General features: G+C 37.7%; 4 pseudogenes; all 4 read left to right on the top strand.

The window, feature by feature from the left end:
• The first annotated feature begins 3,442 nt into the window (after positions 1 to 3,442).
• Positions 3,443 to 6,931, top strand: LOC118982866 (olfactory receptor 51B6-like; annotated as a pseudogene).
• A 21,134-nt stretch (positions 6,932 to 28,065) lies between these two features.
• LOC118982865 (olfactory receptor 51L1-like) lies at positions 28,066 to 29,009 on the top strand (annotated as a pseudogene).
• A 15,224-nt stretch (positions 29,010 to 44,233) lies between these two features.
• On the top strand, positions 44,234 to 45,167 carry LOC118982895 (olfactory receptor 51I2-like; annotated as a pseudogene).
• Positions 45,168 to 59,637: 14,470 nt separating this feature from the next.
• LOC118982894 (olfactory receptor 51J1-like) lies at positions 59,638 to 60,591 on the top strand (annotated as a pseudogene).
• Positions 60,592 to 72,089: the final 11,498 nt, after the last annotated feature.

The following is a 72,089-nucleotide window of genomic DNA, read 5'->3' as shown; positions in this document are numbered from 1 at the left end:
TTCTACTAATCACAAGCAGCTGCCCCTTTGTACTTTCCTGAATCTGATCAGCAGTCTGAAATATGTTTCTTTTGAAAGGTGATTTTAGTTTTTGGAAAAGCCAAAGCCACAGGGCACCAAACCTGGGCTGTAGCAAGGCTGATTCATGTAGATAATATGATGTTTCACCAAAAATCTCTGTACAAGGTGTGATGCAAGAGTGAGCATGTTGTTGTGATGAAGCTGCTGATCACAAGTTGCCAAGAGTTGCAACATTCAGAATCATGAGAATATTTTCTGTGAAGGAATGATCATGCTTAATGCAAAATTTGGTGAAGATTTATTGCTCTACTCAGTCATTTTAAATGTGATGGCCACACAGTACACATGCTCACTATTGGTGTCTACCGCCCCTGCAGACTAGTACAATGAAGTCATCATTGTTCGTGCATACACATTCCAGTCTTCTCTCCTTGGCTGACATATTATATCCATGTGTCACAAATTGTTCCATTATGGTAAGAATAACTGGACTCTTCCAGACAGACCTTGTATAATTTTATTCAGTTAAATGTTTAATAAACATTTATTAAATATATTACATTGATAGTATGTGTAAATATATATAAATAATATAACAGATATAATTATAGAATAATAAACAGAGATATAATTTCTAACTAGATTGCCATTGTCTTGATGAGTCCGTCCCAGACACTCTGAACAAAGATATGTATTTTCATATAGTAATATGGCATTCAAGTCCATTCGGGAATACAACATAGATACAGCTAAATGAGTGTTCCTGAAATGTGCAAAATAGCATAGTTGAGAAAAAGTTGGTCATAGGTGTGAGTGGGGAGAAAGGGAGAGGATGGAGACATGCTTATAACTAAGAGAAAAATATGACATTCCCTGGCTCCAAATATTTGTTGAAGCTGATTTTGTTCACAGTCTGTGCATGGTAGAAAGAGTTCATGATTCTAGCCCTGGCTGGCGTAGCTCTGTGGATTGAGCGTGGGCCTGCGAACCAGACGATCGCGGTTCGATTCCCAGTCAGGGCACATGCCTGGGTTGCAGGCCCGTTCCTTGCAGGCTAACTACCAGCAGGGGACGCACAAAAGGCAACCATACATTGATGTTTCTTTCCCTCTCTCCTTCCCCTCTATAAATAAATAAATAAATAAATAAAATCTTAAAAAAAAAATAAAAAAAAAAAAAAAGAAAGAGTTCATGGTTCTATAGCCAGCTGGAGAACGAGGACCCAAGTGACAGATTTTGGAGTGAATTAAGAGGTATTCTTATAAAGAGAAGGTAGAATGTGGAGTGCTCGGGTTACACAAGGGGCCACTCTGTGACTAGTCACTTCCTTTCATATAAGAGACCCTGTCTCTGGACTCTGTCATATTGCCATTGAAAGTGGTCTCTGACTCCTGCACCCACTCTTGGCCACAGAAAGGTAAAAATTTCCCAGAAGTCCTGGGATTTATGAAAACAAACATGAAACTAGATTTTTAGAGCAGCTTCCAGGCTAGTAAATGATGTTTGCCAGATCAGTTCGAGAAACAGTTTATTCATTTACTCATTTATTTGTTTGTCTGTATTCAACTTGGCTTTGTGTCTGTGATTATGTATGACCTTTGTGTTTCTCCTCTCATAGTATCGGGACTCTGTGCTCCAGGAGGATAATGATATATTTAACAAAATACATAATTTTTGATTAAAATTAATGAAACTTAAAATACCCCATGTCTTTTTGTGTGCCTTTTGGTTCTTCTGTTTCTGATTCTGTTGTTATGCCCTGAATGCCTCATCTAATACACTAAAATGTATAAGATCACAGCACTTTAACTCAAAGTTCATTGTTTCCTTGTGACCTTGGAAATGAATTTAGGTGGGTCAAAGCTACATCAAAGAAAATCTTTCTTGACTTTCTCTCTAGGGCCAATGATCCTGAAATCTTCCATAGAAGACTAATGTGCAATATATTAGGATAACAATGTTTGTTATAAAGGCTTCAAATTGGCACATTGAATCGACACCCTCAAAAGTTTTTCTCTTCCCTTTTTGTTCTTCCTTATCTTGCAGAGGTGGGATAAAGAGGACAAAGAAAGAGCTTACTAGAAATACAGGACTAGGAAGGTCAGTTTCTCTTTGGTGGAGTGAGACCTATGAAACATAGCAGAGCGATGAGATCATTAAGGTCCCAGGTGAATATCTCAGGAGTAGGATAATCGGAAGTTGGATAATAAAAGTTTCATCTGACAGAGAAAACTTTTCTGTCAGATGAATTTAATTCACTGCTATGCTTTATATTCACATATGCTTCAATGTAGAGGCAAGGTCCTGGGAGTTTCAAAGAAAGCTGGAGCAAAAAGGCCATGCTCCCTACCTTTGTGTTTCCCAACTGTGTGTGGTGTTTAAAATGAATTACCTTCTTGGTGACAAGGCTAATGCTCAAGTCTGGACACATGATGAGAGACCTTGGTTAAGCACTGTTTCTAAATTCTAAATCCCCAAGGCTAGGAGAACAAAGAAGGAGGGAGGAGGCAGAAAAGAGCCTTGGGGAAAACTTTCTGCAACAAATGCTCCTTGAAACTGAGCTTCTGGGTATGATCTAAAGAGGTAGTATTAGAACCAACACTTTCCCCAGGCTCATCATTTCAGGAACACATCTATGGCACTGATGAAGAAAAGACTGATGAACGGGTCAGTAAGTTGCTCTGGTATGGCTTTTCCTGGAAGGCTCAGTATAGGTGACAAGGGTGGCAAGTAGGGTTGGGTATAGAGTTGGTTTCTTGCAACTTACAGAGAAAGGCAATAATATGTAAGTCAAGAGATGATTGGGCATGGAGATATATCTCAGTTGTTCCCTCCAATACATGGCGTATGAATAGTCTCTTCCTTCAGATATTTGGAGCAGGGAAAAGCCAATATCTTCTGTTCCCTCCCTAATAGGCAGATACATTTTATAAGAAAACTACAGGAGATTCTTGAGAATAGAGGCAGATATCTGTGGTTTTGTTCAGGACTCCAGGGTGGGTCCCTTCCTTGATCTCTTCAGCTATTAGAACCAACTTCCCTTTTGCCGCTTGGTGTCCCCATCAAGTACTAACTCCTCAATAGCATAAATGAGGTTGAGAAGGAGGGCACTATAATAATACCAAGGGTATAGATTAACATCAAAAAAAACTTTCCAAACAGATCAGTCGTATTAAAGGAGAGGCAGACTTTGAGGCCTTTGATATTAGAAAACCTGCTTTAAATTGTTGCATATTTCTAGCAGTAAGCTCAGTATCCATCAGAAAATAAATGTACAAATCCTGTAAGCTAAAGGCAGAAGAGAGCTTTCCTGTTCACTTCTTTCATGTTAAGGTGTAGGCATTGCAGATTTTAAGAACCTCAAATTCCACACAAACAGGGAGTGATAGCAGATCTGTGTTGGGGTGGAGTGGGTAGGGGAATGTGGTCACTGATGCTTCGGATAGCGCATCCCGAATCAGTATTCACTGGTAAGGTCAGAAATTCAGTGTGTGTGTATAGGTCAGATGATCAGTGCATGGCTTTTAAAAAGTATAAACATTATATACTCAGCATTATAATGACAATCTGGTAATTAAATCAGGTCCATAGAATGTCATATATCAGACGGAAAGCATCATTAGCTATAAATTACATAATCAAAAAACAGAAATCAAGTTAGATGAAGAATTCAGAAGATAAAATAAAAGTGTACAAGGCAGACAGGGTTTGGAGGGATAAAGACTGGAAACAACAGGAAAAAGGAGGTCAAAAAAGGGCAAATGTAAAGTAGGTTAAGTACCTATCAGTGAATAGTTCCTCCATGAGCAGACACCTAAGGGAAGAGAGATGCAGAGTACCTTCTTGAGGCCTCCAAATTTCTGTAACAGAGTGATGTGTTTGGGAAAATAGTTTTCTTCAATATGAGATCACAAAGGCTCCCTAGGGATCAATCTGCCTTATACATCGATAGATATATTTTTCAAGGTCATGAGGCAAGTCTTAGAAATGGGTCTCTGCAATGTTAAAAAAAAGCTTAACCAAGACAATTTAGGTGATGCAAACTTTATTTAACACTTCATAAAACTGAAGTACACAGTCTCTACTTGGGGAACCACAAAATGGAGATGAAGGAAGGAAGCTTTTATAGGATAAAGAATAAAAAACAAGAAAGAGAAAAATGGAAAATATCTGATTGGCGAGGCCACACTGTCAATCTTATTTGGGGTGAGAACACCCAGAGTTGGCTTGGTTTTGGGCCTTGGATGACCAGATATACTGTGTTTCTGATGAAGCAGAGTTTTTGCAGGGACACAAAAGTTGTCTAAATTTTGGTTTGCTGATAAGTCATTCTAGTATCAGTTATTGATTTGGGCATATTGATATGCCCATTTGTGGGCATTGTATTAAAAAATAGGGAGCATATCCAACATATGCAGGCCATGTTTTGTGTATAGTGGGAAACCACTATGCTTCTCTAGTTCTGCCTTCCCTCTCTGCCCCTCCTGCCACAGCATGACATAAACAATAACGCTGACTAGACTGTGAAAATAGAGAACTCGGACCCACCCTTGTCAAAAAAGTTTCTTTTTTTGTTGGGTTTTTTTTTTTACATTTTGATCCTCCTTTTTTGAACTGTACCAGGAAATGTATGCCCACCCTCACCCCAAAAAGAATCCCAATGCCTCAGGAGTCAATTGGCCTGTTGGGTACTTATGAAAGTGGTCTGCCCTTTTTCTCATCACTCCACCAAACACACCAGTAACCTTTCACTAAATCCTCACTATTCATTTCAATCATCTTCCTCACAAGACTTCCTAAAATGCCATTATTTTCTACCTGTTCTCTGAACATTTTGATCAAATTGGAATGATTCAATATATACGAGTGTGAATGATACCAGTCTGCCTCTGCCAGACACTTAGTACAGCCCTTTACAACAAATGTAACAACAACAACAAAAAAAACCTTGCTATGCATAGTATCTCACCACCTACAATTCACTCCCAAGTGATATTACACTTAGTCCTCAGAGGGCAAGGCAAAGCTAACTATTTTCATTTACTTTTAGACGTAGGCTGAGAAAGTCAAAGGGATATGCCCAAAATTACAGGGTTAAAAATTGGAGGAGCTGCAACTTTAGCTGAGAAGTTGTCTAAAGTCTAGAGGTCCTAGAGGCTTCATAGAATATTTTCTTATTGTCCATGGTGATGCACTGGTATTTCTCTATGCCCTATTGTCTCCATGTCCTAGTGTCTCTATATCCTATCCAACACAGATAGACTTATTTAGAAAACATAGGTGTTTAAATATTTTTGCATCTTCCCTGTGGTAAGAGGGCTACCATACTAGAACTTTTGCACAATTTTTTAAACCAGAAAAACTTCTACAATATAACCATTCACTGCTGTCTTCTGGATTTCTCTCATCACATTGAGTATCAATTATTTCTTTAAACTCATTCTTGCCTTAGGAATTTCTCCTCTGCTCTTCCCTCACAACAAAATTTCCCCTCCTTTATACCCAACTGGTCCCCATATATCTGTCAGATATTGCACACTCTGGGAAGTTTTCTTGGCCATGCCAATGTCTGGTCAGATTTAATAAAGTCAGTCACCTATATGCTCCTATAGAATCCTATAAATCCTCTACCATATTTGTAAAATATCAGTATAATTCCTCTTTTATTCTCTGAATCTATTTTATGTTATGTTCCAGCAGAACAAGAACCACCTCTACCTTTTACATTTACTTCTAGACCCTTCTTGCTCAGTAAATAGCCTGCACATAGATAAGCACTGGTGTTTAAGTTGTTCATATTTTTCTCAACTCTAAGGCTTTCCTAAGAATAAATGCCTTATTTCTTTGGTGTCCCTACCATTCAGAGAAGATCTACACTAAGCAAAAAAGCAGAATCCACTGAAGCAGAATTTCTGAAGACCAGCACAACCTTTCCTTACGAGAAGCTTTATTCTATTGTCAAGTCTATCATGAACTCAACACCAGTGCCAGACCATTTCTTCTGACTGGATTCGTGGGATTGGAGAAGGCTCACCATTGTATCTCCATTCCATCATCTGCAGTCCACACCTTCATACTTCTAGGCAATGGCATTCTCATATTTCTCATTAGGGCTGGCCATAACCTCCATGAGCCCATGTATTATGTCTTAGCCATGCTGGCAACCACAGATCTGGGGATGACCTTGGTTACAGTGCCTACAGTGCTGTGTGTACTGTGGATGAATCACAGGGAAATCAGCCATGGTGCCTGCTTTCTCCAAGCCTACTTCATTCATAGTCTCTCTGTCACCGAGTCTGGAGTTTTATCAGCCATGTCCTATGATCGGTTCATTGCCATCTGCAACCCACTGAGATATACTTCCGTTCTTACCAACAGCCAGGTGATAAAGATTGGAATGGGAGTTTTTATGAGGGGGTTTGTTCTCATCTTGCCCACAATATTTTCCTTCTATTGGTTCTCCTATTGTAGAGCCCGTGTCCTCTCTCACACATTCTGCCTCCATCAGGATATTATCAAACTAGCCTGTGCGACATCACCTTCAGTCACCTCTAACCTATTGTAGTGATATTTTCTATGGTTATACTAGACTTACTGATAATCTTTTGCTCTTATATTTTGATTTTTAAGACTGTCATGGGGATGGCTTTTAGAGAAAATAGGTCCAAGACTCTTAACACTTGTGTTTCCCATATATGCTATATCTTGGTCTTTTTTGTCAGTCATTGGCTTGACATTTATCCATCAATTTGGGAGAAATGTTCCCCATTTAGTACACATCACAATGAGCTATATATATATATATTTCCTTTTCCCTCCTTTTATGAACCCTGTCATCTATAGCATTATAACAAAACAGATTCGCAGTAGTATACTACAATTATTCTCTCTGCCCCCATCAACAGCATGACATTTACTTTCCCTGTTGGAGAAAGAGCTATGAGATTATAAACATGATAATTTGGCTGGGATAGTTTCCAAAAAGCACTAAAATAAATGGTCAAATGTCAGAAAGACATGTGTTTGAAATCCAACTGTTTCTTGTTTCATTCCTTTTGTTGCATGATGTGAAATAATCCATGTACAAAACATGTGAAACAGCAAACACAGTGCAAGGTGTTTAGCATGTGCTCAGCTGATATTCATTGTGAATTCAAATACACTTATTCTACTGAAAGCACCAGTGGCATGACTCTGAGTTCTTTTGATTGGCCAAACAAACTTCACAGTTTCAGTTTCTGGCTACTGGTTTTCTTCTGTTTTATCATGTCTTGTTTTGTTTTTATATTGACCAAACATCCCGGCAACCAATGACTGTTAGCTGTTTTATCCCTTGTGTAGAGCTAGTGAATATTGTCATCAGTGTAACAGAGAGCCTGTCTGAGCTAATTCCAAATGATTAATAGTGAGCATGGGGCACATATAAGGCAACTATACATCTAAAATATTAATGTTCAGTTCTTGCAGAGTATGCAAATTAAAACAATGAATTAATTAATTTCTAGTCAAGAGGAATCATTTTTGTTATAAATTAAATGGGAGAGTGGTACTCATAAATTATGTGCAATAAATACAATTTGGCAGTTACAAAGTAGTCCAAGGACATAAAGTACAATGTAGGGAATATAATCAACAATACTGTAATAACTGTGTGTGGTCCTGGGTGGTTACTGAAAATATTGGGGGGAATACTACGGAAAGTGTGGTTTGTCTAATCACTATGATTTACACCTCTATTTCCCTTTTTGAGTTTTTATTGTAAATGTGTGCTAGATTTTATCAACTGGTTTTTTGCATCCTTTGATATGATCATGCAATTTTTATCCTTCATTTTGTTTATGTGGTGTATCACTTTTATTGATTTGTATATATTGCACTAAACTTGCATCCCTGCAATAAATCCCTCTTAGTCATGATGTATGATCTGTTTTGCTAATAAAATAAACTATGAGCAGATGAAGTTCCTGTGTCAGGTTCTCTTATTCAAACACACATAAAGGAGAGAAAGAGGAAGAGAGAAAAAGAGACAAACAGATTTTCTTTGAAGCATTCCTCAAGCTATTTGCCTGCCACTAAGTGACAGGAGACTCCTCAAAGTCCCCTGAATATAGCAAAGTCCCTTGTACACAGGATCTGCCCATTCCTTCCTGAGCATGTATTCTCAGTAAATGGAAGCCAAATTCACAGGACAACTTTTACATCTTTATTAATTTTCACTGTTGAATTTTTACCGTAATGTGGTTTTATGACATGTTAGTTTTTAGTGGATGATTTTCAATCATTGTGCTCTCCATGTTTTCCGAACAGCTGCTGGATTCATAAGAAGAGATAGAGAGAGAATAGGAGACTACAAGGACATTACTCAGGCAGTTGCTGCTGGTGCTCTCCTGCCCACAGTAGCCCACTCACTGTGGGGCAAATAAAAGACCCTCAATAAAACCAAGTTTATCAATAATAACCTTGAATTTATGTCATTGTTTATCACAGCTGCCAAAGAACTTTTCTTTTTTCTTTAGTGAGGTGTTCTATTGATATATAGACCACTAAGACCATGTTCTGGGCCAGGCATTAAAATAAGTCTTTATTCTCTGGCTGCTGTGGCTCAGCAGATTGAGTGCCGGACTGCAAACAAAGTGTTGCTGGTTCAACTTGCAGTCAGGGCACATGCCTGGGTTGCAGACCAGGTCCCCATTATGGACACACTAAAGGCAACCACACGTTGATGTTTCTCTCCCTCTCTTTCTTCCTTCCTTCCCCTCTGTCTAAAAAATTAAATATATGTAAATATATATATATATCTTTAAAAATATGTCTTTATTAAATCATAACTCCATGGACAACCCAGTGTACCTGAAGGACTGGTGGTCACTCAACAAAGTTTCAGTGCCTTGAGAACACTGTTATGAGAGTCCCATTGATGTTTGCCAGTGGAAATCATGGGGTTAGAATACAGCGTGATGCTACAGACAAAGGCATAGTTCCAGACTGGCAATATGTAATCAGAGTTATGTGATAAAATGTATTGCGATGAGATGCACATTTATAGAGATAGACTAATAAAGAGCCCCATGTATTCTGACTGGTCAGGAAACAACTAATTTCTTTCAGTGCACGAGAGAAGATAGAATTTTACACTATTAAGAAGACCTTCCATAGAGCATATTCATACATTAAAACATTAATGAGATGCACATGTCTCAGGGCCCTGGGTAAAACTCTGCTACTGGCTTCTTGCTGTTCTAGGTGCACTGAGGCACTAATGAGACTTAACATTGCAATAAAGCAAACCTGACTGCATTTAACACACTCTGATACAATTTCATTATACGGTAGTTTTTAAAAATTTAGTTATGACTTTAAAGAGCAGTTGTTATGGCTCAGGCACCATCTCCACTGAAATCAACAATCTCAGAAATGTCATAGATGCTCAATACATGCTGGCTTCATGGCAGGATAAACTGCGTCCCTGATGATTCCTATAGGGTCTTTACCTGCCTCTCTGGGGCCCTGAGGTATCCAATTGTGGCCACAGAGACATGACTGTAAGCTGTAGAGAAAAGGCTCCACATCATCACCAGCACTGAGAACCACGGAGCTGAAATACTGCTAAGTGCTATTAAAGGAAATAGAATCAATCAAGCACCTGTAGAGAAACCAAGGACGTCAGTATGTTTGTGGTTCACAGGATAACAGGAGAATGCCTAAGGGCTATGCACTGCTTGTCAAACTTCTGCTGAAGATTAGGTGACTTAGAGGTCAGCCCAAGTGGTCAAATACGTGAGTGGAGAGGACAGAACAAACCTTAGGGGGAAAGTGAAATGTCAGTGAAATAGAGGGAAGGAAGATGAGGGAAGGAAGGATAGGAGACAGAGGAAGGAGAGCCAGGGAGACAGGAGTGAGGATCAGGAAAGGAACCCAAGAGGAGTTCTCTCTGTGGGCAGCATGGTAGAGGAAGAAGAGGAATCAAAATGTTCCCCTGAGATCCAATGTCTCTGGGATAAAATTTTCAGTTCAGGAAAAGAATTCTTTCTCAGTGAGTAACCCACAGTAGTCCCTGTGCATGCAGGGTTGGGAGGGCCACAGTGGGCTGCTATCTGAGCCATGAGACAACAGGCCCATACTTTCCACCCTTCCGAGGACACGACGTCTTATCTCTTGGGCACAGCCTTACGGTCTCAACCCATTTCCCTCCCAAGCTTTGCAAATACTGCCACCCTGCTCTTTAGTGAATGACCCAGAGAAAAGCCCTCCTGGAAATGAGCAGAAGGCAATCTCTCAAGGGTCAATGTGGTTCCGGGGAAGAGGAGCTCTGCCACACACAGGCATGTGACCTGGCAATGTCACTTAACCCGGAGCTTATGTTATTCATTGTTGACTGGAATAGGACTATTCTTGGCAGAGGCTTTTGAAGTTAAAATAAACAATGATGTTTCTGATGTGCTGGTGAATTAGGAGAGAGAGACTAACTCAGTATATGCTTTTGAATGTATGATTTTATTTACGTGTTCTGCCAAAATTTCTTCTTATGGTCCAGTGCCTCATGGCCAAATTGCAGTCAAGACTAATCATTTCCAGGGGCTTTCCCAATGGTTAGTAAGGAGTCAGAAATTCTTTAAAGTTTTACTTCTACCAAGACAGAGCTACCCGTCTTCCACTTACACCTCTCAAGTAACCCACACTTCTCTTGGCTTTTTGCTGCTATGGAGCCCCGAGGTTACTAAGATCTGTGGTATTCCAACCAATTACTTAACTGGCACAGCATAGGGAATCCAGCTATGACCTCTCCAGTTTTGTAAAGACCTGTTGTGATGTGCTTCTCACTACACAGCCTAGTGTAGTCATTATATAGCTTCCACTTAGCTGTGCTGTTTGACAAATCATGTAGTTTTTCTGTGTTTTGTTCTGTTCAATTTTAAATGGGGATACTAATAGGATCTACATTATTGAATCATTTAATAATTAAATTTATTAAAACATGCAATACACTCAATAGGTCCTGGCCTATGGTATATACTATTGAGTTTTTAGTTGTTGTTGTTGTTGTTGCTTTTAGACATGGTAAAAATGGGATCATTTGGCATTTAAGATGGGAAGGTTCTGGCCTATCAAAGAAAGTGAGAACTCCATAAAAATAGGCACAATGCTTGGTAGTACACAAGATGTTATAAAAAGACCTGCATTCTCTTCTTGGACTCGGCAAGAAAGCAAAAAATGGTGAAGGTTTTACTATTCAAAGAATATTTGGGGATTCTCAGAGCTAGTGACTTAAGGTGCTATGCTTAGCAACTGGTGAACCTATGCATAGAAATAGCAGTGACTTACTTCTATAGGCCAGAGTGTTTGGGGGAGTAAAATGGTCAGTTTATCCATTACCATGGGGATTTAGAGGCAGTTCCTTTTTGGGTGTTTGAAGCCTCTACTCAGAAACTATGTGGACTACATTTTTTTTGTAATCCTTCTGAAATTGGACTTTGATTTACCAACATTTATTATTGAGTCTCTTTGAAGAAGAATTTGTGCTACAGTCTTTGAGCTATGAAAATATATGTGGCCATATTTGTAGGATCAACATTAGGTATATAGAGAGGGTGAAATCTTTTAAAGTAGGTATTCATGCTGTACTTGAACAAGAATTAAATCAAAAAATTATTTAAAATAAATAAATAAATAAAGTAGGTATTCATTGATTCCCATATTAGCAAGAGTCCAACATGATAGAAGATGATGTGTATGTACATGCGTGCAGGAAAGTAGGCACACAATGATGGTCTAATAAATATTGATTAAAATTATTCTTAATAGTGGAAATCAATTGTCAGTAGTATTTTAATACCCACTATGTGCCAAATGCAGCACTATTAGATTTTATATTCATTATTTCTCAATAAAACCCTATAACTAAGATTATTTTCTCATTTTTACTAATAAAAATAATATCTGGTAATTTGAGAAAATTTTCAAAATCAGGTAACTAGTAAATAATTAAGTGTAAATTTTTCCATAAAATATTTTAAGTATTTCTATGATATAAATATAAAATATTAAGTATATTTTATATTTTAAATATAAATGGAAAAAATGCTCACCCCTATCTCTCTTACAGATAATCCTTTCTTATAATTTAGTCTACATCCCATGGCACCTTTTTCTACACTTCCACATACATACATATGAAAATATTTAAGTATAATTTCTTACTATTGGTGACAGGGGATGTATGTGGCACTGTTATTTCGTGCTACACTAAGAACACTGCTGGCTTGTGCTCATTTTTGCATTGGAGCAAATATAGACTAAGAATCAAGTAAGGCAATCATTTTTTAAGCAATGATTTCATTGGCTTTACTGTTGACAATAGAGAGAAAAGGGAGGACATCTCCTCAGCATTTCCACTGGTAAAGGAGATGGGGATGATGCCTCGGTTTCTCGCCTCCAACTCCTCTGGTATGGCTTCAACACGTTCTCTCTACAAAGAAAGCTTCCTGTGGGTGGCCTCTGCTTTGTTCCAGAAATCACTCCTGCTGTCTCATGACTGGTACAGTATATACAGGCCGCTCCTGGAGAAAGACAAAGAAAATGAGGATAAAAAATGCTAGGAACAAACAAATAGTGAATTAAAAAGTAACAATGATTATTAATATAGTTATTAGTTATTATTCCTATCATTGATAGTTTCAGTCCTTTACAGTGGATACTAAAGTTCTGAGTTTGGATTATTAATGATAGAACATATTAGATAAGTGAAGGAGATATCTATCTTATACTGACTGGCCCAGACTGTAACCACTAGAGTAAAGTAAGACAGAAATTTGTAAATATTATTTACATAGAGTAAACTGAAGTGACCATACTTTCATATCAGAGTCATTTATTTATTTTTTTTTAATTTTTTTATTTAATTATTTTTCAAGTACAGTTTTCTGTCTATTACTCCCAAGAAACTTAAATTCAACCCCAGACAGGGATATATCTTTGCACATTGAGATTTTACAACAGAAAGTACCCTGATACTTTATTTATTTAGTCAGTTTTTTAATGATAAATTTCACTTCATGAGAAGTCCTTATATTTTATTAATATCTAGGGACCAAAGATATATCAGTGCACATATTTTCTGCCTATATGATGCTTATATTTTANTTACATAGACTAAACTGAAGTGACCATACTTTCATATCAGAGTCATTTATAAAGAAACTTAAATTCAACCCCAGACAGGGATATATCTTTGCACATTGAGATTTTACAACAGAAAGTACCCTGATACTTTATTTATTTAGTCAGTTTTTTAATGATAAATTTCACTTCATGAGAAGTCCTTATATTTTATTAATATCTAGGGACCAAAGATATATCAGTGCACATATTTTCTGCCTATATGATGCTTATATTTTAATAAGGAAGCTGAATAACAATAACAATAGAATGATAAACAACTATAGCTTTGTAGAAGTTCTGTGAGAGAAACACAAAAGTTGATGCAATTGACAGAGACTAACTGAGAAAAACTTGCTCAAGCTGGTGTGACAAAGGAGAACTTCCAGAGGAGGTAATGGTTAAAGTGGGACCCGAGAGGTGGGAAAGTGGGAACCACTCTGCGGCGCTACCGTCGGTTTCAGAGCTCCAGTTCAACAGACACAGAGAGGAAAGAGCTAAAGATGTTGTTCAGAAAAGAGACTACTCAGGGGGACTGCCTTTTCCAGAGGACACATAGTCTGAGTGATCAGAATAGTGACGGAGCCCTTGCTGCTCTTGGCCTTAGTTGGGGACTGCCATGCAGAGAGAAGTCAGGACCTTGTTCTGGCCTACCTCCTCACATTCCTAGGCATGCAGGGGCATCAGAACATGACTATGGGGTCTACCCCACATTCTGATGTTTATATCCTAGTCTTACAGACTTTCCCAGCAAACAGGGTCTTTCATATTTAGCTTTTTAACAAAAATCAAGTAGAAATATTTAAAAGAAAATCAGAAGATATCATTTCCACTCTATGACCCATAATATTTCAGTGAAGAAACTGACAAAACTGTAAAAGTGAGTTGCAGTCTAGAGATATAAAATTTCATATAAGCAATTTCCAGTGACTAGAGTTAGAGGTACTTCCAAAGATGGAAATTTTAAAAAATCCAAACAGTGCTGACATTATAAATAATAAATAATATTGCATCTGATTATATCTGAAGGGTAATATCAATCAATGTTAAGGATAGAAATACCAGGACAGGTAATAAACCGTTTAGAAATTCAACATTTTATCTGTTTTAGACAAAAGCCTTAAAGTTCATAAACTGGTCAGCTTATTTAAAAGATACAGGGTAAGGTGTATATTAAATATTCTAATTTTCTATCATCTTTATAATTCATACAGGATTTAGGACATATTGGCTCTACCCTTTAGGTCACTGTGATATTGGGATTTTTAATAAGAAATACATAGTTGGTCTGTGCCCCCACTTCTGACACATAGCTAAAACCTTTTGAATTTCCTAATTGATGGGAGCACAAAAGTGTCTTTTGCTATGTCACTGAGGGGAACTTTGTACCCCTGTACAAGAATGGGGAGCTGGTTGCCAGAAGGACCATATGATTAGACGGCTGGAGTTTTCCGTTCCTGCCCCTGAACTCTCAGGAGGGGAGTGGAGCTGGAGGTTGAATCAGTTGCCAATGGCCAATGACTTAACCAATCATACCTACACAATGAAGCCTTCAAATAAACACAAAGGGTGGGGGGGCTCAGAAAGCTTCTGTGTTGGTGAATGCATGGGTAGAAGTACCGGAGTATTGTTGAGTGGCAAGTGCACTCAAAAAACCATTGAATCTCTATGCCCTCTCCCCATGCCCTCTCCTATGCATATTTTCCATCTGACTATCCTTATATCCTTGTATAATAAACTGTTGATGTAGTAAGTAAAAAAGTTCTCTGAGTTCTGTTAGTTGCTCTGGCAAATTGATCAAACCTAAGAAAAGAATCATGGGAATCTCTCTGATTTTAGCCAGCCAGTCAAGGTCTAGGTAACAACCTGGATTTTGATTGGCATCCTGAGATGAATGGGGTTGCTGGAATTTCCCATCTGTAGCCAGTTGTTCAGAGCATCGATGACAACCGGGGCTTCCGATTGACATCTGAACTGGGAAGAGTTGGGACTGAGTCCTTAACCTGTTGTAATCGACCCTATATTTATCAGTCTCTCCCAGGAGAACACAATGACTCCCTAAGGCCACATCTTAATCATTGTGTGTTCTCAGTACCTAACATACAAGAGGCACTGAACAGGACTAGGATGAGGCAGGCCTGGCCCTGATGCTCAATATTTGTTTGCGGGGAGAGTTACCTCTCACCAAGGTTTTATAAGAAATTCTTTCTCAGCAAGAAATTTCACACTGATTCTAAGATCCTGTTCAACTGATGTTACCTACTTAATCCTGACTCACTTAGTCATATGCCTTCAATAAGTTGGAATAAGAGGTAAGAGGGGAGAAGCCTTTTGATGAAGAGAGAGAGAAAGTTAGCAAAGATATCAGAAGAAAGTGGTTTTGCCTGGGCCCAAAATGCAGATTATTACAGAGGACCTGGGAGGGTCACAGGAGTTAGGTAAGCTAGGACTTGACAGCAAGGCCTCAGATATAAAATAAGTATTCAGTCTCGGGAAAATGGGTCCAGACTGCTGTGTTCAAGGAGTATAGGTGTGAGTGGTCAATGTATCAGACTTGATTCATACCTTGATAGTCTTAAAGTTATGTGGCTTATACTCTGGTTTAAAAAGATCCTTACCTAGAGATATATTTTTATTTATTTTAGAGAGAGAAGAAGCAGGGAGAGAGAGACAATGATGAGAAAGAAACATTGATTGGTTGCTTCCCTGATGCACCCATTCCAGGGAATGAACCCACAACTATTTATTTGGTGTACAGGATGACATCCCGTCCTGGCTGGGTTCCTCCTGCCAATCGAGCAACCCTGTCAGGACTGTAGATTGTGTTCTCTTTTAATGTTTCTCAATGGCTTCCTCTCCATGCCTATATCCCCAAATTTTATTCATCTCCCACTGGAATTATGATTGAGTTTCACAAATATTTTCCAATTATCTAACACTCTAACATAAATGTCTGTTTTTATTACCCTTCCTAAAGCATTTTAAATGCTTTCTGATCTCTTAGTGTCATTTCCCCAACATGTTGCAAGATATACCCACCGAAGGCAGAATCCAGTCCTTCATCTTCCTATAATACATAGTACAAGGAATATACAGTGAGCTGCAGTGTACTCATGCAGTGTACTCACTACAGACTCATGGCCAATGACTGAGCAAAAAGATACCAGACCAGGGGGGATTACCTCTTCTGTGGTAAGGTTTGTGGAAGAGACAATGGAGTGGCCTAGGAATAAGTGTGGGAAGTGTCAGACCTGCTTTTGTGAAACAGGCTGACCTTAGCCCAAGGTGGGGTTGGGGCAGGGAGAGGGGTATGGATCTTTGGCTTCCCAAAGGGATCTCTCTGAAATTTTCCATAATGAGGATAAAAATTGGCTCCTTGTCAGAATGATTGGAAGGAGGTTATGATATAAAGAAAGAGAAGCTTTCTAAATAGATTGCTATTAAAAAATGTAGAGACTTCCTGTACGGAAGCATAGGAAGAGAACGGACAAAATAAACTTTAACTAAAGCTTTCTTAAGGGCACTGACTCAGGCTAGAGGACCCCTCTGGCAAACCCAACTTCTTTCCAGGCTGAAAGAGGTTGAACAAAATGGCATTCCTCCAGGGAAGGACTCATTCAACAGTCCTGGATCTTGGATTAGAGGAAGAGCCTCCAGCCAGTTTCTGTCAGAGACCCACAGACTGAGTCAGTAACTCTGGAGCAACTGAAGATGCTGAGTAAGGATTTCATTTAGGTCTGTGTTGAGTCAGACTGGGCATCTGAAGTTTGGCCAATGTGACTAAGACTAAAAACACATGGAAAAGACTGTGTCCTTTGAGGTTATTGCTGTTAAAATCTGAATGAAAAAAAAAGCATCTCTCTGTCAACTTTAGGGTTTTATGTGGGTTCATGTAGGTGTGGATATGTTTATTGTATGTATGAATAACACAGAAAGGTCATTTCAGAGGAGAAATGAACTGGCTAGAACTATCAAAGCTATGTGGCAATTATAAGGGCATGGAACAATGGAGATGAGAGAAAGGATTGTTCTCTCTCTCTCTCTCTCTCTCTCTCTTTCTTTTTTAATGTATTACTGTTCAGTTATAGTTGTCCGACCTTTTCCCCCCATTGCTTACCCAAACCCCATCCCCCCTCCCATAGTCAATCCACCCCCATTGTCTGTGCCCCCATGAGTTCTCTGCTGTTATTCCTTAGATTTCCCTTTCCCCCACTTCCTCCCACTATCCCTCTTCCCCCTCCCCTGTGGTCACTGTCAGTTTGTTCTTTATTTCAATGTCTCTGGTTGTATTTTGCTTATTTGTTTGTTTTGTTGATTAGGATACACTTGTAGGTGGGATCATATGGTATCTGTCATTCACTGCCTAGCCTATTTCATTTAGCATAATGCTCTTCAGTTTCATCCATGCTGACTTGAAGGGTAGGAGTCACTTCTTTCTTTCTGCTGCATGGTATTCCATTGTGTAAATATACCACCAAATGAGTTTTTTAATCCACTCATTTACTAATGGGCACTTAGGCTATTTCCAGAGCTTGGCTATTGTAAGTAATGGAGCTATGAACATTGGGATGCATAGGTTCTTTTGAAATGGTATTGAGAATGGGTGGTTGAATTTAAGCACACTTTTGAGCTGAAGGCTCCCCCTGGTGCTGACACTGAAAAACCACAGCACCCATATTGACCTGGCTCTTTCAGTTGTGCAGAAATCTCCTGCCCCACCAAGCCCACTCATTGTGCTTGGTATCAATTCTAGGTAGAGGGTCCTTTGAGTATAACCTATAGTAGGACCTTAAAAAGCATACCACACTCAAATATATTTCTGTGTCTCTCAGCCATAGGCTTTCTCAATCTCTGATACAGAATAAGCTCAGTTGTTCTTGTAGACAGACAGTGACTAAGACAATTTTTCCCATACAGAGAGCCAGAAACAAAGTCTCTCTCTCTGTGTCATACATACATGGACATAAATGTGCAAATAATATCACATGCACTAAAAACTACTGGCACATATACATATAGAGACACTCCAGCATTGATACTTTTAGTGGTCAATTTAGATTTTTAATAATAGATTCTAATGCATTCAAAGTTAAGGCATGAAAGACTCACACCAATATATTAATACCTCACCATCCTAACCATCACATACCCACATTCATTTCACTTCATAGGCAAAACATTACCCAAGGGGACAGAGATGGGGCCAAGGACTGTTTCTTCACTGTTCCCTGCTGCCAGCCTTAGAAACCAGTTCTGCCTTCCTGGCTGTGTTAGTCATACTGTGTGGTGAGTTCTGTTCAACAACATGTTTTCTTTACTAAATGCAAGCTTCACAAAAGCACATCTATTTCATGTTTATCCATGTATCTGTGAGACCCTGCTCAAGGTTTTCTGAGTAGCCACTTAATAGGTACACAGTGAATGAAAATTAATGAAGATATTTAATATAATTTCAGCCTTCTTTCAACAAAGGTTATTTTGTGATATGACAAAATAAATCTAAATATCAGTTAGAGAAATAAAAATCAAAATGAGCTCAGTGTTTTGCATTGTTTATAAGTGACTATTTTGATGGGCACTACTCCTTTAATTATTGTATAAGTCAGAGAAGGAAAGTGGAAAGCTGTTATATATATGCTAATATATAAATATATATATACAAATATTACAAGCAGCTAATTATGTGGCATACCTAGTCACTATATACCTATACTTAGGTATGTGGCAAACACATAGTCACTATTTTCTTACAGTAAAAGAATGACTTTTTTTACACGTGTTTCCATTTTCAACATAATTTTTGTATTTTCTTCTGTACTGATCTGTTAGATCTCTAATTTTATAATAACTTTATTAGGGATAATTTCATGTGATAATATGGAAAGTTGAATTCCCACTTTATATTTGTTGGATTGACTAATAAATTTACCACCATTTCTCACAATATAATATTATGCTATATCCATCTATCAGAGATAACCTTATTTTATTTTTTTAAATATTTTTTATTTCATCGTTGTTCAAGTACAGTTTTCTGTCTTTTACTCCCTTTCCAGCCCACCTGCCCAGTGCTCCCCACCTCTCTCCCATTTCCACCCCTGTTAGTCTTTGTCCATGGGTCCTTTATACTTGTTCCTGTGAGTCCTTCACCTTTTCCCCTGAAATTTCTTCCCCTCTCCCTTGCTGGTCCCTATCTGCCTGTTCTGTATTTCAGTGTCTTTGGTTATATTTTGCTTGCTTGTTTATTTTGTTGTTTAGCTTCCTTTTAAAGGTGAGATCATATGGTATTTATCTTTCACCACCTGTCTTATTTCACTCAGCACAATGCTTTCCAATTCCATTCATGCTGTTGCAAAGGGTAGGAGCTCCTTCTTTCTTTCTGCTGCCTAGAATTCCATTGTGTAAATGTACCATAGTTTTTGGATTCATTCATTTACTGATGGGCACCTGGGTTGCTTCCAACTCTTGACTATTGTAAATTGTACTTCTATGAACATTGGGGTGCATAGGTTCTCTTGGATTGGTGTTTCAGGGTTCTTAGGATATACTCCTAGCAGTGGAATTGCTGGATCAAAAGGCAGATTCATTTTTAGTTTTCTTAGAAAATTCCATACTGTTTTCCATATGGTTGTACCAGTCTGCAATCCCACCAACAGTGAACTAGGGTTCCCTTTTCCCCACAACCTCTCCAACATTTGTTGTTTGTTGCTTTGTTTATGATGGCCATTCTGACCAGTGTAAAGTGGTATCTCATTGTGGTTTTAATTTGCATCTCTCTGATAGTAGTGATATTGAGCATCTTTTCATGTGTCTCTGGATCCTCTGTATGTCCTCCTTGGAGAAGTGTCTGTTCAAGTCCTTTGCCCATTTTTTAACTGGGTTGCTCATCTTCTTTGAGTGGAGTTGTGTGAATTCTTTGTATATTTTGGAGATTAAACCTTTGTCTAAGGTATCATTGGCAAATAGGTTTTCCCATACAGTTGATTCTCTTTTTATCTTAATACTGTTTTCTTCAGCCATGCAGAAGCTTTTAATTTTGATGAGATCCCATTTGTTTATTCTTTCCTTTATGTCCCTTGCTCTAGGGGACATATCAGTAAAAATATTGCTGCGTGGAATATCTGAGATTTTCCTGCCAATGCTCTCCTCTAGGGCTTTAATGGTTTCATGGCTTATATTTACGTCTTTTATCCACCTTGAATTTATTTTGGTGTATGGTGTAAGTTGGTGCTCAAGTTTCATTTTCTTTGCACATAGCTGTCCAGTTCTCCCAATTTCTAGAAAAATATAATCATCCAAAATTCAATGAAGAAGAAGCAGAAAGCCTGAACAGACCAATAATAGCTGGTGAAATTAAAGCAGTAATTAAAAAACTCCCAACATACAAAAGCCCCAGACCAGATGGTTTCACAGGAGAATTCTACAAAGCATTTAAGGAAGAGCTAACCCCTATTCTTCACAGACTATTCCAAAAAATCCAAAATGATGGAAGACTCCCAAACTCTTTTTATGAAGCCAGCACCCTCCTAATCTCAAAACCAGATAAAGACAAAACAAAGAAAGAAAACTTCAGGCCAATATCGCTGATGAACATAGACACTAAAATCCTCAACAAAATATTGGCAAATTGCATGCAACAATACATCAAAAAGATCATACACCACGACCAAGTGGAATTCATTCCAGGGATGCAAGGATGATTCAATACTCACAAATCACTAAATGTAATACATCACATAAACAAAAGCAAAGACAAAAATGATATGACCACATGATCATATCAATAGATGCAGAAAAAGCTTTTCATAAGGTACAACACCCATTTATGATAAAAACACTCATCAAAGTGGAAATAGAGGGAGCATTCCTCAATATAATAAAGGCCATATATGAGAGACCCACAGCCAACATCATACTCAATGGGAAAAACCTAAAATATTTCCCACTAAGATCAGGAACAAGACAACGTCGTCCACTTTCACCACTTCTATTCAATATAGTATTGGAAGTTTTAGCCACAGCGATCAGACAAAAAAAGGAAATAGAAAGCATCCAAATTGTAAAGGAGGAAACAAAACTGGCATTGTTTGCAGATGACATGATAGTGTATATGGAAAATGCTATAGACTCTACCCAAAAACTACTTGACATAATACATGAATTTGGCAAAACAGCAGGATACAAAGTCAACATCCAGAAATCAAAGGCATTTTTGTATACTAACAATGAAATAGCGAAACAGAAATCAAGAAAAAATTTTATTCAATATAGTAAAAACAAAAATAAAATATCTGGGAATAAACCTAACCAAGGAGGTAAAAAAACCTATATACAGAAAACTACACAACACTGAAGAAAGAAATCAAGGAAGACACAAACAAATGGCAACATAGACCATGTTCATAGATTGGAAGAATTAACATCATCAAAATGTCCATACTACCCAAAGGAATTTACAGATTCAATGCAAGACCCATTAAAGTACTAGTGGCATATTTCACGGACATAGAACAAACACTTCAAAAATTTATATGGAACCATAAACAACCTGGAATAGCAGCTGCAATTTTGAGAAAGAAGAACAAAGTAGGAGGGATCACAATACCTGATATCAAACTATATTACAAGGCTACTGTAATCAAAACAGCCTGGTACTGGCATAAAAACAGGCACATACACCAATGGAACAGAACAGTGAGCCCACGAATAAACCCAAGTTTCTATGAGCAATTAATATTCAACAAAGATAACCTTATTTTAAATTCATGAAAATCTTTTTAATGTTGGTTTTCTTTTTAATTTTATTTGTCCATATCACAGTCTGGGACAGAAATAAATCCTGAGATCTTGCTATATTTTTCCTCAATTTTTTTAAGTGTCCAAGTATACAAATATATTTGATTTCTGTTATGTTGATTTCTAATATGCCAATTTCAATTATGTTGAAATCAAATATGTTGATTATGTTGAATCAAATATGTTTATTAAATATGTATATTTTCTGTCTTCACTTATCTTAATGTGTCTTTTAAAATATAATTACAAATATAAAACAGCTATCTAAAAACATTTTAAACAGAAAAAAATGTGTATGATGATAGCAGATGAATCGTATGATGGCAAAATTTAATTAGATAAATCTAAGTGTGTTTACATGATGATAATGAAAAATAAATGAGATAGAGTAGAAAGACAGAGAAAAGAGTAGAAGGAATTGTTGAGTCAAGATCCACAGAAGAAGCCAGGGTGCCAGCCCATATAAAATAGATGGTAGGTAAAATTTTGGAGAGGACAAATGATGTTATACGTCTCAGAAGGAAAGTGTCATCATAGTAAATCAGGTATATAAATGTGCTGGTAACAGAACAAGAAACTGAAAAATTGTGGGGGTGACTTTTCCCACAAGTCCCCCTGTCTACCATGGGTGAAAGTAAACACTACCAAAACATGATCTTGGGGAGGAGAAGTGGCTAATCCCTCAAAAGGTAAGGGCCTTGAGCAATATCCAGTTTCTCAGGGGAAAAAGGCCTTGAGCCCCTTCCTCCAAGGGCTTTTATTGGGTTGTAATACACAGGAATACAAGGAGGCAAGGATCAAACAGTAGATAACATTTCAAAAAAATCTTAGGGCTTAGTCTGAGTCAGAGTCTGTCAAGAAGGGAGTTTTGCAGAAACTTTAGGGTTTCCTACTCGGACCCTTAACATATGAATGCAGGCACTCTTGCAGGTTTCACAAGTTTTTCATGAATTCTTTGTGATGCCAGATTTTCTCCCCCAACCCCCTCAACCCCAAGGCAAGGAGCTGCACCCCTCCCCATGAGATATTCAGGCTTAAGTGGATTAGAACCAGGAAGCCCTTCTTCCAGAGGACATGGGGACTCGGGCTATGTCACATAGCTTGGGGTCAAGGGTCCGTTGCTCGCTCTTTGTTGCAACCCCCAAGTCCTTCCATGATGGCCTCCCAAGTGATCATGTCTGGCTTAGGTTGTTCCCAGCTGTGAGGAGACTTACCCGTCAACAATACAGACCATGCTTTGTGGTCAGGGAGAAGAAACTGAGGCAGCATTTGCTACCAGAGACAAGCTTTGTCTCCTGTAGCTTGCATTCTGCAGGTCACTCCCTCATCCTTAGCCACAGGGTAGAGTTACAATTCCTAGGCATAGCTGTCCACAACAAAAAATTTCTCACTTGATGGCATATATATCTCAAGTTTTCCAACTAATTTACTGTTTTCCCTGTTAATTTGCCCTGTTTGGTAACTCTATGGTACCTGATACATTATTCTTGGATATATGGTGTGGACCACCAGCACTTATGTCAGAGTCCATTGTTTTCCCATATGTTTTGCATGGTTGACACTGATACACCCAGTAATTACATCCTTCATCTCAGATATTTATCTAGTTTTTTTCACTTTCATAGAGCTAGCTGTTATCTAGAGAAATGCATTCAGTAAAGCAATGAGTCTTACCTTGTCCTCAGTTCAATATGCCAACTCTAGAAAAAGTACATATAAGTCTGTTCAGTTAGATTTTTAATAAACATTTATTAAATATTATTATTTTAATATATAATTCCTAACTAGGTGACCTTTGTCTTGATGAGTCAGTCCCAGATACTGCTGAACAAAGATATGCATTTTCATAGAGTAATGTGCTATTAAAGTCCATTTGGGAGTACAACTTATATATGGCTAAATGAGTGTTTTTGAAATGTGCAAAATACCAGAGTTGAAAAATAGTTGGTTATAAGTGTAAGGTAGGAGAAACAGAGAGGATGGAGACATAAGAGAAAAATATGACCTTCCCTGGCTCCAAATATTTGTTGAAGCTGATTTTGTTCACAGTCTGTGCATGGTAGGAAGAGTTCATGGTTCTATAGTCAGCTGGAGAGCCAGGACCCAAGTGACAGGTTTTGGAGTGAATTAAGAGGTATTCTTATAAAGAGAGGATAGAGTTTGGAGAGCTCAGGTTACACAAGGGGCCACCCTGTGACTAGTCACTTCCTTTCATATAAGGGACCCTGTCTCTGGGCTCTGTCATACTGACATTGAAAGTGGTTTCTGACACCTGCACCCACTCTTGGCCACAGAAAGGTGAAAATTTCCCAGAACTCCTGGGATTTATGGAAACAAATATGAAAACTAGATCTTTAGACCTTCTTCCAGGCTAGGAAGTGATGTTTGCCAGATCAGTCCAAGAAACTGTTTATTTACTTATTCTTTGTTTTTACTCAACTTGGCTTCATGTCTGTGATTATGTGTGACCTTTGTGTTTCTCCTTTCATAGCTTCTAGACTCTGTGCTCCAGGAGGATAATAAAATCACAGGTCTTTTTACATACTGTATACAGTAACACAGAAAATCTTTAATAACATACAAATTATTATTAAAAGAAATGAAACATAAAATGACTCAGGTCTCAATGTGTGTCTGTTGGTTCTTCAGTTTATGTCTCTGTAATTATGCTTTCAAATATTTGGGAACCCTAAATTGCATTCTCATGTAATACCCTGAAATGTATAAGATCGCAACTATTTAAGTCAGAGTTCATTTTTTTCTTTGTTATTTTGAGAATTGATTCAGGAGGACCAAATCCAGTCCTTTATCTTCCTATAATATACAATACTAAGAATGTACAGTAAGCTGCAGTGCGCTCACTACAGACTCATAACCAACAATTGAGCAAAAAGATGCCAGACCAGGGGAGATTGACTCTTCTGTGATAAGGTTTGTGGAAGAGACAATGGAGTGGCCTAGGAATAAGTCTGGGAAGTACAGACCTTTGGTGAAGCAGGTGTTTGAGGCAGGTGTTTGGTTTCTCTGAGCTTGATGGGCCAGGTGTAGAGGCAGACAAATAAAGACAGGCTGACCTTAGTTCGAGTTTTGGAAGAGAGAAGAGGATGGCTCTTTGGCTTCCCAAAAGAAGTCTCTCTGAATATTCCACAATGAGGATAAAAACTTGTTTCTCTTCAGAACAACTGGAGAGAAGTTAGAATATAAGTAAAGAGGAGCTTTCTGAAAAGATTTCTGTGATAAGATGTGGAGACTTCCTCTAAGGAAACATAAGAAGAGAATGGACCAAATAAACTTCAATTAAAGTTTTCTTAAGGATGCTGGACCAAGCTAGAGGATCCCTTTGGCCATCCCAACCTCTTTGCAGACTGAAGTAGATGGAACAAAATGGCATTCCCCCAAGGAAGAACTCATTCAAGAATCCTGAATCTTGGATCAGAGGAAGAACTTCTATCCATTTTCTGTGTCAGAGACCCCCAGAGTTGAGTCAGTGAAAATGGAGAGACAGAACCCTGAGTAAGGATTTCATTTAGATCTGTGTCTGGTCATAGCAGGGATGCAAAACTTGGTCAATCTTACTAAGACTAAAGACACAAATAAAGGACTGCATCCTGTGAGGTTATTGCCATAAAATCAGACAGAAGGGGGAAAAAGCATTTCTCTGTCAATTTCAGGGTTTTATGTGGGTTTGGGTAAGTGTGGATATGTCTATCACATGTACCAATGACACAGATAATCTTCTGAAGAGAACTAAGGTGGTTGGCAATTTCAGAGCTATGTGGTAGTTATAAGGACATGAGAGGATGGAGAAGGAAAAGTCCTTCTTCCTTGAAGTGGTGAGAATGGGGGAGGGTTTGAATTTAAGCACTTTTTGGCTGAAGACTCCCCTTGGTCATGACACTGGAAAACCACAGCATATTGACCTGGGTCTTTCAGTTGTGCAGAAATCTTATTCTCCATCAAGCCTGACTCAGTGGGCTAGGTATCAATTCTGGGCACATCTATTTCATGTTTATTCATGTATCTGTGAGACCCTGCTAGGGTTTTCAAAATAGTCACTTAATAGATGTACAGTGAATAAAAGTTGATAAAAATATTTAGTTTCATTTTAGTCTACTTTCAAAGAAGTCGATTTTGTAATATGAGAAAAATAAATCTAAAGATCATGTCAGGGAATAAAAAAATAGAAAGAGCTAAGAGTGTATGCATTTTTGTATGTGACCATTACTATTTTAGGGCACTAAAATAGTGCCCTAAAATAGTGCCCTAATTCCTTCAATTATTACATAATTCAGAGAAGCAAAGTAGAAAGCTGTTACATAGAAGCTAGCATATACATATGTATGTGCAAATATTAAAAGTATCTTGATATGTCGCAGGTTATTCATTACATAATATCATCCAACTATCTAAAAAGCTATCAGTTAAATATCTAAACTTAACTCCATACACCAAATAACATGTGACTTAAGAATACCAACTTTAAGTCCTCCCTGCAGATTGCCAACAATGCACTCTATTAGAAAATAAGGTAAGGGCCTGCCTTCTTAGACCTAATCATTGATACATATTTGGTTTTTGACATGTCATATAAACCCTTGCAGAGTCTTTGCCCTACATGCTATCGCTACTGTCTCATGCCAAAGCATTATCTCTTGTTAATATCATATGTGAGTATTGAAAAATGTTATAGTTCCCAGAACACATAAACTTTTATGTGTTCCCAGAACACATAAACTTTTATTCACCTCAAAGCCCCCTAGATTATACTATCCATGCTTCATTGAAATCATTTCCATGAAGTTCCATCTCATGGTTAAATCTTAGTCCTGATAGCTCAGTTCTGAGTGCTTTCCCTGGGCCTCCAAGGTGGGCTGGTTACCACCCACCCAAACTCACATAATCACTATGTCTATCTCTTTGGTCACAATATGGTAACTTTTATATCAACTCATATGATAGATGCTCCCAAGTCATCACACTAGCCTTGATGGTAATAATAACAGCGTTGTTGCTGCTATCCTATCCCTATATTATCTTTAACTATGCTTCTTCTAGGACATGGTCAAAATTATGATCTCAATAACAGCAGAATTTCATTGATTTTTTATGGTAGGCATTTCCTCTTCTTCAAGCCCAAATGAGGATGTTCAGCTTTCTCCTTTTGTCCCCAAACTATGTCCTGCCCTCTGCATCCTGGCCTATCACTCTGACTCAACCTGCTTACACACTGGCCATAACCTAATTATTTACATGGTCTATCTAAGGTGGTGTCATCTCCTTTGGGAGTGTGTTCTGATCACAGTGACATGTCATAAGCTATATGAACTTCTGTCCTTATTTAGGATCTATGTGCTCCATTTGGGGGGTTCATCATCACACTTGAAACCTATATAATTTATTAACCAATGTCACCCAGTAAATTCAATACATTTTTTAAATATATAAGATAAATTTGTGTGACTTTGTGAGGGGAAGAATGAGATTGCCAGGGAACCTGAGAAGATGCCTGAGGTTTAAGATGCTAGACAGTGAGTAATAGGTTCTTCAAGAGAGGATGAGTTTGGAAAGAAACATGAACATGCAGACAGGATCACATCATGACAATAAGGAGAGAAAACAGATTAGATTAGATAAGGCAACTCTGTACAGGAAAACTCAATTGGTTTGGAAAAATTGGAGATAATTTTTTGTACAGAAAATGCTTGCAGAGAATATACAAAAAAGAAAGTAACTAATTTTTGAGAATCTGCACACTCTGTTCAATTGAGCTCTAAAGATTTTTCTAGGAGGAGAAAAAAGCCTCTTTACCTGGTGCTCAAGAACAAGAGAGGGAAAACATTTGTTGAGGCTTAATGTCATTGATGTAGGAAAAGGATTAGATGGAAATGAAAGAAAGAAGGGGGAAAGCAGGAAAACACAAGCTGCTTGTGAGGGCTGTTGTTCATTGAGAGGTCACTGAGTTCCAGAGTATGCAGAGGCCAGACCAGCCAGCAGGGGATTGGTGTCTAATAATAGCAGGACTGCTCATACTTACTGATCTGGTCATGTTCAATCACTCTGTCACCTTTGTCAGAGTGAGTAGGCTTCCTGAGAATGAGGATGCCCATCTTACCAAGTACCAACTTGAGCTTCTCTACCTTCCTGCTGACAGGCTTCCCAGGCCTGGAATGGGCTCACCATTGAATATCACTGCCCATTTTTGCAGGATACCTCGTGGCCATCCTGGGTAACACCACCATCTTGCATCTGGTACGTACTGACTCCTCTCTCCACCAGCCCATGTACTACTTCCTGGCCATCCTGGCTGTGACAGACTTGGGCCTATGCATGTCCACTCTTCCCTCAATGCTGAGAGTGCTGTGGTTTGATGCTCAGATGGTGCGCCTGGTGCCATGTGTTCTTCAACAACATTTTCTACACTCCTTCTTTCATGGAGTCAGCCGTGCTCTTTGCTATGGCTCTAGACCGCCTAGTGGCCATCCGATTCCCACTACGCTATGCATCTGTGCTCACTGGGCCTCGTGTGGCATTGGCAGGGCTTGTGCTGGGCATGCCAAGTGCTGCCATGACTGCTGCACCTTCACTGCACCTACTGAAATTTGACTACTGTCACCCTGGGGCACTGTCCCATGCTTACTGCCTTCACCAGGACATGATCCGCCTGGCCTGCTCTGACACACGTTTCAACAGACTCTGTGGGCTGTGCATCATCATGCTGGCCATGGGCTCTGATGTCCTTTTTATCTTGCTCTCTTACACTGTCATACTCCACACAGTGCTGGCCATTGCCTCAGCAGGCTTAAGGCCCTCAATACCTCTGTCTCCCACATTCTGGCTGTGCTCTGCTTCTATGTGCCTGTGCTAGGCTGTCCATTGTGTGCAGATTCGGGCACCATACTTCACCGCTGACGCACACCCTCATGGGCACTGTGTCTGTGCTCTTCCCGCCCCTGATGAACCCAGTCATCTATAGCATCAAGACCCAGCAAATCCGCAGGGCCATTCTCAAGGTTTTTTCACTGGGGAATATGCACTGAGACATTGGGCATGGACCACATTGTTCAAAATAGGGAATATATGAACACTACTTTTTAGAGCCCTCTTAAAGCAGTGCAATTTCTGTTTGTTCATTTTTAGTTTGATCAATTGATTGTACATTATGAATTGACTCTAATGTAAAAATCAAATATAGTTGATGCTTATGGCTACTTAATATATCCTTATAAACATACAATCACTATTTTCTTACAGTAAAAAGAATGATTTGTTTTACATAAATGTTTCCATTTTCAACACAATTTTTGTATTTTCTTCTGTACTGATCTGTTAGAACTCTATTTCTATAATAACTTTGTTAGGGATAATTTTGTGTGATAATATGGAAAAATGAATACTCACTTTATATTTGTTGGATTGACTAATAAATTTACCACCATTTCTCACAATATAATATTATGCTATATCCATCTATCAAAGATAACCTCATTGTAAATTTCAAAAAATCTTTCTAATTTGCTTTTCTTTTTAACTTCACTTGTCCATTTCGTAATCTGAGACAGAAATAAGTCCTGAGATCCTACCATATTTTTCTTCAACTTTCTTTAATTATCCAGTTGTACAAATATACTTGATTATGTTATCCACATTTATTCCTTTCTATCACTGTTATTAAAGTGTCTTAAAATTATAATTGCAAATATAAAACATCCATCCAAGAAACTTAGATTTAAAGTGAAAGAAAAATTTCAGTGTCTCTGGTTATCTTTATCAGAGGGGAGATGGCAGGGGATAGTAGGGGGAAAGTGGGAAGGGTTTTCAGGAACAAGCATAAAGGACACATGGAAAAACCAAAGGGGGGTAGAATCAAGTGTGGAAAGGGGGATGGCTGGGGTGGTGGTGGGAAAATGGAAACAACTATATTTGAACAAAAATACAAAAATGTGGGGAAAAACAGAAGAAAAATATATAGAATGATAGGTGAATTATATGATGGCAAAAATTTAAATAGATAAATCTGTATGTTTACATTATAATAATGAAAAGTAATGAAGAAGAGGAGAAAGATAAAGAAAAAAGTAGATGGGATTGGTGAGTCAAGATTCACAGAAGAAGCCAAAGTGCCAGCCATATAAAATAGGTGGTGGTAAGTTTTGGGCAAGGACGAATAATGTTATGTGTCCAGGAAGGAAAGTGTCAGGGTGATAAATCAGATATAAATGTGTTGGTAGCAGGACAAGAACCTGAAGAAGTTCTCACTTCATGGTGTTCAGTGGTAGGCTATGAAATATTTTGATTGCCAATTGTGATACAGTAGTGTATTATACTTATGGAACTCTGGTATTTTCCTAGTAACCTTTTATCAGGTTCTTCTTTGCCCCCAAATACTGGATTTTTGTTCTTTCAAAGAAAAAGATCTCTTATCTCTCATGGTTTGCCTGCATTGTTTTCTTTTTCTTAGTAAGCCCTTCCTTTAGCACACCTCTCTTTGTATAATTTCTCCCTGTTCATCTGTTTCAGTTCAAGTTCAGAAGGAAGGCAATGCTGAGTGTTTCAACCAAAGAGATTTAAAAGAGTCAATTTTTTTAATTTTGGAAGATTCAAAAGAGAGAAATGGCTCACTGTTGGGAGAGTATGAAGACAACAAGGGTATTTTGCAGATATCAAAAAGCTGATTTTACCCTGGGGTGGCCCCATGAAAGTAGATCTTGCTGTTAAACTACTAGGGATGACACCATTATCAAGAACCCCAAGCAGCAATGGTGCTTGGGAGTCATAATTTCACTGCAATCACAGTGAAATTACAGCCATCAAAATTCCTGACAGCCCAAGTCCCCACAGTAGATGAGTGGATAAAAAAGTTGTAGTACATTTACATAATGAAACACTACTCAGCCAAAAGAAGAAGAGGAAGAGGAAGAGGAAGAAGAAGAAGAAGAAGAAGGAGAAGAAGAAGGAGAAGAAGAAGAAGAAGGGGAAGAGGAAGAAGAGGAAGAAGAAGGGGAAGAGTAAGAAGAAGAAAAGAAAGAAAGAAATCTTACCATTTGCAACAGTACAAATGGACCTGGAGAATATGCTAAGTGAAATAAGCCAAGTGAGAGAAAACTAATGTCATATGACTTCACTTATATGTGAAATCTAATGAACAAAATAAACTAACAAACAAAAGAGAAGCAAACTCATAGATACATGGAGCAGACTGACAGCTGTCAGAGGAGAGGGGATTGGGCAGCTAAACAGAAAAGATTAAGTAAAGAAAAGTCATACACACAGACAACAGTATGGTGATTACCACAGGGAGATGGAGGGAGGGAAAAGAGGATAAAGGGAAGGAGACTTGACTTAGGGTGGTGAACACACACCCTAAGTATTACAGATGATGCAATATACTGATGATGTATTATAGAATTGTACAACTGAAAGCTGCATAATTTTGTTAATCAATGTCACCCTAATAAATTCAATAATTTCAATATTAAAATAGCTTTCACAGAAAAGCCTTTTATTGATTCCAGGATGATTTTAGATCCCCCTGTGATAGTTTCTTGTGTGCCCCATTATTCGCCTACTAAACTCCTTAGGAAAATGGGTAAGAACTGCTTGATTTATGCTTGCTCTGCTCACTAGACCATTAGCTCCATGAGGAGTAGAACCATCATCTTGTTTTCCATTACAGTTAGTTTGTGTTCAGCACAGGATCTAGTCTGTAAAGCAGAATTGAAACTAAACTTCACTTGTTGACCAGAAGACCTATAGAAAATAAGCCCAAATTTTGGGCCGCATAGGAAGGTGTATTATCAAAACACTGTCACCTTGCAGAATTGTCACTCTTTCCTTGAATATGATTAAGCTGAACTATGAAAAAGAGTCCTTGGAAATGGTGAGTCAATATGGTTTGCTCTTGAGGAGAAAAGTTTTCTAATGAAAACATGGATTGTGACAACTCACCAGGAGAACAAAAGAACAGGAGATAGTTGAAATCATTTTCTTCTTTGGAGTACATTGAATTGCTCATTCATTAATTTTATCCTTCAACAAATACACTTTTGAATGACTATTATTTACCAGATACTATGCTGTATGTATGGGGCACAATGGTCAAACAGAAAAGGAGACATATTTGTATTGTCTAGCTTGGAGATCACTTATTTTAGTTGAAATGTACAACTTGTAAAAGGTTACCCATACTAAGAATGAAAAGGAGAATATATGAGAAAAGTGTTTCTTTGGAATAACAGATGTAATATAGGTAGAAAGAATTAGCGTCAAAAAGAACCAGTTCCAATGTAAGCAGATATCAAACTATTTAATCAATGCAAAGAAATTGGATTTTCATGATGAGTAATGTGACATCAAAAAGAATTATGGCGGTTTTGTGGAGAATGACTTGAAGGAAGACAAAAGAGATGATAGGTCAGTTATGTGGTATTCAAGGAGTTCAGATGAATGTTAGAGGGACTATGATGACAGTGAGGGAGATATTATAAAATACACCTACAGAAATATTGCATTATGTTTAGGTCCCATTTCCTTCATCAATTCATTGATCAATGGACAGTGAGGTTGCTTGCAAATCTTGGCTATTATGAATAATGCTACAGTGAACATGGAGCTGTATATATCTTTTAAATGAGTATTCTTGTTCCTTCAGATAGATATCTAAGAGTCAAATTAAATTGCTGGGGCATATGGTAGTTCTATTTTTAATTTTTTGAGGAAACTCCACAGTTTTCCTTAATTTTTGTAACAGTTTACAATCCTAACAGCAATGCATGAGCATTCTCTTTTCTCCACATTCTCACCAGCACTACTTAAGTGTTGTTTTTATGACAATAGACAATCTGATATCCATGTGGTGATATCTCACTGTGGTTTGGATATGCAATTACCTGATAATTAGTAATACTGAGCACTTTTTCATGTGTCTGTTGGCCACTTGTATGTCTCCTTTGAATGTCTATTGTTTTCAAATGTCTATTGTCTGTTGTCTATCGTATGTCTATTTGAATGTCTTCAAATGTCTATTGAAATCAAATGGTTATTTTTTAATCAGGTTGTTTTGAGTTGTGCAAGATTTTTATACACTTTGAATATCAAACTGTATTAGACACATCGTTTGCAAATATCTTCTCCCATTTCTAGAATAGGTTATTGGTTTTGTTGGTGGCTTCTTTTGCTATACAAAGCTATTTAGTCTGATGTAATTCCATTTGTTTATTTTTCTTTGGTGGTCCTTGCCTAGGGAGATATATACAAAATATAGCTATAAAAAAGAATAAAATATTGCAGTTTGCAAGAAGGAACTAAATGCTATTGTACTATGTAAAATAAGTTAGAAAGAAAAAAATACCTTATGATTTCACATAGATATGGAATCTAAAAAAACAAATAAGCACACAAAACATAAAACAGATTCATAGAGTACAAACTGATGGTTACCAGAGGTGAGAGGGTTGGGGGACTGAATGAAAATGTGAAGGGTAATAACATGTACAAATTTCCAATTATAAAATAAATAGTTCATAGAGATACAGTACAGGATAGGAAATACGGCCAAGAGCACTGTAAAAACTTTGTACAATGACAAATGACTACTAGACTTACTGTGGTAATCACTTTTTGAGGTGTATAAGTGTTATACACTTGAAACTCATATGGTAGTATATGTCCACTATACTTTAATTTTAAAAATATTTAAAAAATGAAACTAAAGAATTTGATTAGTTAAACATAAATGTGAGCAGAAAAGAAAAAGACAAAGATGATGCACAGACTTCTAGCTTGAGTAACAGATGGCAATACAAGTTAACAAGATGAGAAAAACTGGCATTGTGAAGAAATAAATCTAGGGAATAAGATTAAGAATATTGTTATTAGCATGTTAGCTTTGAAATATCTGAAAGATATCAAGGGATGAGGTCAGTTTTTATTTGGATGATTGAGTTTTGAACTTAGAAATGCAATTTTGTGAGTCATTAGTATATAGTGGTTATTTAAGTTCATAAAAACAAAAATAATATGTTGGAAAAGTAAATTTAAAAATGAGGGTTTCCTGAACAGAATATTAAAATACCATAGCATTTACAGTTCATTTAGAAGAGGGCAACTTAGTAGAAACTACAGGGAAGATGAATGAAATAAAAAGAACAGCAGAAGAGTATGAGGTTACCCCATAAAGACCCTGAATAGCAGCTGCAACTTTGAGAAAGAAGAACAAAGTAGGAGGGATCACAATACCTGATACCAAACTGTATTACAAGGCCACTGTAATCAAAACAGCCTGGTACTGGCATGAAAACAGACACATACACCAATGGAACAGAACAGAGAGGTCACAAGTAAACCCAAGTCTCTACAGGCAACTAATGTTTGACAAAGGGGACAGTAACATAAAACGGAGTAAAAATAGCCTCTTCAGCAAAGGGTGTTGGGAGAACTGGACAGCTATGTGCAAAAAAAAAAAATGAAAGTTGAGCACCAACTTACACCATACACCAAAATAAATTCAAGGTGAATAAAAGACGTAAATATAAGCCATGAAACCATTAAAGCCCTAGAGGAGAGCATTGGCAGGAAAATCTCAGATATTCCACGCAGCAATATTTTTACTGATATGTCCCCTAGAGCAAGGGACATAAAGGAAAGAATAAACAAATGGGATCTCATCAAAATTAAAAGCTTCTGCATGGCTGAAGAAAACAGTATTAAGATAAAAAGAGAATCAACTGTATGGGAAAACCTATTTGCCAATGATACCTTAGACAAAGGTTTAATCTCCAAAATATACAAAGAACTCACACTACTCCACGCTAAGACAAGCAACCCAATTAAAAAATGGGCAAAGGACTTGAACAGACACTTCTCCAAGGAGGACATACAGAGGATCCAGAGACACATGAAAAGATGCTCAATATCACTAGCTATCAGAGAGATGCAAATTAAAACCACGATAAGATACCACTTTACACTGGTCAGAATGGCCATCATAAACAAAGCAACAAACAACAAATGTTGGAGAGGTTGTGGGGAAAAGGGAACCCTAGTTCACTGTTGGTGGGATTGCAGACTGGTACAACCATATGGAAAACAGTATGGAATTTTCTAAGAAAACTAAAAATGAATCTGCCTTTTGATCCAGCAATTCCACTGCTAGGAGTATATCCTAAGAACCCTGAAACACCAATCCAAGAGAACCTATGCACCCCAATGTTCATAGAAGTACAATTTACAATAGTCAAGAGTTGGAAGCAATCCAGGTGCCCATCAGTAAATGAATGGATCCAAAAACTATGGTACATTTACACAATGGAATTCTAGGCAGCAGAAAGAAAGAAGGAGCTCCTACCCTTTGCAACAGCATGGATGGAACTGGAAAGCATTATGCTGAGTGAAATAAGCCAGGTGGTGAAAGACAAATACCATATGATCTCACCTTTAACAGGAAGCTAAACAACAAAATAAACAAGCAGGCAAAATATAACCAAAGACACTTAAATACAGAACAGACAGACAGGGACCAGAGGGGAGAGTGGAGAGAATCACAGGGGAAAAGGGGAAGAAACCACAGGAACAAGTATAAAGGACACATGGAGAAAAACTAAAGTGGGGGGGGGAATGGGAGGGAGGTGGGGAGCACTGGCGGGGGGGGGGTGGGCTGGGATGGGAGTAAAAGAGAGAAAACTGTACTTAATAATTAAATAAAAATAAAAATAAAAAAGAATATGAGTTTATCACACACATATGAGGAGAGCATTTATACAAAAGAGAGAGAACATTTCTGGTTTTTGATTTCACATATAAGGAGCATGAAAGCTGTCACTCCATCCTAACAAGTAAATTGCTGAACAGACTGAAAAGCGAACAAACCTCCCAGTATCTATTCCTAAGAGGGGACCAAATGCTGCCCCCAGTTGAAGAGCTAAGCAGATGAATTCAGGGTGTCATGGTTTACCACAGCAGAGACTCTTGAGACTAGGATAACATAATCCAATGCTGTGAATTGAACCAATGTTTTCATTTTAATGTGTGATAAATGCAATAACAATGAATTCATAGTTTAATTTTGATTTTTGATTACCATTGTAAGAATGAGTTAACATGTTTTTAAATTTGGTAAACCTAAAACCCAGGTTCTTCATCCTCAGAATCAGGATGTCTGTAAAGCTCATGACAACTTAATGGCATTGGCAAATATTTCTAAAAACTCTTACGTAAATAAGCATTGCTAAGAATATACAAATAACAATGGCTTCCTCCAGCCAGGCATCTGAAATATGATGATTGGAAAGCAGCCAGAGAAATAAAATAAGTTCAAATAGCTTGCTATTATGAAATATTTGCTTCAGTTCTTAACCCAATCTTTCATCCATGACATGCTTATCCTCTTCTGATTCCCACTGATAAAACATACTTCCTAATTCTTGTTTAACAGATTGTTATGTTTACATAAAATAGGAAGACATACTCAGGACTGGAGTGTAAGCTGTAGCGAAAACATAAAGACTGAACACATATAAGCTGTTATTAAACAGAGAACACTTAATCTTTGGTTAATTTCATGGAAAAGATGGAATTCTTGGTGCAAGTTGAGGTAGCTACAGAGAAGGAACAGGAAACCTTACCTCTAAATGTGTGTTGGAAAACCTGGGTGCTGAGCACATACTTAATTTTGGGAAAAGAACTCCTTATCACAACATAGTTGCTTCATTATCATCTTTATATTTAGAAAACAAGGAATCATAAATGACACAAAGATTATAAAGGCAGTGAAAAATATGATGCTTCCATCACCTAAATTAATCGAGGTTGCTGAAATCCATGGGCATTTGCCTTGACAACCGGACTAGATTAGGACTCCTACTCAGGAGCCTTTAGAATACAACGTGATCAAAGGCACTGCCATGAGTGTCTTACACGATGAGACTTTCAATTCCTTAGTGAAAATTCAGAACACAGCAGCAACTGAACAGCTGAAAAATAAGAGAGTTACCCTGGCAACTCTGGCTGCAAAGACCTGCCTGATCTGGCTGGAAATGGGGATTCCACGTCGGGGAAGGCTGGGCCAGATCATCATCTACGGAGAATGCAGTTCACACCAGCTCTCAGATCCATGGCAGGTACAGTCCCTGGCAGTGTCAGTGCCTGGCTCAAGACAAAGTATCAACAGCAGTTTTCAGGGACAAGGGAACGAGGAAGAAGAGAGTTAAAGAAAGCCAAGGGTTAATAATAAAGGAAACTGGAAATGATTTTTTGCCATAGAATTCTGCTTGTGATAAAGTACAATCAGATACTATTTTGAGTGCCTAGTATTTTTTAGATTTGTCCAATTAATTTTTCTCATTAAAAATGTTTGTTCTGTGAAGCAAGTACAGTTTTTCTGATTTTTAAGGAAATGAAATTAGTTTGGAGACCATTTATGTATTCATGGTGAACTAGTAAAATTTAAGAGAGAAAAAAACAGCCAGTGACCTCAGGTGTTTTAATTTAAGTTCTGTGGCTGATTCGGGAAAAGTCCATGCAGGGTGCAATATGACCTGGACTTTGAGCTGGGTTGACACAGTAAACAAGCTTCCTGCTTTCTCAGAACCCAAACTACAGGAAACTTAGTCAGGAGAGACATAAAAGCCTAGATTATAACCACAGCAAGTAATATTGAGATTGAGAATGTGGCAATATGACAGTATGTTCTTAAGTCACTCACCTAAGAAAAGGACATTGAGTTCTGTGTGAAAGGTGTAAATTCAGAGTCACAATTTACCAGTTTCAGCACAAAGCAATTTTTGCCTGTGCCCATGGGACACAGAAATGTCCCTGACCAATAAGGGTTAGGATGTAAAACAGTTTTCAGATTATTTTAAAAGGACCTTGAAGCAAACCTATAATACTGTACAAACACATGTGTGTGTTGATAAATACAATACATGCATGTACATATGCAGATGTGGACTGCACTTTTTCTTCAGATCTGGGGATTATCTCCCAGGTTAGCAACTCAAGGACATTATTCTGTCATAGTGCCTTCTACATGAATATACAGCCAAGGTAAATCTAATTATGGGAAGATATGCATGCTCATACATTCATACAAACTTGGGAACAAAATTTCACATAAAGGAGCATGGCTATGCGTGTGTGCATGTATATATTTATGTAAATTTACATACTTGTATATGCATATAAATGCATGCTCACACAGACATATCCATACAAACTCACACATGTGTCATCTTATTTTATATTTTCCCAGAATTTGACTTGGTTCCCCAGAGAGCATATACTGGGATCTTCCTTTCTTGGCCTATTTATTCCTGCAGGCTCAGAGGCAGCATGTTCTTCTGGGGCTGGTTGGTCCATGTCTCCCAGGGGATTAGTTGTCAAATAGGAGAAGGAAAGGGCTAGTTCTGGAGTTGTGATAAATAACAAGTCAGCTCATGCCTCCAGGTGGTGAGCTGGAGGCCAGGCCCGAGACCAAACACAGGACAGGTGGGCTTACACAGAGGAGGCGTGGAGCTTGCCCTGAAATTCAGCCTACGGGACTAGGAGGTTGGGAAATTTGTTCAGATCCACAGAGCCAGGAGCTTTTGTCCAGAAAGCCTTACTGTGGTAGAGGAACACTAGGTCTATTTTACCTATCTCCTGTGTTTATTAGGGAACCTGGGACAGGGAAATCTCCATTTAGCCCCCGAATCCAGTTCCTTTTAAACTAGATATTTAATTCAGTTTTTTAAACCCATCTTCATTTCATAGGCCTATTTACCCTCCTTTCCTTCACCTTCTGTACCAATAAGTCTTGTCTCCTTTCTTCCATGCTGAGAGCTACACATCCATTAGGGCCCGGTCATTCTCAAACACAAATCCTTGATAACCTATGCTTTTCACTTATCCCTCATTTCTCTCTCTGGCTGGCTCAACCTCATCTTCATTCCATCTCCTTTGTTCTAACTGGCTTCCTTGTATAATAGCCTTTGTCAGGCTTCTTTTTTATCTTAAGTTTATCTTGAGTGTTGCCACTGGATTCTGGCATGTCACTTGAAACAATGAATGCTCACTCTCCCAAGTTGTAAAATAGGTATGATTTGGTCATTTTGAGTATTTTAAAAATAAATAAGATGACATGTACAAAGGCAACATGCACACAGGTACCCTTCCAGGATACCAGACACATAGTACCAAATCATTGCATTTCTTTTCTTTTCTCATAATTCTAGTTGCCCTCTCCCGTGATAACATAAGACTTTAATTTCCTCCTGTATTTCCCACTTATCTCTCACCACTTATTTTTAAATTGCTTTATTGTTGTTTAATTACAGTTGTCTGCATTTTCTCCCCACCCTTGCCCCTTGCCCCAGCCAAACCCACCTCCCTCCCTTGCTTCCACCCTACCCTTTGGTTTTGCCCACGTGTTCTTTGTGGTAGTTTCTGAAAACTCTTTACCCTACTGTCCCCTCCCCCTCCCCTCTAGCTATTGTTAGATTGTTTTTAATTTCAATGTCTCTGGTTATATTTTGTTTGCTTTTTTCTTTTGTTGATTATGTTCCTGTTAAAGAAACTTATTCATTAAAAACAATCTCTGATATTCTACAACAGCCCCTTGTATATAATGAATTAAAAGAATTTATCCTGTTTTTCTGTCCTCAAAGAAGCTCTCATTTGATGGAAGAACCCAGGTAAGCTCTCCCTCAAATGCCCAGCCTAGAATGAGAACAGTGTGTATTAGAGTGGATCTTCTTTCCTGGCACTCCAGTCCCATTTCTTTTTCTTTTATTTTAATTGTTGTTCCGGTACGGTTTTCTGCCTTTTACTCCCATTCCAGCCCACCCCCCAGCTCTCCCTACCTCCCTCCCGTTTCCACCCTCCCACCCTCCCCAGTTTTTGTCCATGTATCTTTTATACTTGATCCTGTAAACCCTTCCATTTTCCCCTGAAATCCCCTCCCCTTTCTCCTCTGGTCACTGTCAGCCTGTTCTCTATTTCAGTGTCTTTGGTTATATTTTGCTTGTTTGTTTGTTTGTTTGTTTTGTGTTCTGTGTTTGTGATCTCCTGTTAAAGGTGAGATCATATGGTATTTGTCTTTTACTGCCTGGCTTATTTCGCTTAGCATAATGCTTTCCAGTTCCATCCATGTTGTCTCAAAGGACTGGAGTTCCTTCTTTCTTTTTCCTGCATAGAATTTCGTTGTGTAAATGTACCATAGTTTTTTGATCCATTCATTTACTTCTGGGCACCTAGAAGTAAACTCTTACAAGAGTTTACACCTCTGGAGTAAACTCTTACTCCAACTCTTGGCTATTTTAAGTTGTGTTGCTATGAACATTGGGGTACATAGGTTCTTTTGGGTTGGTGTTTCGGGTTTCTTAGGATATAATCCTAGCAGTGAAATTGCTGAGTCAAAAGGCAGATCCATTTTTTGTTTTCTGAGAAAATTCCCTACTGTTTTCCATAGCGGTTGTACCAGTCTGCAATCCTACCAACAGTGAACTAGGGTCCTCTTTTCTTCACAATCTCTCCAACACTTGTTTGTTGCTTTGTTTATGATCTCTCCTCTCCCATTTATTAAGCCCTAGTGATATATTTAAAATATAAGATCTAGGTCTTCTTTGAAAGGGCTTCATACAATTGGGAAAAGTCACATAAACAACTAAAATAAAGGGAAGTGTTGTGAGAGTCTGCTGTAGGAAATGATTATACACGTAAGTGACCAAAGACATCACAGAATTGGCATCTGAACCAGATGTTATAAAAAATGGTGGAAGATGTATTTGTTTGGAAACATGATTTTAGTTGGTTTGAAAACCAACATGTTTATAATAGAAAAGAAAAAATAGCAAAACAAACAACAATAAAAAAATCACAGGCATGACCAAGAGAGAAAAGATAAGCTAGGGTATGTCAGGCTATGTGAAGTAGTCAAGTTAAGGAATTAAATCTTGTTGGAGTTTAATAGTCATTGAGAAGTGTGCCATTCAAAGAGGATACACGTATGGATTATAAATAATTTTTATTTCATCTTAAACAGTAGCAGGGGCACAAAAGCATTGTTCCCCTTATTAATTCAAATTGATGGATGATATTAGATGCCACTAATTTCCTCTCCATCAGACCATTTTGCAGTGTCCAGATATCATATTTTAGAATCACATTCCTTCACTGTTTTCATGATTGATATGCTAATCAATAAGGTTTTGGTTTGTGAAGATGTACAATACAAACTTTAGGTTCATTCCCAAACCACTTTCCCCTCCCCACCAACTGTATAAAGGACAGGAAGAATCTTCCTCAAATTTCATCTGCTTTCACTTACATGGCAGGTGGCACTAAGTAGTGGCCGTTTTACACAATGACTCACTTCCCATGTAGAAAAATTTTGGAATAATCAGGAGAGTTTTGAAAAGCAGCAGACTTTTAAATATGTGTGAGATGCAGTGTCCCTCACGGATCAGAAAGCAGGGTCAAATAATTTCTAGAGACATTCTGNAGTGAAATTGCTGAGTCAAAAGGCAGATCCATTTTTTGTTTTCTGAGAAAATTCCCTACTGTTTGCCATAGCGGTTGTACCAGTCTGCAATCCCACCAACAGTGAACTAGGGTCCTCTTTTCTTCACAACCTCTCCAACACTTGTTTGTTGCTTTGTTTATGATTTCTCCTTTCCCATGTATTAAGCCCAAGTGATATATTTAAAATATAAGATCTAGGTCTTCTTTGAAAGAGCTTCATACAACTGGGAAAAGTCACATAAATAACTAAAATAAAAGGAAGTGTTGTGAAAGTCTGCTGTAGGAAATGATTATACATGTAAGTGATCAAAGACATCACAGAATTGGCATCTGAACCAGATGTTATAAAAAATGGTGGAAGATGTATTTGTTTGGAAACATAATTTTAGTTGGTTTGAAAACCAACATGTTTATAATAGGAAAGAAAAAATAGCAAAACAAACAACAATAAAAAACAAACAACAAAAAAAACAAAACACAGGAATGACCAGAGAGAAAAGATAAGCTAGGGTATGTCAGGCTATGTGGAGTAGTCAAGTTAAGGAATTAAATCTTGTTGGAGTTAAATAGTCATTAAGAAGTGTGCCATTCAAAGAGGATACACGTATGGATTATAAATAATTTTTATTTCATCTTAAACAGTAGCAGGGGCACAAAAGCATTGTTCCCCTTATTAATTCAAATTGATGGATGATATTAGATGCCACTAATTTCCTCTCCATCAGACCATTTTGCAGTGTCCAGATATCATATTTTAGAATCACATTCCTTCACTGTTTTCATGATTGATATGCTAATCAATAAGGTTTTGGTTTGTGAAGATGTACAATACAAACTTTAGGTTCATTCCCAAACCACTTTCCCCTCCCCACCAACTGTATAAAGGACAGGAAGAATCTTCCTCAAATTTCATCTGCTTTCACTTACATGGCAGGTGGCACTAAGTAGTGGCCGTTTTACACAATGACTCACTTCCCATGTAGAAAAATTTTGGAATAATCAGGAGAGTTTTGAAAAGCAGCAGACTTTTAAATATGTGTGAGATGCAGTGTCCCTCACGGATCAGAAAGCAGGGTCAAATAATTTCTAGAGACATTCTGGATACTTTCCAAGGCTCGGTTTAATAAAGATGCAAAGCTGATATCTTCAAGCTAGGGAGAAAAACATGAATGAAAAATAATTGGATAAAAATTAAATACCTGGCTCAAAATATCGGCATCAGACATGGTTCTTTATCAAAGAGCCCTTATGTCATCACTAATATTTATCCCTCAGTGAGCAGTAGGTCTTCACTGAGGATCCACTATCTCCCAGAAGAGGCAATGTTACTTTCTCATAGCTCAAGATTATGGCAGTTTATAGTACTCTTTAAAAGAATAGTAGTAGTAGTAGTATATTGTTATCTGTAGGATTATCTCCATTTTACAGATATAAAAATTCCAGCTCAAAGAATAGCTCAGATCAAAGAATAGTAGAAAGTAGCATTCAAGCACTTAAAATCATGTCTGCACAGTCAACTGTAATCCCACCTTCCATTACCTCCAGCTTCCTCACCTCCAATACATTTTCTTCTAAATCGTGATTTTTTGTTTTCAGTGTTGAATCAGATCTGTGCTCCTACCTTTCAGAGAGAGATATTTTCCCCTCTCTTATACTTTTTTCTAAAGCAAAGATCTTGATTGACATTCTCTCCTGAGGTGTAGAAGTTGCCTCATAGTTGCATCTTCTTGGTATGCAGAGATCTCTCCCTCTCTCCTTAGCAGATATATTTGTCTCAGATCATGTAAAAAGATTCAGGTGGCCCTTCCAGGCAGGTTTTTTAGAAGACATCAGCACTGTTAACATGAGGCATGCTGAATAAAAATTTTGGTCATTATTTCTGCAGTTTCAGAATCATGTTCTGAGGACCATCTTCTAGGACTATTGCGTATTGTGATCATATACACAATAAGCACTGATTAGCCTGCAACATGGCGATTGACAAGAGTGGAGGGATTTTCCAAGGGAAAGAATATTTCTTTCCATTAATAAATATTCCTTTGGGCAAAATACATTTATTCATTAACCTTTATAACAATGATTTTTTTCTATACTGCCCACCCTGCCATATTTAAAAACCAAAATGATTGTCCAGAAGGTTGTAGAGTGAACCCAGAGAATACATCCCATTTCAGAGATGTTTTATCCAACTAAATCTCAAAATTCTGTGTCTCCAGTGGAAACCAGCCTTCAATGATGCTCAGAGTGGCAAGGACGGCTTTCAGAATTTTTATCTACTAAGCAATTCTATGCTGACATTGAAGTAAGTTTATTCTTGACCTTTGTGCCCTTTAGCCACTTAAAGTCCAAAATGTTCTAATGGGGTTTTTTAGAATATCTAATAGATTATGGCTTTCTTTATGTGGGTGTCTTCTTTAAGTTATAAAATTCCTTCTCCTCATAGAAATATGAAAAACATTCAATCTCTACCAAATATACACAGTGAAATCAGCATGGGGATTAATTTGAATTATGAGTAATAAACTCTTCTACCAGATTCCCTTATTCTGAAAATATACTTGTTGGCAAGTCATAACTCCAAAAGTTTATTTAGGATTAAAGATTAAATGGAATAGGTCATTGAAGGGAAGAGGCATGTAAGTTGGCAGATGGTGGTAGATAGCATGACATGTGGTCCCTTCTCAGTCCCCAGTTAGCTTTTGTGTCTCACTCCAGGTTGTATCCCTGGCACCTGCTTAGATCAACATCCCCAAACTCCAGACATAAGGAAATGTTCAACAGAAGTCAACTCACCCCAGAATATTTTCTTCTTACTGGCCTCCCTGGGCTGGAGGCCCTTTATCCTTGGTTTACCTTCCCATTCTGCTGTATATATCTTGTGGCCCTTGTGGGTAATAGTCTGCTTCTGGCAGTGATCGAGAACAGCCCCTCTCTGCACCAGCCAATGTACCTATTCCTTGCTATGCTAGCCTTTGCAGAGCTTGGTGTCTCTGTTTCTACACTGCCCACTGTGTTGGGAATCTTCCTTCTTGGTGCCAGTGAGATCTCCTTTGCAGCCTGCCATTTACAGATGTTCTCCACACATTCCTTTTCCATCATGGAATCAGGAGTTCTGCTGGCCATGTCTGTGGACCACTTTGTGGCCATCTACAACCCATTGTTATACACTGCCATCCTGACCGTGCCCCGTATTGCTGGCACTGGTGCTGCTCTTGGACTGAAGAGTGTGATGCCCATGTTCCCAACTGCCCTTTCTCCTGATGCATCTGCCCTTCTGTGGCCACAAGGTCCTCTCTCACTCCTACTGTCTTCACTCAGATCTAATCCAGCTCCCCTGTGGCAACACTTGGCCCAACAGCATTCTGGGGCTCTGCACTGTAACTTCCACTTTTGGTCTGGACTCGCTGTTCATCATCATTTCTTATGTGCTGATCCTCTACGCAGTGCTGGGCATTATCTCTGGGGAAGGATGGTGGAGGGCCCTGAGCACGTGCATCACATATCTGTGCAGTACTCGTGTACTATGTACCCATGATCAGTGTGGCTCTGGTACACCACTTCATGAAGCATGCTGCACTGCTGTCCGTCTGCTCCTGGCCAATGTCTATCTTCTGGTACCTCCTGTGCTCAATCTCATCATCTACAGTGTTAAGATTAAGCAGACTCACCAGGAACTAATCCACCTCTTGCTTCAAAGAAAATAATAAGGGGGTCAGTGCTGATGAGATGATTACCCTAAAGACAGTTGTTTTCATCACCATGGAAGGAGAGAGTGCTCATCACCTTGTCAGAGTTAGAAAGCTTGATACGTGTATAGAGAATGCACATTTCTATACTATACTGTGTGTGTTGTAACCTAAATTAGAGTTGTATAGTATTCTGTCAGCTATTTTGTTGCATGCGTCAACTTAAAATACACGTGCTTTTTAACCCAGAAATTCTCACTTTTAGCATTGCTCTAGATTCATAGTTTGATGCTTGTTCATGAAATCAGAGACTTGATGAGGACTCTTACATCAACAACTTTTGAAATGAGATTTTACAGTGCAAAGTGGCCATCAATGGGAAAATATTAAATGAGTTAAGATCTGTACTATTGTGAAGTTAAAAAAAAAGGACTCAGATTGATAGGTACCCAAGGTTTAAGCAAGAAGTAACAAATTATATATATGTATGTATGTGTGTGTATATATATATATATATATAGCTGGTATGTACATATATACATACATATATATACACACACATACACATGAATATTCAATAAAACTTTTATAAAGTAATTTAATCACATAATAATGTCACTTAGTTTATGTGTAAAAACACATGCTTAATTGATAACAATAGCAGACATCTGTGCTGGTGAAGAGGAAGAAAAAGAACTCTCCTTTTATTCATGTTGTTTAAGAACAACACATGCACTGAGATAAAAGTATTGTTCCCTAATTACTTGTACCAGATAAGTTTCTCCTTAGCCTACCAAGATCAGCAGAGATACATATTTCTTCCAGAAGTTTTTAGAAACTCTTGACCCAAATCTGAGAATCTTTAAAAGGGAGGAGAGTGAACTATTCTTATCTTTTTTTAATTTTATTTATTTATCTTTAGAGGGGAAGGGAAGGAGAGAGGGAGAGAAATATCAATGTATGGTTGCCTCTCGTGAGTCCCCTGCTGGGAACTGGCCTGCAACCCAGGCACGTGCCCTGACTGGGAATCAAACCGCGATCACGTGGTTCGCAGGCCCGAGTTCAATCCACTGAGCTACACCAGCCAGGGCTATTCTTATCTTTTTTATAATTCTGCTGATGCAGAGATGATTGGCAGTGGTGACTTCACTATTTTATTGATCTAAGTTGATAGGGAAAATTTCCCTGTCCTCTATGAACAAAGTTACATTTGTGGGCATTTAAGACATACTTCACATTATGAAAAACACTCGTGCAAAATGTTAGTGACTTGTCAATATATGTTTAAAGTGTTTTAAGAAATTGAGGAGTGTTTGTACTGATACAAAATTCTGGAATACATTACAAATTCATAAATTTCAATCTACAGAAATAATGTACTAAACCTAAAATAGTATGTGGCTAGAAATTAATTTAGGTATGTTTCTTTATTTTTTGTGTAGGTTTTAGGGTTTTTTTGTGTGTGTGTGATCTATCACACATTAAGCCCACAGTCTCAACCTTATGCAAGACCTGATTTCCCTTTGTAAGATGAAGGAGACATTTCACTGTGGTCTCCACTGCTGAAATTTTCATCATGTCAAAAAGTGAAACAACTGGTCCTTTTAAGAAAATACGGCTTCCGGCCAAGATGGAGGCATGGGTGGAAACACTGTGCTTCCTCGCACAACCGAGTTTAAAGACAACAAAGTTTTAGTAACAAAAACGCAACCAAAACACAGAAAATTGAACTGTATCGAAGTCTGACAACAATGAACCATTCAGCCAGACCAGTAAGAGGGGCGGAGTCAGCAGCTGGTGGAGCAGGGGTCACACAGGAAAAAGTGGCCAGACTGACCCAGGCATGCAGGCAGCAGTTGGCAGATCCCAGGTGTGGGGTGGCATTGGGCGGGTGCAAGGCGGCAAGTGGGGGCACTAGGTGGCTGGCTGACTGTGGTCACACATTTGCACACAGATAAACCAGTCAAAGGAGTGAGCAGTGAGACAGACCATACAGGCTAGGACCCCAGAGACAGGTATTAAAGCCTAAAAGCACCAATTAGAAAAACTTTCGGGGTTGAGGTGCTGGGAGAAGGCCCCAGGCTCACAGAGAGTTTGTTAGAGAGACCCACAGGGTCCTAGAGGGTGCACAGGCCCAGACATCTGGGAGCTGGCACCAGGGGGGCCTGATGTGCTTGCAAGAAGCAGCAGAGGGGACCAAAATCTGAGAGAGAGAGGAAAAAGCGCCATTGCCCCTCTCTGACCTCGCCCCCATCTACAGCTTCACAACCCAGCAACTGGGTCACCCTGCCCCGGTGAACACCTAAGACTCTGCCCCTCATACCTAACAGGTGCAAACAGACCAAAACATTACAGCTCAAGAAGAACAGCTCAAAGCCCCAAAGCCAATAATACTTCTAAGTGACCTACAAATAGCCAACCTATCAGATGAATAGTTCAAAATACTGGTGATCAGGATGCTCACAGAACTGGTTGACTTTACTCACAAATTAGAGGAACAAATGAAGGCTAAACTAATTGAAATGAAGAGAAATGCACAGGAAACCAATAGTGATGAAAAGAAAACTGGGACTCAAATCAAGGGAATGGACCAGAAGGAAGAAAAAAATGACCAAACAGAAAAGAATGAAGAAACAAGAATTCAAAAAAATGAGGAGAGGCTTAGGAACCTCCAGGATATCTTTAAACATTCCAATATTCGAATTATAGGGGTACCAGAAGGGGAAGAGGAACAGCAACAAGTGGAACATTTATTTGAACAAATAATAAAGGAGAACTTCCCCAATCTGGCAAAGGAAATAGACTTCCAGGAAATCCAGGAAGCTCAGAGAGTCCCAAAGAAGTTGGACCCAAGAAGGAACACACCAAGGCACATCATAATTACATTAGCCAAGATTAAAATGAAGGAGAGAATCCTAGAAGCAGCAAGGGATAAGGGGACAGTCACCTACAAAGGAGTACCCATCAGACTGTCAGTGGATTTCTCAAAAGAGACCTTATAGGGAAGAAGGGGCTGGAAAGAAATATTCCAAGTCATGAAATCCAAAGACCTACAACCAAGATTGCTCTATCCAGCAAAGCTTTCATTTAGAATGGAAGGGCAGTTAAAGTGTTTCTCAGATAAGGTCAAGTTAAAGGAGTTCATCATCACCAAGTCCTTATTATATGAAATGTTAAAGGGACTTATCTAAGAAAAAGAAGATAAAAAATATGAACAGGGAAAGGACAGCAAACTCACAGTTATTAACAACCACACCTAAAGCAAAAGCAAACTAAGAGGACAGGTAGAACAGGAGCAGAGCCACAGAAATGGAGACCACATGGAGGGTTAGCAACAGGGGAGTGGGAGGAGGAGAAGGGGGGAGAAGGTACAGCAAATGCGTAGCATAGATGGTAGGTAGAAAATAGACAGGGAGGAGGGAAAGAATAGTATGGTACATAGAATCTAAAGAACTTGTTACACATGGACATGAATGAAAGGGGGAGATGGTGGGGGAGGGGTGTGCAGGGTGGAGGGGAATGAAGGGGGAGGAATGGCACAACTGTAATGGCATAATCAATAAAATATATATTTTTAAAAGCAAAACAACTGAAGATTTAAAACAAAATAAAACAGCATTTTCCCTGAAGACCTTTGTATCTTAAAGTTAGGTAAAGAGATAGACGGTAGATAGATAGGTAGATAGGTGATAGAAAGATAATAGAAAGGTAGATATGTGGCCTTTATTACATTGAGGTATGATCCCTCTATTTCCATTTTGCTGAGTTTTTATTGTAAATAGATGTTGAGTTTTATTGCATGCTTTTTCTGCATCTATTGTTTTGATCATGTGATTTTTATCTTTCATTTTGTTTATGTGATGTATTATAATTAATGATTTGCAAATATTGTACCAACTCTGCATTCCTTGGATAAATACTACTTGATCATGGTGTATGATGTTTTTAATACATTGCTGGATCCAATTTTCTAATATTTTGTTGAGGATTTCAGTGTCTATGTTCATCAGAGATATTGGCCTGTAATTTTTTTTTGCTTATTGTGTCTTTATCTCATATTGAAATTAGAATAATACTGGCCTTGTAAAAAGAGCTTTGGAATATTCCTTCTTCCTAAATTTTCTGGAATAGTTTGAGATGGATAGGTATTAGTTTTTCTTTGAATGATTGGTTAAATTCTCCTTTGAAGCCAACTGGTCCAGGACTTTTGTGTGCTGGGAGTTTTTTGATTACTGCTTCAGATTTATAGTTTTTAGTCTATTCATGTTTCCTGATTTAGTTTTGAAAGGTTGTGTGTTTCTAGAAATTTATTCATTTTTCCCAGATTGTATAATTTCCTGGAAAGTAGTTGTTTGTATAATTTCTTACAATCCTTTGTATTTCCATTATATAGTTACTTCTTCTCTTTCATTTCTGATTTTATTTGGATCCTCTCTCATTTTTTCTTAGTGAATCTGATTTAAACCTTGTTTATTTTTTCAAAAAATTGCTTCTTGTTTTATTGACCTTTTTAATTGTTTTTTTAGTCTTTATGCCATTTATTTTCTCACTGATTTTGATTATTTTCTTTCTTGTACTTTGGGCTTTGTCTGCAGTTGTCTTCCTAGTCCTTTTAGACATGGGGTTAGATTGTTTATTTGAGGTGTGCTTCTTGAGGTAGGCCTATAATGCCTCACAGGACTTATTTCACTGTGTCTCATAGATTTTGGGTTGTTTTGTATTCATTTTCATTTGTTTTCAGGTAATTTTTTATTTCTTCCTTAATCTCACTGATAATCCATTCATTATTTACTAACATGCTATTTATCCTTCAAGTATTTAAGTGTTTTTGAATTTTTTTATTTAGGTTGATTTCTAATTTCATGACACTGTGATTTGAGCAAATGCTTAATATGATTTTTGATCCTTTTTAATTTGTCAAGACTTCTTTTTTGTCCTAACGTGTCTACATTGAGAATGATCCATGTGCATGTGAGAAGAATGTATATTCTGCTGCTTTGGCATAAAATGTTCTGTAAATATTGATTGAATCAATTTGATCTAGTGTGTCATTCAAGGTCACTATTTCCTTGTTTTTTGTCTGCAAGATCTACCCATTGATGACAGTGGGGTGTTAAAATGCTCTACTGTAACTGTATTGTTGATCCCTTCCTTAAAGTTCACCAGAGTTTTCTGTACATATTTAGATACTCCTATACTGGATGCATATAATGTTTAGGAGGGTTATATCCTCTTGTTGGATTGATCCCTTTAGTATTATGTAGTGACCTTCTTTGTATGTTGCTATGGCTTTTGTTTGAAAATCTATTTTGTCAGATATAAGTATTGCTACCCCAGCTTTGTTTTTGTTTCTGTTTGTATAAAATATTTTCTGTCATCACTTCACTTTCAGCCTGTGTATATCTTTTGTTCTGAGGTGAATCTCTTTTATACAGAAAATATAAGGGTCATGTTTTATTATCCATTCAGCTACCTTATGTTTTTTTATTGGAGCATTTAATCCATTTCCATTTAAGATTATTATAGACAGGTACTTACTTATTGCCATTTTTATTCTATTTATGTTTCTTTCCCTCTATATTTCTTGTTCTTTTTTTAAATATATTTTATTGATTATACCATTACAGTTGTTCTATTCCCCCCTTCATTCCCCTCCACCCACACACTCCCTCCCCCACCATTCTCCCCCCCTTAGTTTATAACCACATGTCTCAAGTTCTTTAGATTCTATATTTCCCCCACTATTCTCGCCCTCCCCCCTATCTATTTTCTACCTACCATCTATGCTATTTTCTGTGCCTTCTCCCCCCTTCTCCTCCTCCCACCCCTCTGTTGCTAACCCTCCATGTGGTCTTCATTTCTATGGTTCCACTCCTGATCTAGCTGCCCTCTTGGTTTGCTTTTGTTTTAGGTGTGGTTGTTAATAACTGTGTGTTTGCTGTCCTTTCACTGTTCATATTTTTCATCTTCTTTTTCTTATATAAGTCCCTTTAGCATTTCATATAATAAGGGCTTGGTGATGATGAACTCCTTGAACTTGACCTTATCTGAGAAGCACTTTATCTGTCCTTCCATTCTAAATGAAAGTTTTGCTGGATAAAGCAATCTTGGCTGTAGGTCTTTGGATTTCATGACTTGGAATACTTCTTTCCAGCCCCTTCTTGCCTGTAAGGTCTCTTTTGAGAAATCCACTGACAGTCTGATGGGTACTCCTTTGTAGGTGACTGTCCCCTTATCCCTTGCTGCTTCTAGGATTCTCTCCTTCATTTTAGTCTTGGCTAATGTAATTATGATGTGCCTTGGTGTGTTCCTTCTTGGGTCCAACTTCTTTAGCACTCTCTGAGCTTCCTGGATTTCCTGGAAATCTATTTCCTTTGCCAGACTGGGGACGTTCTCCTTTATTATTTGTTCAAATAAGTGTTCCACTCGTGGCTGTTTCTTTCCCCCTTCTGGTACCCCTATAATACGGATGTCGGAGTGTTTAAAGATGTCCTGCAGGTTCCTAAGCCTCTCCTCATTTTTTTGAATTCTCATTTCTTCATTCCTTTCTGGTGGGATGTTTCGTTCTTCCTTCTGGTCCATTCCCTTGATTTGAGTCCCAGTTTCCTTTCCATCGCTATTGATTTCCTGGACATCTCCCTTCATTTCAATTAGTTTAGCCTTCATATATTTCTCTAATTTGTGACTGTAGTCTACCAATTCTGTGAGCATCCTGATAAATAGTGTCTTAAATTGGACTTCTGAGAGGCTGGCAATTTCCCGGTTGCTTAGGGTTATTGGCTCTGGGACTTTGAGTTCCTCTTGTGCCATTTTTCGGGCTGGTCGTGCCTGTTAAGTAGCAGGATCGGAGCCCTAGGTTTTCACCGGAGCAGGGCGACTCAGTTGCTGGGTTGTGACGTTGTATGTGGGGGCGGGTCAAAGAGGGACAATGGCTTCCCTCCGCTGCCTGCTGCCACAACCCCCACCGGCACCGTAGCCACCACTGTCACCAGGCCCACGCATTTCGTTCCACTGCACTCGAGTGTGCCACCGCTGTCGGCCCTCCACCACTGGGTTCGTCCCCAGGGGCCTGCGTGGTCTGTCTCACTGTGCGCAAATGTGCGAACTTGGTCAGTCTGCCCTGCACCCCGACTGGCTTTGGGCTGCCCGCGCGCCTAGCGCCTAGGTCGGGGGATCTGTCCTGCCCGACCCAGCTCCATTGCTGGTTCCACCTCTCTTACTGTCCCCGTTGAACGGTTCGTAGCTGTCGGACTTCCGTATAATTCCATGTTCTGGTCTTTGGGTGTGTTCTAGTTCTCCAAAACTTTTGTTGTAGTCAAACTTGGTTGTGGGAGAAGGCACAGTGTTTCCACCTATGCCTCCATCTTGTCGGAAGTATATTTCTTGTTCTTAAACCATTTATCATTTTTTGCAATGCCGGTTTAATGGTAATGAACTCCTTTGGCTTTTCCTTGAAATTTTTTAGGGGGTCTGGAAATGTATTTAGCCCTCAATTTTAAATTATAGCATTGCTGAGTAGAGTATCCTTGGTAGCATGTCTTTATTTTTTATAATTTTTAATACTTCATTCCAATCCTTTTTGGCCTGAAGTGTTTCCATTGAGAAATCAGCTGACAGCCATATGGGAGCTCCCTTATAGGTAAATAACTATCTTTCTCTTGCTGCCTTTAAGGTTCTCTCTCTGTCTTTACCCTTTGTCATTTTAATTATGATATGTCTTGGTGTGGGTCTCTTTGAGTTCATCTTGAAAAGGACTCTTTGTACTTCCAGAACTTGTATGACTTTTTCCTTCACCAGCTTAGCAAAATTTTCTGACGTTACTTTTTTAAATAGGTTGTCTATCCCTTGCTTACTTTCTTCTCTTCCTTGTACCTTTATAATGTGGATGTTGTCACCTTTCATGTTGTCCAAAATATTCCTTAAGCCATCTTCCTGGTTTCTAATTCTATTTTTTTGTTTCTGTTTTGATTGGATGTTTTATTCTACTTTGTCTTTTACTTTTCTTATTCAATCCTCTGCTTCTCCCAATTTACAGATTATTTCTTCTAATGTATTTTCCATTTCAGATATTATACTCTTCATTTCTGACTGGTCCTTTATACAGTTTCTATATCATTTTTCATGCTGTTGAGCACCCTGATAACTCTTACTTTGAACTCTGTACCTGGTAAATTGCTTGCTTCTATTTCATTTCACCCTTTTTTTCTAGAGATTCCTTCAGCCATTTTATTTGGGGCCTAATTCTTTGTTTTTCCATTTTGGTTGTCTGTTTGTTTTCCTTTTCATGTTTTAAATAGAACTGCTATGACTCCCAAATTTGGTGACGTGGGCTTCTGTAGTAGATGTCCTGTGGGACCCAGTGATGCACTCTCCCTTATCATCTGAGGTAGGTCTTCTAGGAATGACCCTTGTGTGAGTTATGTGGCCTTTCCTGTTGTAATTGGTTCTTGATTGCTGTTGTCCCATTCATCAAATAGCTCCACCTTTGGGTTGTTTGACTCAAACCAGACTGAGTTGTTTAAACTTTTGTACAGATTCCTGTCCTTGTTTCTCCCCATCTTCCTCTGTGCTCCTGAAAATTTACAAGTTTTCAGATCAGCTACACTTCAACTGGTTTATCAAGATGAATACTCTGCAGTTCAGCTGCAAGTCCAATCCAGGTCTGGCAGCAAGTTGATGGAGAGTCTAGGGACTCTGCAGCAGTCTTGGGACTACTCCTTGTATAAAACTTGTCACACAGCTAAAAAAATGTGTTGCAAATACTTCTCAAGGAAACATTATGAATATTTCCTGTTCCATTAGTTTCAATGACATGGAATGTGCCTTTCTGAGAAAGGTGTGAGGTATCCATAATGTGGCTTATTTGAGAACAATAGTTGGTAAACATAAATACAATAAATGCAATTATAATAAATACAATTGCAACACATACAAATAAATTATAATAAACACAAGCTGTAATTTTTATATATTAGTCAAGAGAGAGGTATCATTAAATGTATAATGAGTGTTAAGGGTGCTAAAAATTTATAAAGAAAAATTTGGCAAAAGATATCCCACAACACAATCCCAGAGCATAATGGAAAATGATTGTCTCCTTTATATTCATATCACTGACATCTGGGGAAAAATATGGCAACATTCAAATGAATGTATGGTTCATTTGAGGGTTTTACATCAAAGCTTCTGATCTTTAGTTTCCATGAAGCTTAATTCAATTTTACTTTGCCTCTCTCATCCTATGACTATATCTTGGACCTAGGTATGAGCCAAAGTGTTTTCTCTTCTGTTATTAATGTCTAATAGACGATTTTCTGATTACAGATATTTATCTCCTCAATTCCCTCATTTTCTTATTCACACTAGATTTGTTTGACTTTATTATAACTGTGTCTCACTAAATCCCTCCATTTCTCCAAATCTCTCAGCTACTCCTGAATTTACATGTAGGGTGGGGCAAAAGTAGGTTTACAGTTGTGAGTACATGAGACAGAGTTTATTTTTGTATTATTATTCATTGATTATTGTATTATCTTCCATCTAAAGAACTATAAACCCACTTTCTCCCCACCATGTATATCTAGTTCTAATCTATCCATATAACCTATCATTTAAAGCATCTCCTCACAGAAGCTTGAAAAGTATATTTTCAGAACAAACTTTTAAAGTCCTATAAATACATCATAGTAAATTTTCAAGCCAAATTTCTCTTTCTTTTGTCAGTCAGAAAACTAGCCTCCCAAAAATCTACAAATAACCCAATCTCATTGGTTCAGCAATTTGAAAATCTCTGTAACATTGGGTTCTACATATGTTCAATTTCTGCTAATTCTGTCTAGTCACTTTATGCTAGGAATTCCTGTTTATTACACCTTTCTGAACAATCTCCTATCACTTGCTCCAACCAAGATGAAAATTTTATTTACAATTGTTTAACCCTTGGGTTCTATCACCTTCTGATATTAAACACCCTTCATGGGCTCTTGAAACCAACAACTTTGTGCTCTGCTCATTACTTGTTAAATGCATCTTTATAAAAGTGAAAGTCGATGACTATAATAGATTAATATATTATTTCTCCAGTAAACAATAGTTATAGTATTAGCTAACACTTATGGTGGACTTTCTATGAGCCAAACAGTTTTTAAAACAATTTACATTTGTCAATTATTTTATTTTCCTAGTAGATGAACACTATTATTATACTCATTTCACAGAAATACTGACTCTATACCTTTGCTTATTTCCCTTAGAGTCCCTGGGCATGGAGAAAAGATGATGTAGTTACCTGGATAATTGCTTCTCAGGGGACCCAAGTGCCTTTCCATTCCTCAACTCTCCACAGCTAATCAGCTTACAAAGAAGGAAGAAGCATTCCAGCCCCAAGTCTAGGGAGATGTTAATGTCAATGGGCAGAGAGTTGCTGAAGTGAGCTTCCCTTTTCCCACTCGATACTGAGAGGTCAGCTCTGCTCGTGGTGAGTGTCTAAGGCCATAATTTCCCAGTCCTGACTTCTGAAGCAGCTTTCAGAAGGAGTCCCAAGTCTACCCCATAATCAGCCTTCTAGGCTTTTCCCTCTGCAGTAGCCAGATCCCTAGTTTCTTGAATCTGTGCGATAGAATGAGAAGAAGCTTTTTAAAAACTTGATGGCAAGTGAAGAATGAAAGGACAATATCAAACAATGTCATGGTTTCCAGAAATAGTTTTGCCATCATAATATCTTAGGTGAGTTAAGCAAGAAGACATCATCTTTGTGTGCTCATCAATAAGTTGTGTCCTTGTTTCCCTCAGAAATGTGGTTTGAGTATCAGTGAGGCAATGATAAGGAAAGATCCCATTAACAGAAATTTTAGGATAATCTGTCTCTAGTCAATGTCTTCTGAGAATGCCTGAGGGAAAGGGCAGAAGAAATGGGGATACTAATATTCACTGGTTGCTAACAGCTCACATGAAATAGTCAGAGCCACTCTCGGAGGTAGGCATTGGAGTCTCTCTTCTTAAAAATAAAGAAACAGAACTTCACAAAAGCTTAAGTAGGTAAAGTTATACTGTAAGAATATTCAACTCCATTTCCTTTTACATCCAGGGATTGTACTATCCACCTCACCACACTCCCTTCTTTCTGAGCATTAATTGTGTGTCCTAGTATGGTGGGCTGTAGACAAAATGATTTTTACTCCTCCCAATCTAAAATGCTCTTGTTGTACAAATACTAAACTCAGGAGGGATGATTGCTCTCTAAGATTTTTTCAAAGAAGAACTTATCCCTGTTTGGCTGTGAAGACTCTGAAGTTAGAGAAGTGGGAGGATACAATAAAGCAAAAAAGATAGAAAAATAAAAAAGAAAACCAAAGAGCATGTAGAGGCAGAGAAGACAGCTGATAACAAGGGAGGGTAGACCTCGGGTTCAAGCATCCATCAAGATGTGTCCGTTCTACTTTCAGGTTGTGTAGATGATATAGGCAAGAAATAGGGTCCACAGGGTCAATTGGCAGTGAAGCCACGTGCAGAAATAACAGCTGTTCAACTCCATGCAAACTAATATATAGTCTACTTAAAGGGTTAAGAGAGCTTTTGGAAAGGAGGAGAGAACACAGGAAAAACTATAACACTCAGGGAAGAGAGGTGTCCCTCAAATTCCTCAGCCATGAGAAGTTCTGACATGTGATTATTTCTAGGGGCCAAAATTTGTCCCTGAATTTTCATACCCTCAGTTTGAGCACAGCCCACAACCCAATTTTTCCCTAAGCTAGTATTTGCTGAGATAAACTGCATCAGGTCATGAGAGGTACAGGCAATGAAATTTTTAAAAAATATTTTTCTCTCATATTTTCATGAAAGTTAAAGTTATGAAAAAATCTATAATTTTTAAATCCTAATAAGTCAACCATTTTTATTTTCTCCATTCTGTCTTTTATTTCTTGTCACCATGGGTTCTTATACGCACATTGACATGGTAATTTTTTCACATCATATTACAGCCAACTTCTCCACTTCGCCTGGAAAAATTGTACTAATTAATTGAATATTGGCTGAAATATCACTTTCTGAGGAAAGCTTTTCCTGACTATTATTTTTTAAGATTTTTTATTTATTTATCTTTAGAGAGGAAGGGAAGGAGAGAAGGAGAGAAATATCAATGTATGGTTGCCTCTCATGCATCCCCTGCTGGGAAATGGCTTGCAACCCAGGCATGTGCCCTGACTGGGAATCGAACCATGATCATGTGGTTCCCAGGCCCATGCTCAATCCACTGAGCTATACCATCCAGGGCAGCTTTTCCTGACTTTAAAAAATTAACTAGGTTTTGCCCTCTAGGAACTTTCTATTATATTCTGAACTTCTCTGTTGTAGCACTTAATTATAAGTGTAGAAAGACTTCAGGGTATGTAATGACTGTATTTGAATATTTGTAAAATACGTGTTCTTTGACTGTAGTAAAGAGTTGCACAGAAGATTTTCTGAGTAGGGCCAGTATTCTGTGTTGCCAGGATCCTGTATGGCGCACAGCATAAAGGAGTGCTGATTGGTTACAGATGTGCAGAGCAAATAATTTCATAATCAGCATATGATAGTAAGGTCCCTGCAAGTCCAGCTGTAGCTGAATGCAGAGTTCATGCCAGGGAAAATGCAGACAGGATTTCAGCAAGTATGGAAAAATGTGTGTGTGCAAATATGTGAGCAAAAAAATGTGCATGTGCAAATACATGCACAGACATGTGTGTGGGATAGGATGAATGAGATAAAAAATACCTTCAGAGATCGTTTTTACTCTGCGGGTTCAGGATTCTACTGTTATTCTTGTGCAGGCCAAGACAGTACTCAGTTTACAACACACCCAGTTTGGAGAGGTGGTTTTTTTTTCCCCTCTCTTGCCTTCTCCTGCCCAGGAGAACATTTCTTGAAAGTCCATTCCAAATGTTGTTGTTTCCGTGTATTCAGAGGTGTGTCTAAGCCAGAAAGGAGTCCCAACAGGTAAGGTAGATTGTCTTTGAGAACTCTGAGTGAAGATATTTGGAAATCATGTGGCAGAGTACTTTCATGAGCCTTAAAGTCTATGTACAAATCCACCAAACTTGATTCCTGTCTCCTNATTATAAGTGTAGAAAGACTTCAGGGTATGTAATGACTGTATTTGAATATTTGTAAAATACGTGTTCTTTGACTGTAGTAAAGAGTTGCACAGAAGATTTTCTGAGTAGGGCTAGTATTCTGTGTTGCCAGGATCCTGTATGGCGCACAGCATAAAGGAGTGCTGATTGGTTACAGATGTGCAGAGCAAATAATTTCATAATCAGCATATGATAGTAAGGTCCCTGCAAGTCCAGCTGTAGCTGAATGCAGAGTTCATGCCAGGGAAAATGCAGACAGGATTCCAGCAAGTATGGAAAAATGTGTGTGTGCAAATATGTGAGCAAAAAAAATGTGCATGTGCAAATACATGCACAGACATGTGTGTGGGATAGGATGAATGAGATAAAAAATACCTTCAGAGATCATTTTTACTCTGCGGGTTCAGGATTCTACTGTTATTCTTGTGCAGGCCAAGACAGTACTCAGTTTACAACACACCCAGTTTGGAGAGGTGGTTTTTTCTCCCCTCTCTTGCCTTCTCCTGCCCAGGAGAACATTTCTTGAAAGTCCATTCCAAATGTTGTTGTTTCAGTGTATTCAGAGGTGTGTCTAAGCCAGAAAGGAGTCCCAACAGGTAAGGTAGATTGTCTTTGAGAACTCTGAGTGAAGATATTTGGAAATCATTGTGGCAGAGTACTTTCATGAGCCTTAAAGTCTATGTACAAATCCACCAAACTTGATTCCTGTCTCCTCCTGATTCTGTTCTTTACACATAATCTTTCCGGTCACTTACTAGTCATTTCAAGACTCAGGACAGCTGAAACCCATGTGGGTTCAATCTTCATTCTTTTCTATTTTAATTTTCCAGTCACTTGCTCCAGGCTCCGGCCACTGCCACTTCTCAGTTTTGCTTTAGACCTCGAGGATATCTGTATTTATTTATCAAGTATTGAAATGTTTTAGCTGGCTTTTATACACTGTGGTTTTGACCTATGTCTATATATTTATCAATAATATCTCTGTTCACCCGATATTATTCCATATCTTATGCTGAAATTGCCTCTGCATGACAGTCTTCCCAGAAGCCTTCTAGGGTCAGTCATATTCATATCAAGACAAGGCAATCGTTTCACCCTTAGTAGATCCAAGGAGAACTACAACTCAAAGGAATAATTTTCTACCAGTCATGAACTTCTCTCTGATGGAGACTACAACCCCTTTAATAGCAGGAATTTCATGATGGTGGTCACCTATCAGTTTTCAGATATGAGACATTTGGCCACCTGTATCTGTGAGCTTTGTTTTCTTCTTCCCTTCCCTCAGTGTCCAGGTGTCTTTCTCTATTATAATGTTATCTCACTAGTTTGTTTGTAATTTTCAAGGTAGCACTGACCCCACGGAATGAGATTTCAACATGAAGAACTCCAATAGCTCCCTGGAGTTCTCACCTACAACATTCATTCTGGTTGGCATCCCAGGGCTGGAGGCAGAGCACATCTGGATGTCCATCCCCTTCGGCCTGATGTACATTATCATCTTCCTTGGGAATGGCACCATTCTTCATGTCATCAGAATGAACTCAGCTCTACACCAACCCATGTACCTCTTTCTTGCCATGTTGGCACTGGCTGAGATTGGTGTCTCTGCATCCACTCTACCTACAGTGCTAGGCATCTTCCTTTTTGGCACCACTGAGATTAGCTTTGATGAATGTCTTCTTCAGATGTTCTTCATCCATTCTTTCTCCATTATGGAGTCAGCTGTGTTGCTGGCCATGTCCGTTGATCGATTTGTGGCTATTTACAGCCCACTGCGCTATACAGCCATCCTAACCCTGCCCCGCATATTTGGCACAGGAGCCGTCATTGGGCTGAAAAGCACTGTGCTCATGGCCCCATTGCCCATGCTCTTGCGGCGCCTGCCCTTCTGTGGCCATAATGTCCTCTCCCATTCTTATTGCCTTCACCCCAACCTCATCCATCTACCTTGTGGGGACATTTCTATCAATAATATCTATGGGCTTTTTATTGTTACCACCACTTTTGGGCTGGATTCACTGCTCATTGTAGTCTCCTATGGGCTTATACTTCACACAGTACTGAATATTGCCACTGGGGAGGAGCGTAAGAAGGCTCTGAGCACATGCGGCTCACATATCTGTGCTGTGCTCGTTTATTACGTGCCTATGATCGGCTTATCAATGGTGCACCGCTTTGGACACCATGTGTCCCCTTTGCTGCATTCTCTGATGGCCAATGCTTACCTATTCTTCCCACCCCTTGTCAACCCCATTGTGTATAGCATTAAGACCAAGGAAATTCGTCGTGGCATTGTCCAAATGCTGTCAGTGAAGAGATCCAGAGTTTAGATGAAGTGCAAAGTAGGGACTTTTTTCCATAGTCACAAGTGGTTCTAGATAGTACATTATGAAAATGGTGTTACCTTAAAATACAGTATCCAACAGGAGGCTCGACATAATCTAGCCAGGAACTAGAGTGGGAGTGGAAATGAGGTTGGATTGTATTTAACAGAACAGAACAATATAAAGAATTGATTTTATTTTAAAACGTGTTTGACAAGAAGTTTTATGTTACCCTGAATAGCTGGAGCAGGAATGAAAGAAAAGTTTGTTATGAAAATACAGCACTTCCCATAAGGAAAAGGTACTTAGGAGCTGGAAGGTATTCTGGGGCTCTGTTGATCCCTGTGTTAGAGGAGAAAAGAAATTGAAGTGGATTAGCATCTCTTGAGTTGTTGGCATAAGCTCAATGGCAGTAGAACACACTAACTAGCTGAAGGAAGGCTTCCAATACTGGGTCTGATGTGGCATTCACCCATCTTTACCAAGGTCTCAAACTGAGTCCCAAAGATTACAAATCTTGTTCATTATGCAATGTTTTAAAAGTCTCCCATCCAGGATGCAGAATTTTTGAAAAAGCAAGAATCCCTTTGTGAACATTAACATTTTCTGTCTGATTAGATGTTTCTTTGCAGACATTAGAAATAATGTAAAAAATTTACATTTGTACTTTCATGGAAAGGAACCAAGACTTCTGAGATGCAAATGTACACAAGGCACTTCATCTTAGCCACTCCTCACAACAACCCTATGAGGTAGGATTAATGCAATTATTATTATTTTTCAGATGAAAAGTAGTTGTTTAGAAATAATAATTAACTTGCTCAAATGTACACATCTAAGACCTTGCTTTGGAATCTGGTTGGGTCAAACTCCAGAGTCTAAGTTATTAACCTCTAAACTATGCTGTCAAGTGAGCAAGAACTGCAGCTTTCAGGATCCTTTTTACTAGTTAGTCGTAGCATTAACTGAGCATGCTCAGTGTGTCAGGTGCAAATCTAGGCCCTACAGATAAAATGGTGACCAAAGAGACCAAGTCCCTTTATTTCCTCATGAAGTTTAGAAATATTTTTTTCCTTTTTTTATCTTTATTGCTTTATTTTCCTGAGGTCCAGTCTCAGAGACAACCACAGGAGCTGACAAAATCCTAGGAAATCACACAATGAAGTTTCTAGAAGTCTCTGGTTGTCTATAAAGGCCAATAATGAGCAGAACCAAATATGACTCTATAGAAAAATACCAAGATTGATTCCATCTTTTCCTGCCTTTGTATTTACTATCTAAAAATTTAGACATTTCAAAACTGCCTTGATCCTTTATTTCTTTAACAGGCCAAAATATTAAATCATTTAATTCAGATAGTTGAGTTATAAATTAGAACATAAGAAAAAATCATGAAATATTATAGGCATTTCCACATGCACTGGAATGTTAGTTTGTTTCAGATTAATCTGCCTATCAAGAACAATTAGAAAAGTTAGAGAAGTATTTTATAAATGACTTCAAAGAACATCCAGTGCAATGAAAATATAAAGGTTCCAAAGACAAGGAAAACAGAAAAGTGAGTGTTACATCTTGCATTATTTTCTCACTTTAGGAATTTGTCAGTTTAAAAATAATAGCTGATAAAATGAGAAGAGCTCACAGCAGTGTGAAAGGGCTGGAGTGCAGAGAAACAAAAATGAAACACCAAGACCCTCCTGCACCAGGGAGACCAGTAAATTCCTAGCCATTTACTTGGATTCCAGAAAATTTACACCTTGAAGTGAGAGAAAAGTAGAAATAGTCTTAGCCTAATATAGTTAGTTTAATCAACTCACTACCTAATTTTACTACTCTGTCTGTAAGCATTAAGGTGACCAATAATCTCAGTTTTTTTCCCAGGACTTTTCTCACTTTATCTCAGAAAGTACCACATCCTGGAAAACTCCTTAGCAGCAAAGTAGATGGTGAGTCACTTTGATCAGAAGTAAAATTGAATACTTTCATCAGAAAGATATTAATCAGCATCTTATATTATCCTTATAATTTTTATGACCTACATTAAAGTATAACCAGAAATGCAAAATACAAGAATTGAAGAAACCAAGAGGAAAAAAAGGGCAAAAGGTGTAGATCAATGAAAGATCCAGCTATTGGAGTTAAAATACTCAAACATTTTAAATAAGTTTGAGTAATTTTGCCTAGAACTTAAATTGCAAGATGTAGATTTTGAGCAACAAAGTAAAACTAGTTAAAAATAAAATGGAAATTATAGGACTAAAAATAACAAATTAGAAGTTGAATGGATAGGTTTAATCATATTAAACACAAATGAAGAAGGAATCAAAGTTTTGAAAAATAATTTGGAAAATAATCCAGACAATATGAATGTGAAAAGATAAATCCAATGAAAAAATAAATTGGGACAACTGTAATAGAATAACAAAAAATTATAAAATAATAATAATAAAAACCATCATAGGTATCCACACTGTATTAGATAGCTGTAAAAAAGAATAAGTATTATCTTTGTAGATTGAGATGGAGTGCTTTCTTATGTGTACACATAATCAGTGAGCTTTTGGCTAAGGTCCATGACACCATGCTCAGTACCTTCCCATTTCCTTATGAAGAGGTTTTGGGAGATAAAAAAAGACACAACCTGAATCAGAGCTGCAACCAGGGCACCTCTACTACAGCTGTGGCCAGTTTGCTACTGTCCATGATATGTCCCCAAACTCCTCCCATCCCTGGTAGTGTCTGAAGCACAGCTTTCAATTTGTAGTTCAAGAAAGCAGCCAGTCTTCTAACTAGTGAGGAGTCAAGGTGGGGCTCCTGGGACCACAGTGCATCACATGTCTGTGTTCCTGTACAATACGGGTAAATTGGAGACTTGTCTTTTCTTTTTTTCTACTTTAAATGTTTTAACTGTTAATTAGAGAATTATCTAGCTCTGAAACCTAAGTTGATGAGTGTCATGGATCACACATTTATGGAAGATTGTCAGGTTGAAAAATAGAAATTCTGCTATTATGTAACAAATTGAAAATCCTTGGATAATTTCCTGTTATTCAGAACAAAATAGCACAACATTATAGTATGGATTATTGTAAAAAAAATTACCCCACAGTAAAGTCTGCATTATCATGAAATGAGAAAAAAATGTAACATGTAATCAATTCTTGGTTTATTTCATTTCTTTCCATTTCTCTGTAAAACTGTAGTGTATGGATCTGGATTGGCTCAGCATATTCAAGAATGTAGAAGAAATTAAATCATAATAAGTTTGAAAAAAAAAGAAGAAATTCTAAAAGGACATGGTATTTGCTGGAAAGGTTAAATACGCATCTAATTGGAGCCCCCCAAAGAGAATTTCCTGGGGAAAAGTGATATTTGAATATAATAACATAAATATTTTCCAAAACTGATATAAAGCATAAGCCAAATATTTGAGAAACACAAGACACTACATGCAGTTTCAATTGTCTTAAATTTACATTTATGTGTAAATATTGACAATGTTAGACATTCACAGAGTTGAATTTTCTCATTTGAATGCATATATTAAACATATAAACTTAAGTCACTATATTTTGATAATTCTGATAATTCTCCAAACTCAACAGTTATTTTTTTATCATTATATTTCTTTTAGGGAATATTTTTCTTTAGGAAAGTATTTACACATAAATAAGAAATTATTGTATTTTACCTTGTATTTTGCACACCCATGTCTTGGGCCCAAACTTTCAGGAAAAAAATTTTTTTCAATTCAATTATTTATTTATTTATTTATTTATGGAAACAAAACTGATTATCATATTCCAGGGTATTATTTTGTATGTGGATATTATTATTGCTTTCTAGAGTTACACTTTTACTGCATAAGCATGAATTAAAGAATTAAAAACATTTATATGGATACACAATTAGAACTATCCATGTGTAATGTGCATCCTTATTTTTCTTTCAAAAATTTGGGCAAAAAGGGCACATTATACACAATAATATGTGGTATGTGCATTAATACTTTTCCAAGTGAAATTTGTGCACTGTGCTCTATTTTAATATAAACATATACCTTTGAGGTAATTCATAACCAATACATAAAGAGTATTATAATTTATCTTTACATCTCCATAATATTATATTTGTTTATTCAAGTATATTGTATGTTACCAGAATTTATTTCAGTCCCCAGTTGAGGAAAATCTAGTTTGCTTCCATTTTTGGTGTTCTCATAAATAATATTATAGTAAATAGTCTTGTATACACATGTCAATTTTAACACATATAAATGCATTTGTAAGCTAATTTTTAAGTGGAATTGCTGAATAAATAATTGTGTGTATTTATAATTTTTATAGCTAGAGTATTGTAATTTCCCTTCATATAAGTCATATCTACTAACTATCCCATCAGCAATTGTGAAAGTACTTCTTTCATCATTCCCTTGGCAACCACTCTGTTTTAACATTATTTAAAATTTTGGTAATATTATGAATAAAAAAACTACCTGAATTTGATTTCAATTATATTGTAAGTGAGAGTGAAAAGCATTTCATAAGAATGAGAATATCTGTATCTCCATTTCTTTGAAATTTGCTTAACTCTTTGGACATTTACTATTATGTCAGAGGTCAGCAATTTTTTTTTCTGCGAAGGGCCAGAGAGTAAATATTTTAGGTTTTGTGGGTCATACAGCTTCTTTCAAAACTATTCGATTGCACCATTGCAGTGTGATGGCAGCCACAAACAATACAACAATAAATGAGCATGATTATATTCCAGTAGAGCTTTGTATACAGATTATTTCACTTAGCATAAGCTAGGTNAATTGCTGAATAAATAATTGTGTGTATTTATAATTTTTATAGCTAGAGTATTGTAATTTCCCTTCATATAAGTCATATCTACTAACTATCCCATCAGCAATTGTGAAAGTACTTCTTTCATCATTCCCTTGGCAACCACTCTGTTTTAACATTATTTAAAATTTTGGTAATATTATGAATAAAAAAACTACCTGAATTTGATTTCAATTATATTGTAAGTGAGAGTGAAAAGCATTTCATAAGAATGAGAATATCTGTATCTCCATTTCTTTGAAATTTGCTTAATTCTTTGGACATTTACTATTATGTCAGAGGTCAGCAATTTTTTTTTTCTGCGAAGGGCCAGAGAGTAAATATTTTAGGTTTTGTGGGTCATACAGCTTCTTTCAAAACTATTCGATTGCACCATTGCAGTGTGATGGCAGCCACAAACAATACAATAATAAATGAGCATGATTATATTCCAGTAGAGTTTTGTATACAGATTATTTCAGTTAGCATAAGCTAGGCGATGAAAGACAAATACCATATGATCTCACTTATAAGTGGAACCTATAATCAACAAAACAAACAAACACGCAAAATATAACCAGAGACATTGAAATAACGAACAAACTGACAGTAACCAGAGAGGGGGGAGGGGAATAATAGGGGAAAGAAGGGGACAGGTCATCAAGGAACATGTATAAAGGACCCCTGGACAAAGCCAAAGGTGGGTAGGATTAAATGTGGAAGGTGAGGGTGGGTGGGTGGGAGTAGAAGAACAATAAAAAAAATAAAGACTAAGTATGAAAATAGAAAGAAACTTTATATATGGACACTGAATTTTGAAATTCATATAATTATCATGTGTCAAAAAACATTGCTTTTTTTCAATCATTTAAAATGTAAAAGCATTACATTATCCACTTCCATTCATGCTGTCTCAAAAGGTAAGAGTTCCTTTTTTCTTTCTGCTACCTAGTATTCCATTGTGTAAATGTACCAGTTTTGTACATTGTGTAAATGATCCCCTCATTTACTGGGCACTTAGGCTGTTTCCAGCACTTGGCTATTGTCAATAGCACCTCTATGAACACAAGGGTGCATAAATTCTTTTGCATTTGTAACTGGGATTGTTAGGGTTTATTTCCAGCATTGGAAATTCTGGGCCAAAAGGCAGTTCTATTAGTTTTTCAAGGAAATTCCATGCAGTTTTTCACAGTGTCTATGCCAATCTGCATTTTCACCAACAGTGTACCAGGATTCCCTTTTCTCCACATCCTCACCAGCACCTGTTTGTTAATTTATTAATGATGGCCATTCTGACAGGTGTGAGATGGCATCTCAATGTGGTTTTAATTTGCAACTCTCTGATGGCTAGTGATGTTGAGCATCTTTATATATGTCTATGGGCCATCAGTATGTCCTCCTTAGAGAAGTGTCTATTCAGATCTTTAGCCCATTTTTAGTTGGATTATTTGTCTTCCTGGTGGAGAATATTAGGCTATGTGAAATAAGCCAGTTGGTGAAAGACAAATACCATATGATCTAACATTTAAGTGGAATCTGATGAACAAAATAAACTAACCAACAAACTAGAACTGCAGGCATGGAAATGTGGAGAAGACGGAAAGTGACCAGAGGGGAGGGGGAAGGAATGGAGACAATCAGGGAAAGAAAGCGGAGGAACTAGACAAAGAACCTGTACGAATGACCCATGGACATGGACAACAGTGTCAGAATTGACTGTGGGAGCAGAGGGTTGGCTGGGCAGAGGACAGCAAAGAGGAAAACATTGAGACAACTATAATAGAATAACAATAAAAATCAATTTTTCAAAATGTAAAAGCAATGTTTAGTTTGTGAGCCATACAAAAGCACAAGTATTTAGTGTTCTGGGGTTTTTTTTTTAGACAGCGTCTACTCTTTTACTATAAACAATAATGAAAACAATGAAGTTAATGGACTTCACAGTCTACCACCATCTTCTACCTACTACCTTATTTTTAAAACATTTTATTTGGAAAATGTTCAAATATGAATAAAATAGAGAATATTATAAAGAATTTTCAGGCTGGGACTATAAGATAGAAAACTTTACTTGAACAAGAATTAAATTTAAAAAGATTAAAAAAGAATTTTCATATATTCTTTTTCCAAACTTAAAGAATTATCAGTATTATCAATATTTTATCAACTTTGACATTTTAACTTTATACTGGCAAATACAGTGTCTAGTTTTATGCTTTATTTTTCAATTTTAAATTTTTTCTTTTAAGCCCTAACTACTAAACATGGACTAATCATATATTAAAACTACATCCCAAATGTAATATCACACTACATTCCCAATCAGACTGTGTTCTTTACTTAACTTCTACATTTTCAGGGTTTACAACTTAACCATAATCTTCCTACTGAAGCAGTGGGGACTATGAAGAGGTGGACACTTCTTGCAGCAGACTATGTCTTAAATGCCAAGTAAGCCACATACAGAATGAAGACAAGCCATGTTTGCAGAAACGCTGTGCCTTTACTAGTAGAAAACAAAAGAAACACAATGAACATCGAAAGAGCTGCTGATTCCACTGTCTGGAGGGAACTATAATATAAATAAAGTCCCATATAAAATCCTAGGTTATTTGTTTCTCTTTTTTTAAGTTTTTTATTGTGTTTTTTTCCATTACCATATGTCCCTTTATACCCACCTCCCCACCACAATCACCACACTGTTGCCCATGACCATTTGTCTCTTGTTGGCATTCATCACAGACTTTTCTTGCCTGAGTAAAGAACCAATCTCCTAGGGAAGAAGTACAGGACGATGTACGTCAACGTTAATAATGTGAGACACTGGAAGAGGAAATCCCATCTTCCCTGTAAGAGAAAATGTCATTTTGTCTTTCTGACTTTTGAATATATAAAGAGATCTGGGATAGCTTCCCCTAAATCTTCAAGCTATGTTAAATCTGAGTTTGGTCATATCCAATAGAGCAGAGTAAAAGGGTAACTTTCAACATAATAGACATTTTCAAAACTACATAAGCTATTGTAGGAAGCAGAAGGAAATTAAAAATCACTGAGGAAAAAAACTACCACAATACAGACTATGTCTTTTCCATGTCATCTAACAAAATCTTCATATCCCCTTAAGTCTGCTAGCTCAATTATTGATAATGTTTAACAATCAGAGAATGTTAGAGGCACTGTTGTTTTTCCTAGTTCTGTCCCTTGAGGCCTCAGGTCTCAGAACAGAATCTCAATATTCCTGTAAGATTCCTATAAGATCCAGAGGATCCCCACTAGCTTCTGCATTCCAGCCTAGGATCTTCAGGGCCATATGCAGCATCCATCCACAGACAAAAGGATAGAGGCCAGAGAAAGTATTGAATGAACAAGAAAGCACAAAGGTAAGGCTGGACTGCTCCATGGCTGATCAGTAATAAGAGGAGGGGAGCACCTAGGAAGTCAGAACAGGAGATACTCCATAGAGGCAAGGAGAGAATGCAGCCAACCCATGTCAGAGATGTTTTGACAAAAGGTGGGATGGGGATGTGACAGGTAGGGAACATGAAATGAAATCGTTTGTCAGGAGATTTATCACTGTTCTCCATCTGAGTTCAAGACATAGCTCTGATGTCATTATTCTCTTTTACACCAAACTTATCAACAAACCCTACCCTGAAAATTGGCCTTTTCTGGGTGGTATTCCCTTTGTTCTTATTTTTATTCATCTTCCTGTCTGCCCTGCAAATTGCTCACCAAATCTCAGAAAGAGGTAAGTTCAAAGAAAACATGAAAGCATTGCATGAGGAATAAACAGAAACCAGCATGAAACAGGCAGATGCTAATGAATTATATTACCTTCAAGTAAGAACTTGAGAGATGAGAAGCCAATATGAAGGTGAAGAAATCATTTCATCAATGTTTTCCAGTTACTGAATCTAGACTTTAACACACAGGCTAAGTCACAGAAGCAAAGCAGAGCTGGAAGAAACCTAAAGATCTCAATAAACTACCCTACACCTAATGCAAAGTCTTTACCATCTGCACCTAGTACAGAATTTCTAAGAATTTTACCTACCTGTAGTTACTTTAGAAACTAAAAATAAGTGCTTTACAGCAGAGAAAAATTATCAGGTTTTTACTGATATTAAGACTTGACTTTTTTTTCCTAACACATACCCATTGGTTTTTGACCTGTTCTAGATCAAAAAATTATAGTATAAGTTCTTAAATTCTGCATTCTTTAATATACTTTGAAATGATCTCTCATGTCTCCTGTCATGTTCTCTTTCTTGTTCTATTCCCCCACATGAGCATGTGGTGGTAAGCACATACACATACAGATACACATACACACATATGTAGAACCTGTTTCTCTTCAGAAAGTGCAATTTTCCCCTAATTCTATTTTGTTTTATGCTGACCCACATCCTGTCTCTCAACTAAAAATGTGATGATGTCACTCCCTGACTTAACAACGTGTGATGGCCCCACTGTGTTCCTCTAAAGCCCTTATTCTGTTCTTACCCTCTGTTCTGCTACAGTTCCCACCACCCCTGTAATCAAGCCCACACCCGATAGCTATGGAGGACTACAGGACATAGTTTCTTATGTAACGCACTGTAACCATTTGCTTTGTTTGAAATACTTGTCTCCTATCTTAATCCCTTCCCATTTTTTGTGGCTTTCTTCTCAAAGTACTGTAGATAGACAACTTCCTCCACTAAGACTTCCTTGGATATCAGAGGCAAAAAAATACTCCTTTATCAATACACATGTCCCTTATTCTTTACAATAATAGATATCAGTTATGTAATTATTGAGTTAAAATAAGTAAATATCTAGGAAGAGTATCTAACACACAGTAATTTCTCTGCAAACACTACGGCTGCTGTCACTATTGCTATCCCCTACTCTCTGCCCTACCCATGGCTATTGCAGATCACATGGATTCTCTCAGTTATATTCAACCACAGCACAAAACATTTTACTTGTAAAAGACATACTGAAGTTTCAAATACTGAGGCTAGAAAGAAAGTATTTGGAAATCACAAGGAAAATCTTAGGTCTTGAATCTCAAAATTCCTTAAATTCTGGCATTATTTTACACTTAGCAAAAAATTTCATAGAATTCGGGGCCTTAGGTTTGTTAACTCATAAATAATAGAATTCTGTCACAATCAATTATGTCTCTCTATTAATATTTATACTAACCAAGCTAAGGGAAACTGAAGAATGAAAACAAAGAGAAATAGAATAGTCCGCCCTTATCCACTGTATCTTTCACAATTTTAGCTACCTGCAATACACTGCAGTCTGAAAAGAAAATAGAAAATTCAAGAAATAAATAATTTATGGACTTGATCACCCCTCTGTCCAGCATGTCCATGCTAGATATAGATACACTACCTGCCCTGTAGTCACTGAGTAGCCGTCTCAGTTATCAGATCAGTTACCAGAGAGAGAGGCGACATTCTCATAACTTTCATTACAATATATTGCTGTAATGAAATATATAGTTGTAATTGTTCTATTTTATCATTAGTTATTGCTGTTATTCTCTTACTGTGCCTAATTTATAAATTAATCTTTGTTATAGGTGTGTATGTATAGAAAAATAGTACATAAGGTTTAATATTATCTTTGGTTTCAGACATCCACCGAGGGTCTTAAAAAGTAATTCCCAGAAATAAGGCATATCTGCTGTACCATACACATGAAAAAATTGTGCCATTATTCAAACAATCAAAAATAATTTAGGTATCCAAATTATAGTCAATAGTTTCTGAGTCAGAGCAAGAATGCAGTCAGTGATTAAATGTTAAATAGTACCAAGCCAAATGGCCTCTGGTAGCCATCATATATGGTAGATGCCACTTCCTGGAGATATGACGAAGACCCACCCCTGCACAGTGCTTGGATGAACACCACCACCACTTGTTTCCAGGATTTTCTTTCTTTTATGCTTCTACAAATGGCCAAATATCTCTGTTATTAGTATGTTCTTTATTTAAAATATTTTAGAAACTTTTAATACCTCAGACACCTGAATAGAGTCTACTAGCACTTTGTGCTGAAAAGTTTTAAAAACCTTTGCTCTGCTCTTTTGTCTTTTGGTTTGTGGTTTAAGTTCTGAAAGACATCCAAATTCCTATTGTTTACTATTTTACTGGTAACCACTCAACAGATTCTGCAATTTCTCTACAGTTTTGGCCATCTAATTATGTTTCATTTCTAAATGTTTGCCTATGTTTCTTTTTCCTGATTACATTTGCTAGAGGTGTTCAAATTACACTGATTCTCTCAGGAATAATTTTTTAATGTTTTTATCCCTTTTTATTTTTCTAATTCAAAAAAAATCCATTTTTATTTGACCTTCTTCTCTCTTTTCCCTAACACTACCTTGCATTATGTCTTCAATTCCAGAATTTAATGATTTTCTAGAATTCTCAGTTTGGCATTTATGGACATTTTAGGACAAATATGCTTAGATTCAATAAATAGTAACCCATTAACTTCATTGTATATTTTCCGAAAGGCCCAAGCTTTCATTCTCAGAGTACTCTAAAAATAACTAACTCTTTTATTTACAAAAGTTATATTCATTCCTTTATTTAAAGAATAAAAGCCTGCACTTATCCCTTATGGGGGCAGTATAAACACCCCTTTTATAATACATGATTTATAGAAATTTTCTCCAAT

The sequence above is a fragment of the Sturnira hondurensis genome, unplaced genomic scaffold (genome assembly GCF_014824575.4).
Source record: "Sturnira hondurensis isolate 20B ecotype Veracruz unplaced genomic scaffold, ASM1482457v3 Scaffold0002532, whole genome shotgun sequence".
Lineage (NCBI taxonomy): Eukaryota > Metazoa > Chordata > Mammalia > Chiroptera > Phyllostomidae > Sturnira > Sturnira hondurensis.
Note: the sequence above shows the minus strand (reverse complement) of the source record. Positions and strands in the feature narration are given on the sequence as shown.